This window comes from Fundulus heteroclitus, chromosome 16, assembly GCF_011125445.2.
Source record: "Fundulus heteroclitus isolate FHET01 chromosome 16, MU-UCD_Fhet_4.1, whole genome shotgun sequence".
Taxonomy (NCBI): Eukaryota; Metazoa; Chordata; class Actinopteri; order Cyprinodontiformes; family Fundulidae; genus Fundulus; species Fundulus heteroclitus.
The window spans coordinates 193,780-265,868 of record NC_046376.1 but is presented as its reverse complement, the minus strand read 5'-3'; the positions used below and the strand labels follow the sequence as shown (position 1 = coordinate 265,868).

The following is a 72,089-nucleotide window of genomic DNA, read 5'->3' as shown; positions in this document are numbered from 1 at the left end:
CAAGATCAGGTCGTGGAGCCAACAGGTCCAGCAGGGACCCCAAGCTGTTCCCAGGCCAGTGAGTTCTGGGTTTCCCCCTCGGTCTCCCCCTAGTGGGAAATCCCCAAAGGTTTCCGCCCAGAGGGCATCCTGATCAGATGCCCAACTCACCTCAACTGAGTCCTTTCTCGGTAGAGAAGCAGCAGCTCTACTTTGAGCTCCACCCAGACAATAAAGCTCCTCACTCCCCTCTGGCTGAACCATACTCATTTTTTTTAGCTAATTTCTGTTGATTGTATCCGGGATCTCGTTCTTTTAGCCATGATCCAGACCTCATGACCACAGCTGAGGGTCAGAACATAGACATATTGGGAAATCGAGAGGTTTGCTTCTTGGCTCAACTCTTTCTTTACCACAACAGACCAGAGAAGCCTAACTTGTTACATCTGGCAGGAGATTCCAGTTCTTCAACACACAAGAAAGGGTTTTAATCACGTTCCTGTATAGTGTAGGGACACAGAATCTGAACAGGCCACGTTGAAGACCTCCATTGCAGATGCTGCTTCCAGAAATTACAACTTAAAGTCCTGGGGGGGGGGGGGGGGGGGGGGGGGGGCTCTAACAGTAGCAACGAAAACACCCAGACATAGAGGTCATTGTGGGCAAGAAGAAGACCTTCAGAGCTTGGTTGTTTCTACGGACTGACAGGTATCGGTTGGCCAGAACTGCAGCTTCTGTGGTTGAAAGTGCAACACCTCGGTTTTTATAGGAAATTTTAGAGGTGTGAATGTGCAAAGCTCTCAATCTATGTATGTATACATATAGACCCTCACCTTTTGTCATGAGATAAGGATCATGATTAAAAGACCAATGTCCCAGATACCAGTAACTGAAGTAAACGTCCTTATCTGTAGATATGTTTTTGTGCTGTAGGGACATTTTCTTATTGAACATACATTTCTCCATTGTGTAAAAATTTCTAAACTGTGAAGCCATGTCTCCACTCTTTGACCTTGACCATGGATTTACAGACTTTATTTTAAAACATAAGGTGGATCCAGATATTCAGTCCATATCTCTCAACATCATGAAAAAGGACAGCACCATACCTGACTTGGTTCTGTAGAGACACCTTCTTTGCTGCCGGTCCAGATCATTACACGTCCTGTATCGTAGAAAGGAGCTCCCACTGCAAAGTCTGTAACACGACATTACATCAGCCTAACTAACATTTACTGATTATTAAACATCGGCTTCATGCAGCAACCTCACCCTGGAAGCCGTCTTGGTTGAGGTCTCCTGCAGCAGCAACTGCCATTCCAAAAGCAGATCCATCAGGACCCATCAGAACCACGCTTGGTTCAGAGTGGAACCTCCCCCCTCCGTTCATGTAAACGTAAACTGCCCCTCCCGCCTCCGGCCTCCGACTGAAGAAAAATGGAGCGCCCACCAGCAGGTCATTCCAGCTGCAGGAGAGAAAGCCAAACATGAACTGATGCAGCTGCAGCGTTCTTCAGCAGATAAACCCGGGATCAGAAACTAGGTTCTGTGTCCGTCTTCCAGCAAATGCAGGAACTCAGTGACCTCTCACCCATCTCTGTTGAGGTCAACGGCTACCACGGCGTTACCAAAGTACGAGCCGACCTGTTGACCTCGTAGAGTCTGCTGAATCACCAGATTGTTGGACCGCTTCACCAACAGCATCACAGAACCATGAGCGTCCAGTTTATTGTCCCTTGGGGCCCCTGTTTGCCAACACATCAGTCAAAAGATCAACGGGCCTGAAGAGCTGATGACTGGATCAGTGATGGAGGAATGAAGGAGAAACTTCACCTGTTACGATGGTTTGACTCTCTCCAGAAAGAAGATGACTGGCCTGGGTGACTGAGTATCCTGCAGGAATACACAGATCAGTTTTTAAGACGCTGTCAGTAAAACTCAACATAAATATAGGTGAGCAGCTGTGTGTCAGTTTAGACATCACAGATCACTGAATCACCAGAGAGAACTATAACATCAAACATCAAATTTTCTGCTTCCTGAATGCACATCAAAGAAGGTAACGTCTTCAGAAAAAGGGCTCAGATCGCAGTCTTAGGAGGGGAGGAGTTACTTAAAGGGACAGTTCACCTAAATAAATGTTCCTTTGACTCCTGTTTTGTTTTATAGACTGCTTCGAATAATCAAACTCATCGTCTGGATTCATCCAAAGGGCCTGCACATCTCCTGCAACACACACACAACGGCACAGTGAGTAACACCAGATAATACAAATGCATAAAACAAAGAAACAACATTTGTTTCTACTTATTGGAATTAATCCGTTGAAAGTTCTCCAGAGAACGATTAATGCAAACAAAACTCAGCAGGTAAGGTGAGGCCATCTCCACCGGACGAGAGGCAAGACCCACCCTGCACTGGTCAGCAGTTTTACAGGGCAAATCTGATAATTCATATATTTCCCACACACACAACAACAAAAAAGTAACCCAAGAATATAAATCATGGGAAAGTGCCAGAAAGCACAGATTGAAGTTAAAAGATGCCTCAGTTGATCTTATGGGATGTGTACTCCCTGTAATTGCCTGTGTGTATTTGTATCAGTCTTGAATAGCAGATGGCAACAATGTTGATTCTTCCCAATCACAAATTGATGCCTTTGTTAACGGTGTGACTTCCTCATTGTGTTCTGCATTAGACAATGTAGCTCCCTTCAAAAAGAAGGTGATTATTCACAGGAAGCTGGCTCCCTGGTTTATTTTAGAGCTGTATTCTTTGAAGCACAATGTTAGGAAATTGGAGAGAAAATGGCGCTCTACACACCAAGAGGAATCCTACTTAATCTGGAAACACAGTCTACTGTTGTATAAAAAGACCATTTTTAGAGTTAGAGCAGCATATTTTTCATCATTAATTGAGGAGAATAAAAATAATCCTAGATTTCTCTTTAGTACAGTTGCCAAACTTACACAGAGTCACAGCTCCGTTGATCCATCCATTCCCTTAGCTCTTAGCAGTAATGATTTTATGGGATTCTTCAAAATAAAATTGATTCCATTAAAATAAAAAAATTGGCATCCTCGCAAACATGATTACCTCGTCCTCAGTAAGTGAGGCAGTGTTGGAGGAATCTTTAGAACCTGCGCAGTGTTCGAACTGTTTAGAAGCAGTAGAGCTTTCTGAGCTATCTAAAATTTTAGCTTCATCTAAACCTTCTACCTGTATGTTAGACCCAATCCCAACCAAGTTGTTTAAGGAGGTATTCCCTCTGATCAGTGGTCCTATTTTAGACATGATTAATCTATCCTTAGTAAATGGATATGTACCACAGGCTTTTAAAGTAGCTGTTATTAAACCTTTACTTAAGAAACCATCTCTTGATCAAGATGAGTTAGTAAATTACAGACCTATATGTAATCTTCTTTTCTTATCTAAAATTCGTCAAAAAAATTAACACTGATGTTTAAAACATAAAATAAACATTTATCTTTATGAATTATAATTAATGACCAGAACAGGGACATAAAGTATTAACAGTATGTCTAAACAACTAACTAGACAAACAACTTTTGTTGTTTCTTACTTCAGTAAGTAAGAAAAATCTCATTGCTGTGATCCATTCCTCACACAATCTTTGATTTCATTTAATTGAACTCTTATGATACTTTCCATCTGTGAACTCGTGAGCTGCCCATCAGCACCCTCCACTTCACTGGCCTTACATGAGCTCTGAACTTTCTGAGTTGAACATTAATGGAGCCTCACTGCTTCTCTGACCTGCTGAACCTGAAGCTGTGTTCAGTCATTCAGAGACGAGAGTTCAAACACGATCAGTTCATCCTTAATCCTGGACTCTGACTACACTGCCGGCTCACCACGCCGGGGCTGAAAGCTGCCAGGGTTGTGGATGCGGAGGACTGGAGGTGAGGCCGTAAAAACAACCAGACATGTGATGGTGAACAGAAAAGGTACCCTGCCAGTTGTAGCTCCCAGGTGAGCCGAAGATGGCGTCGGTCTGCGTGATGAAGGCGGAGATGCCTTTAGTGCACATGCCCTCACCAGATTCATCTTTAAGGTAACTGAACACACACAGGTAAGACAGGTAAGTACTGCAGGCGCGTCTTCCCTCACACGCTGAACATTAGGTCACGTGACCTACTTGCAATGGTCCTGTGATGACTTCCAGTTCTCCCGATCTTCTTTGTTACGCAGGTCGTTTTTATGGAGGTAACATTGGCCAACCATCCGTCTCTCCCCTTTGTACACCTTAACAAACCGATGACCACATGCCTGCCGGGACACATGACACAGTTGGTCACATGTTACACGTGCTCGCCACTTTATCTTAAACTGTTGTTATTCAGATAAACTGTGAAATTACTACCGCTGCCTGTTAATAAACATGAAGTTAGTTAGTCTGGAACCATTAAAAAGCCAATCACCGGGCTGAGATGATCAGCCAATGACAGCACAGACTCACCAGGACCCTCCCTCCAGGCCGGCCCTGACTGGCTACTGAGACCCCCAACCACATGTCCTCAACCAGGTCCTCAGTGGGGCTCAGGTCTGCAACAGCAGCAAAGACAGAGGAGTGAGAGAAAGAGGGAGGACAAATAACTGGAAGACCCTGTCCCTGAGTGAGACACGTAGCTCTCACTGCAGTATTTCTATCAGGTTGAATCTGGACTTTGACTAGGCCATTGCAACACCTTGATTCTTTGAAGCCTTGAAGCCTTCTTCAAACTGGAAGCAGGCTTCAAGACTTCAAAGAATCAGCTGCCAGATGTTTGACTCCAGAATAATGTGATATACAGAGGAGTTCCCAGGTCCTGTGAATGCAAGCCAAGCAGCATCTACAGAATGGATGTTTGATTTTCTTCAGCCATGGTGATGTGCATCATTGGCTAAATGTCTCCATTTCGCTCTCACCTGTTCTATGGGCGTTATTCCTGAAGTCTCGTCCTTCATTCAGATGCAGCTTTGCTAACCTGAGTGCTGCTGTTGTCTTGTTTTAGGAGAGAAGATGCTTTCATCTCAAATCCTCCCAAACAGCCACACTGGATCTGTGTCCTGTTATGAACTTTAACCTTTAAGATGCTAACTGAAGCCTGCAGAGTCTGACCTGGATAAAATGTGATGTTGTGATGCATTTCTGGACCTGCTTCTCCATTTCAGTTTTGTTAAATAAAACATGATCATGATGTATTTAATAATTTTATTTATTGAGGTTTAGAACATTTTCTGACCTTTCAGGACCTTACGAGGGTTATTTACTCTTTATCGTGATTGTTTCCTTTGGGAGTGCTGCCTTCACATGCAGCAGCTGTTATGTTTTATAGTTTTTTATTTGTCTATATTTTGGTGCGTTAATTATCACTGCTGAGATATTTTTTGGGTTATTACTGGATATGTCCCACTCAGGATCCTTATCGTGTTTGAGTGCTGTTGTGTTGTCTTGAAACAGACAGCAGCTGTCACAGCTCAGTGACTGATGGACTACCCATAATGCACCAAGATGGCGATAAGATCACAGGCAGCAGGCGGATCCATCATTAGCTGCAACCAATTAGTCACCTAAAAGTCCAGAACCAGGCAGCTGAAGAGGGATGTTTGCTCCCCAAGTTGAGACTGTCAAGCTTTTTGCCGCTCTGTGATTGGACGACACAGAACTCACCTATGACAGCAGAGCCAACATTAATCAGCAATTCTCTTGTTTTAAACGTCTAATTGTTTCCATAAGATACATTAAAGTTAATAACTAAGATGATGTCATTACAGTCCAGTGTTCTACCAGGACTTCTTGGATCCGACATTCATGTGGTTCTGCCACCTACTGAATCATTGTCTGCAGAGTCAATAAATGTAAAGTCGCTCTGTAGAGGCAACAGTCTGTTAAACCGACGCATACTTCATGGTGAGTTCCACACAGATCCCCGAAACAGAACCAAAGTCCAAAATCCTGAACGACTCTTCCTAAGAGTCCCCAGGATGTAGATCCAAGGATCTACCCCCGACTCTATGGCTGTACTGCCAGACTTAGGGATCCTAAAGGCTCTTATGTCTTTATCACATGGCCTAATGGGCCCTAGACCTCATTGGCTCTTTGTTTTTGCTGCTGTTTTTCTGAGAGAGACCAGGAAGGGCCAATAAAGATCACAAAACTGACTTTAGAGTCAATTTTGTGACCTTAGCAACTTTTTTCTCTTCAAACTGACCTGGCAGCACTGATCAAATGAATAAACCAGGCAGACATTCAGCTTAATCATTATAAACAAAATATTTACTGCAGCCTTTCTCCAGACATTCCTGAAAGAGGAAGTAGAACAACCTGAGTTGTTAACAGTGGTAACTTACTTGGATCTATGAGCTTCATCCTACTGCATTCTGATTGGTCAGCTGTGACTTGGCAGCTGTACACGCCTCCTGTTTGATTGGCTGGAACATTAGGCTCCGCCTTCTCCCTGGGAGCTCCGACTAATAGCCTGTGATAAACAGAAATGGGCCATGTTACCTGTTATTTTAACATCCTGTCAGAACAAACCTTCCAGAACCTTCTGTTCTGGTACCACCTCTTTCAGAACCATGTTCTTGTTTTTTTATATAAGACAATACCTGGACTACTGCCTTCACACACAAAAGTTTGGTTCCTGCCTCGTTCCGTTCATGTTGGTGCTTTCAGCGCCGCTAACCCGTTCTGAAACATTTTTTTTTTTTATTCGGCACCTTTTGCTCTGAATATGTTGCAGGATTACTGGACATCAACACACTTAATATATTTCATCTTATAAATTGATACTGAGGCGATTTCAGCTAAATTCTGTTATATGTGCATGTTTCTCTGAGATTTGTCTTTAAATATATTTCATATTCTAAAGATTCTGATGATATTTACATTTTTCGTGTCTGTAACTATGTAACTTAATTGTTTGCTGCCTATATCAACACCCTTGAAAAACAGGTTTTTAATCTCAATAGGAAATAAAAAGTTAATGATAAAAAATAATCTTTTTGTTTGGAAATATGATCAAAGCAACCATATATGCTTAGGATATTAGTTATAATACAAAGAGCTTTGTTAAAACAACCTAATATACGATCCAAGAGTATTTTTAATCCTAATCAAATGTTTATTATGAGGCTTTTTAAAGCAACTCAGGAACTGGGACTAACCCTAACTAGGATATTATTTCTCTGACTTTTGCTTTTTATTGTTCCCATTTCATTTGGGTTTATTGTTCTGTGTCAGCCTGCTAATTGTAACCTTTTGACTCCCATGTGTTGTCTTGATGATCTCTGATTGGTTAAATAAAGATCCTCCTCAGGGCACAGCTCTCTGTCATTCTCCGTCCAATCAGATTAATTAATTTTAATATTAATCCTTTATTTATTAAAGGAAAATCTGGTCTTATTCTCATTTTTAATTCATCACACCTGCCGTCAAAGTCACGTCCCCGGTGGCTTACAGACATGAACGTCCCTGAAACACGATGCAAACAGAATAATGTTCACGTAGTTTATTGTGATCACTGACCTCGACTTTTGACCCCTCCTAACATTTTATCACCAGCCACCGCTGATTACAGGAGGGGAAACTCAGAAGCGCTGCTGATGGACTGTCGGAGGAACGGGGAATGTTCCTGGAAAACTGGACTCCTTGACTTTCTCAGAGGTCAGTGAAGCGTTTATATTTGAGTCGTGTTCCTTTGCTGTCTCAGAATAAATGAGTCTGAAGGACAGGCGGGACATCCAGTGGCAGACACAATGACAGACCGAGGACACGTGTCTACTGATTAGCTGATGTCATGTGACATAAATCAGCCGGAGGACAACAAGCTGGAGGTCAGTGTGAGCCAAACCTGGCCGGATAGAACCCGTCCTGACTGGACTGGAGTGGAAACCCTGGAACAATGTGCCCAAACAGCTGGGAATTCATTTAACGGAGCAAGGAACCGGGCTGAGGGAGCGCTTACCCATGTTCCTGGGCTATGGGGACGTAGATCTGTCATAGTGAGGACAGGAGGTCCACATGGAGACTAGAAGACACCCCATCTGTGTGACGTAGGTCTTTAAATCTGGGCGAGAGGCACAACTGCCTCTGCTGACAGGAAATCTGTGGGTGTGTCAATTTCCTGTTAACTCAGATCCTTCAACTCTCTCTGACCTCTAACCCGCTCTCTGCTCAGGTGGCTTACCGTGGAGGCGATGAAACAGTCAATCTGGACCAGAAGCATCTAAACCAGATAAGTTATTGATTCCTGCAACGTTTTCCGGGTCTCCTGGGAGCTTTTAGGAGCTGTGAAAACCCACGGACTCATCCAGCCTCATAATGAACTCCAGAACATCGCGGACAGAGCGCTGGAAGCCCGACTAGAAACAACTCAAACCTTCACATCAGACATTCCTCGCTGCAAACAGGACTTCAGCAGGACCTCTGGAGATCTCTTTGAAGCATTGAAGGATCCATTTTATCCTCAGGAACCAATAAAGACCTCATTGATCCATTGGACAGCCAATCACCGAGCAGGGGAAGTCTGACCCGCTTCACCTGAACCTCCAGAGAAACATCACTCTGAGTGTGCTACACCCACAGCCAATCCAATCAGTGCGAGCAAAGCGCTGGATGGCAGCTGGGTGACTCCAGGTCGAGCTGTGCGAGGATCTCCCTGAGGAAGCTGCAGCTCATTGTGGAATGAAACACGTATGTTCAGAGTCAGACCCACACGGTGCGAGAATCATCCTGTCTCTAATGGCTGGGGGGGGGGGGGTACTATGTGACCTGTCATGTCTGCAGCTGCTTAAAGTCACTGTGAGGCTGATGCACCGACTGTACGTTATATGATAAACTCCTCCAGGACCAGGCAGAGCGTAGCTGCCACGTTCCAGTCCTCCTTCCTAAACATCAGAGGGTTCCAGCCTCTTTGTCCCATTCTTCCTCCACATATGGGATGTCCTCTATTGTCTGGGACATCCCTGGAGATGATATGGTCCTGGAAGCAGCTGCTGTTGTTCTTTTCTGCAACCAGCACAGAGCCTGGCTGCTGGAGAACGTGTACATCTGATCCACGATGGTCCTTCCCACAAGCTGACGCCTCCTCTGCTCAGTAAAGTTTGTGAATATAGCTCCATATCTTGGATGGAAGTTTCTTATCAGCCGTCAGTGAATGGTGGTTTCTTGGTGCAGGAATAACTCCATGTTATGACCCGCTGTGGTGACCACTGGGAAAAGCCACACCAACAGAACATATCTGCTCTTCGTATTATCTGCTCTTCAGGTCACGGATCAACTTAGGACCAAAATGTTCTCTTAATTTTAGCGCATCTCTGGCTCTGCATTTAATCTGCTGCTCATGAAAATCCCTGACAGGGGACAAAAGTGCGATGGAGAAGAAGCTGTTTTCATTGCAGCTCTGAGGTTGCTGTCCAGGATCTCCCCCCCCCCCCCCCCCCACCCCCACCCCGGGCCCCCAGCTGCTGGAGCTGCTGGAGCTGCTGGAGCTGCTGGAGCTGCTGGTCTTTTCTCAGGCTGCAGGAGAAGTCAGACACATTATTAACACTGCAGGGCATTCACCTGACTCAGATCCCTGCACATTCACACAGAGCTGCACTGTGCTGGGATCTGAGGAACCCTCCACATCACTGAGATTTATCAGTGTGCGTCTCAGAGGCTTCATGAGGATGGAGACGGATCAGCGGCAGCTGGAGGGAGTCGGCCTCCTCAGAGGAAACTCAGTTATCACAAACCGGGAGATAAAACCGTGCCCGAGGACCAGCAGCAGCGAACCATCAACCCTGGTGTGGAAAGATGAGCTCCAGAGCTCTGAAGGGAAACGGCGTTCCCAGACTGAGCAACAACTCCTCCAACAAAGACAAAAACGGCTGAATGCTCCAATCAGAAGTCCGTCTGTTAGAGTCACAGCATCGAGACTGCAGGTCTGTTAGAACATCACCACCGTGTCCTGGTTCCTGTTGCTCCCTGCATGAAGGATGCTGAGATTTCGACCCGGGTTACGGGTCCTGAACGTATTCAGAACCAGAATCTGCAGACAAGCAGCGGTGATTGATAGGTGGCTGGTTGCATGTGAGCCATGCTGGGTTCTGCAGGGGTTGTTCACTTTGTGCATTCGGTCATTTTCTACCCAACATTTTTCTGGGATGAAATAATTTCTTCTGATACAGGACCTCCTTCTGGTGTCCGTGCATCAACGTGTACCCGTCTACAGGAGCGGGTTCAACCACCAATGAGCAAATGAAACTCCTATAATCGGTTCTCAGTCTGCTGTGAGGAAGTGTGGGTGCATGACGGCACTTAATAACATCTACCAGCAGCAAAGAGCTCAGAGCTCTAACGGTTAGATCACCTGGTCCCACTCAGGATCAGAACCAAAAGAATTATTAAAATAATTAAGTAGAGTAAAAAAAAATTAAGACTCTCCCTGGTTTTAGACAACAAGGTATGAAATGGACAAAGAAAAGGAAGAAACAGCAATGCATGGGTGGGAAGTCGGGCTGTGAGTTGGTGAAGAATAGAGATGGAGAGAAAAAAATTATTCAAATGAGAGTGAAAAAGGATTTGTTAAAAAAAATTATACTTTGCTGCTCAGAAATTGTTAGATCAGAACATGTTATTTAATATTGAAAAGATCCAAAGTCACAGGCAAATTCTAAAATAAAAACTAATGCAAAATAATAAAAAATATATAAGGCAGAAGAAACCCTTCTTTCAAATAAAACCTTGTCAACATAAAACTTTTTAAACCAGTGTTTAAAGTAATTTATATCTACATGTTAGGAAGGACTTCCAGTCTGTTGAAGTCAACATCGTGCGGCCGGCTCAGAATGATTCTTGTTCTGCGTTCAGTGAAGTGACTCAAGGTAAGAAGAGCAGCCAGAATTCTTTCTCTAGTAAGAATGGCATCACTTTGAAATTATATATTGGTGCAGTTAAACTTCTTCTAAAAGTAAATTTATCTTCAAAAGTTATTCAGGTGAAGTTAGCTAGGTGCTACGCTGCTCTGGTGAAGCGGGGGACGTGGGGTCTGGTCCTCTGGCCTCTCTGAGTGATGCATTAACTCCCTCCACCCAAAAACAGGTCAAAACGAAATTAAAGTCGCTTCCATGAAGTCCGACTGACAGAACCGGCTGAGACTTTCTGTTGAGGAACATTTCAGACTAAAGCCTCGTCTCTGCAGGGCCAAACGGCTCAACGTTTGACAGGAAACTGACCCAACCACTGTCAGACGCTTAGTCACGTAGGTTTCAGTGTCTGCTTCTGAGAGCCAATCAGAGCGCAGCGCTCTTTGATAGCAGAGAAGGAAACTGAGGTTTCAGATGCCGTAGGAGCAGCTCATTTCTGCAAGGTTTATTTATAAAGTTCCTTACACAGACACAAAGTCACAAAGCCCTGTAAGAGAAAATCATAAAATAAAATTACGACATGAAAACCCGGTGGAACAAAATGGTTTTCAGTTGGTGTTAAAATCTCCACATGGTCAGCAAAGCTGCAACTGTTCTACAGTTTAGGAGCCAAAGACTGAAAGTTTAGTTTTAATGTTTTAGTTTTCAGGCTAGCATGAGGAACATCCAGCTAGTTAAAAGCTGACACCGATAGTCAGGAGCCTGCAGAGCGCTGTAGGTGAGAACCAGACGTTTAAATCTGATTCTAAGATCCACTGGGAGCCGAGGTAAAGAGGACAAGTCTGGGGTGGGATGGGAGCGTTTACTAGATTTACTAAGACGTCTATTTGCTGCATGCTGGAGAGCCTGAAGGCGTTAAACTGAAGAAATGGCATTACAGTAGTCTAAACGAGCAGATACAAATGTGTGAATAATGTTCTCGTTATGGTGCATGGTGCATATTCTAGAGATGTTTCTTAAACATCATTTAGACGGACACATTTAAGCCATACAGAGGAAGAACACAGAACCACCAGAAGGCATTTCAGAAATCTAGGATCCTGAATTAACTCTGAAAGTTTGAGATCCAGCATGTTTTGAGCACATCCTTCATGATTTGAAAATAATAATCTGCTTCTGCATCTTTGCTCCAAAATTTCTAAATGTTTGGGAAAATATCCTGAAGTGAATTCTCCCAGTCAGCAACTTCAGACACATTTTCAGATCCAGGTGAGTGCATTAAAGGGGCAGGTGAGTACAGGTGTGTAGATCAGAAGGACAGGTGTTCACTCACAGGTGCTTCCCTGTCTTCAAATCCTCGTGCAGAGCGACAGAGAATCCAAACAGATTCTTGCTTCCGACTGTCTTCAGCACTGGAAATGACGTGTCGATGTTGAAAGCCCCGCATGCAGTGAGACAGACGCTCAGCAGCACAAAGACGTCTATTGCCATGGAGACTCACACCTGGGAGGAATGAGAGCCTGAGTCAAACAGACATGGCTGAACGTATGCATTCAACAATAAAATCATAATTATTTTATTATAGTTGGGAGGTAAGAACTCATTCACACTGACATGTTCATAAAACCGTTCACAGATCCACCTGCGGAACGCTCTGAGGTCACTTTACATTTACTTAACTTTTTCAACAAAATGTACTTTTCATAATATTACTAAAGTATCTCTGCTCTTACTAGAGTAAATCTCTGGCTACTCTACCTGCTGTGAGTAACTTCATGAATAAAGAATAAATTTGTTTTAACTAAAAATGCAGCAGAGAGACTGGCTCCTCTCCCGTCCTCTGGCTGTCACCTGACCGTCGGTCTCACCTGATTTAATGTTTATAAGGAACTTTATCCAATCAGCATCATTTCTGCTGTCTGCTCAGATAGAACAGCTTCATATTCACAGGTTAACTCTGCTGCTGTCCATCGTCTTACATCTGTGACGTTAGTACGGTGGTCTCTTGTTCAGAACCGGTCTTTAGACACAGGCTCATATTTATACATACACCTGACATTTGGTTAAATGTCTCTTTGAACAGGCTTCTTGCATCATTCTGACTGATGTCTGACCGCTCTGCTCGGCTGGGTGGACATGAGGAGTGGATGGAAACTTCTGTCCTGAGCTGTGCTTCAGTTCCTCAGATTAAAACAGGTCCACATGCTGGTTGTTGATAATCTTGACCTCTGTTTTTAGTTTCTTGCCCCTTTGGTTAAACAACAAACTGAGAAAGAGCCAAAGTACTCTGACCCAGGACTCCTGCAGCCTGTGAAACGGTGACAGGCTGAAAAATGAATGCAGCTCGCTGAGCTTACAGAAACAGGAGCTCTGACCTGTTGGTCTTCAGACTGAAGCAGCTTCCTGATGTCTGCGGATGAAGAAGCTCGGTCCAGCTGTCCTCCTCCTCCTCTGCAGGGCGACGGTCTGACTCCTGCTCGGCTCCGTCTGCTGAAACACGCCTCTGCACACGCTCAGATCAACCTCTCTGTATCAGCTCTCTCCACCTCCCTCCCTCTCTCTCTCCCTCCTTCATTCTTATTCTTCAGCTGTGCTCGGTCGTCCTGAAATGAAATCATGTCTGAGTGGGTTAACCCACACACACACACACACACACACACACACACACACACACTAATAACAGGAGGGTGTGTGTGAAAGTGAATGTTTTTCTCTCACACTCTCAGCTCAGAGCTTATTTTAGTTTCCTGTCTTTGTCTCACTTCCTCTCTCCTTTATTTTAATTTTTACACACACAACCCCCCCCCCCCCCCCAAACGGATCTCTGAGCATGCTCAGTGGCAGTGATCACCTGTAAGGTGTCAAGCTGGACACAGATCTGCATCAAAGGTGCATTTATCAGACAGATTATCATCTTAGATGGATCAGCTTTAGCTCTGCTAATGGAAGGAGCTGCACGGACAAAGAAACTGCCTTTTTTGTCATTTATCAAATGTCTGTGATCCTTTTACTGTTCTGATCATAGGTTTCATATTATATCATATCATTACATGTAGCATTATTCATTAGACTGTTTCTGAGCATTATTTCAATTCAATTCAATTCAATTTTATTTATATAGCGCCAAATCATGAAACATGTCATCTCAAGGCACTTTACAAAGTCAAGTTCAATCATATTATACAGATTGGGTCAGATTATACAGATTGGTCAAAAATGTCCTATATAAGGAAACCAGTTGATTGCATCAAAGTCCCGACAAGCAGCATTCACTCCTGGGGAACCGTAGAGCCACAGGGAGAGTCGTCTGCATTGTACATGGCTTTGCTGCAATCCCTCATACTGAGCAAGCATGAAGCGACAGTGGGAAGAAAAACCACCCATTAACGGGAAGGAAAACCTCCGGCAGAACCGGGCTCAGTATGAACGGTCATCTGCCTCGACCGACTGGGGTTAGAGAAGACAGAGCAGAGACACAACAAGAGAGACAAAAAAGCACAGAAGCACACATTGATCCAGTAATCTGTTCTACATTAGATGGTAATAGCGGGTGATCTGTCTTCTCTGGATGATGTCACAGTTAACAGAACGCCAGACCAGGTGTACCTACTATGAAGAGAAAAGAGAGAGAACAGAAAGTTAAAGCAGAAATGACAACACATAATGCATAATTGAAGAACAGTAGAACTCAATAGAGTGAGAAAATTAGATCCTGATATACTCCAGTAGCCTAAGCCTATAGCAGTAAAACTATAAAGGTAGCTGAGAGTAACATGAGCCACTAGTTATAATTTTTGTCAAAAAGAAAAGTTTTAAGCCTAGTCTTAAAAGTAGACGGGGTGTCTGCCTCACGGACCAAAACTGGGAGTTGGTTCCACAGGAGAGGAGCCTGATAGCTAAAGGATCTGCCTCCCTTTCTACTTTTAGAGACTCTAGGAACCACCAGCAGACCTGCAGTCTGAGAGCGAAGTGCTCTGTTAGGAACATACGGGGTAATCAGAGCTCTGATATATGATGGAGTTTGATTATTAAGGGCTTTATACGTTAGAAGAAGAATTTTAAATTCTATTCTTGATTTAACAGGAAGCCAATGAAGGGAAGCTAAAATTGGAGAAATATGATCCCTCTTGTTGATTTTCATCAGAACTCTTGCTGCAGCATTTTGGATCAGCTGAAGGCTTTGAACTGCATTTTGTGGAATTCCTGATAGTAAAGAATTACAATAGTCCAGCCTTGAAGTAACAAATGCATGGACCAGTTTTTCAGCATCGCTCCTGGACAGAATGTTTCTAATTTATGTTATTTCTGTTCTGTTTTCATGCACACCCCTGAAGGTGATCAGTCAGATTAAATTAAGCTTCTTTTTCAGGGTTAGTTCGATGTTTCCAGAAACTCGGTCATGTTTGGGCTCATCATCGTTTTCCTCTGCAGGCCTGCTGCAGGCCGAGGCAGAACACCAGAACCCTGAGCTTCACAGATCTCCACGGTTTCATCTTGCAGCCACTTACCATCACACTCCCACCTTTAGCCATCGCCTAAACATGTTCTTAGCAACGATGCTCTGACAAAAACATGTTTTTTAGCTTATCTGATTTCCTTTCCTACCTTCTATGGGTCTCTAAATCAGGCTTTTCCTCGTCTGAATGTTCCTGTTGGCTCTTAACGCCGACAGTGAAACAATCCAAAGGTCAGAATTTACTCCCCTTTAAATACTCCTAATCCAGCCCTCATTTCTCTCTGTGATCCAGACTTTCTGGAACATACTAAATCGTTATATATCAGGATTTTTACCAGATAATTATTACGGTAAGGTTTCATGTTAAAGTAATGATTCTGACATTTTAATCTTTATTCCAGGGAAAGACTTTCCGTACTCAAAGGACGAGCCAGTGTTGCGCCGTTAAAGGACAGAATAATTTGACTAAAATCTAAAATTCAGGATCAGAACTTCCTCATAAATCTAATGTTACCTGAAGCTGAACTGCCAGGTGAACAATAGCCAATCAGAGGTGGCAGCTGTTCTCTCCGATGATAAAAGGCTTCAGTGTTCACACCTGAGCCTGTGCAGCTGTCACCGTGGAAACAAAGAGCAGAGTCAGGGTGCTGCTGCATAAAAACATCTTAGCGGCTCCGCGTCTGTGCGTTTCAGTAACAGGCAGGAACACAAAGAGCGTTTAGAGAGAAAACAGTGACCCCCCATCCCCCTGGGAATAAAAACAGCAGGATAAACAAATTCAGTCATCCAGAACTGCCTGTGACAATCAAAAGAGACCAGGAACTTCCTGAAACAGTCATCAAGGTTTAGGAAATGTGCCAAAACCACATGAAAAGCCTTCAGTGATAGAAAACTTCCTCATTCAGCCACCAAGGATGAGGAAACCTCTAAAAAGGGAATCAACAACCTCTCACTTTCTTAACCAGTCATCAAGGGCCTGAAACTTCCTGAAAGACTCATAAAGGATCTAAAACTTCCTGAAACAGGCGTCTGACTGTAGCAGGAGCAGAGATACATTTAAAAACGGCCGTATAGTATCTGCAGGACTTCTCCTGTGAAACCTTGGTCTAAAACCTCCTTAAAGACTCATGAAGGATCATGAATGGTCTGAAACTTGTTGAAACTGTCTGAAATGGATTGAAACGTCCTGAAACAGCGACAGAGAATCTGAGGTCCCCTTCAAGTGCCATCAGGGGTCAGAGAACGGTTGATGCCCACGTTCTGGACTTCTGGAAGTTGCTAAAACGTTAAGAAGACATTAAGAAAGCCCCCAAGGACCAAAAATCACCAGGAACCAAAAAGTCCTCGGTGGTCTAAAGGTTCCTGAAACGTACGATAGAGGCGCTGATCAATTCCTGACGGAGTGGAATTTTCTTCCATCAACTGCAAAAACGTTTTCGGCTTATTGTGCTTTCTCTTTAAGGCTCTGCTGTCTCCTGTCCAGATCTGTCCCTCTGTGTCACGGTGGTGCAGACAACTTGTTTTTGTCTCCACAAGTTCAAGCCTGATGACGTTTTATATTTCACACATTTCTGTTTACAGCTCATGTTACCTGATGCATAAATCTGACGTTAAACATGTTTATGCAGAGGCCCTCTGTATGGCGGGTTAATATTTAGAGTTTCTGACGACACTGAAATACTTTCAGATTAAATGTAGGATAATATTTCTAAAGAGGGATGGGAGGAAACTGTAACAGTAATAAGCTTCCTGAAATGTTAGGAACCTTTATTTGTAATCTTTATTTTTTTTGTTAGTTTTAAACAATGAGGCTTGACGTTAATAAAAGTGGCTTCATGACATTTGGATTTATTTTAGAACTGGCTTTGTTATTGTGTTCTAATTTCTAAATGATAAAACTACAGACCCGTTGCACAATGCACCTGACCCCTTTGGCCCCTCTGACAGGTGGTGAGCCCATTGGAAGGGGGACCCATGTCGCCTCTTCGGGCTGAGCCCGGCCGGGCTCCATGGGCAAAAGCCCGGCCACCAGACGCTCGCCAACGTGCCCCACCTCCAGGCCTGGCTCCAGAGTGGGGTCCCGGTGACCCGCGTCCGGGCGAGGGAACACGAGGTCCAATAATATTACTCATCATAAGGGGCATTTTGGGCTGCACTTTGTCTGGTCCCTCACCTAGGACCTGTCTGCCTTGGGTGACCCTACTAGGGGCTTAAAGCCCCTGACAGCATAGCTCCTAGGATCATTGGGACACTCAAACCCCTCCACCACTGTAAGGTGGCAGCCCAGGGAGGGGTAGCAACGGGTAGCAGTAGAGGGCGGGGACCTTGGTGTTCCGATCCTCGGCTGCAGAAGCTGGCTCTTGGGACGTGGAATGTCACCTCTCTGGTGGGGAAGGAGCCTGAGCTTGTGCGCGAGGTTGAGAGGTTCCGACTAGAGATAGTCGGACTCACCTCGACGCACCGCTCTGGCTCCGGAACCAGTCTCCTTGAGAGGGGCTGGACATTCTTCCACTCTGGAGTTGCCCATGGTGAGAGGCGCCGAGCTGAGGTTGGCATACTGGTTGCCCCCCATCTCTGTGCATGCACGTTGGGGTTTTCCCCGGTGAACGAGAGGGTGGCCTCCCTCCGCATTCGTGTGGGGGGACGGGTTCTGACTGTTGTTTGCGCTTATGCGCCAAACAGCAGTTCAGATTACCCACCCTTTTTGGAGTCCTTGGAAGGGGTACTGGAGAGTGCCCCTCCTGGGGACTCCCTCGTTTTGCTGGGGGACTTCAACGCTCACGTGGGCAATGACAGTGGGACCTGGAGGGGCGTGGTTGGGAGGAATGGCCCACCTGATCTGAACTCGAGTGGTGTTTTGTTGTTGGACTTCTGTGCTCGTCATGGATTGTCCATCACAAACACCATGTTCAAGCATAAGGGTGTCCATATGTGCTCTTGGCACCAGGACACCCTAGGTCGCAGTTCAATGATCGACTTTGTTCACTTTGTTTCATCTGACCTGCGGCCGTATGTCTTGGACACTCGGGTGAAGAGAGGGGCGGAGCTCTCCACCGACCACTACCTGGTGGTGAGTTGGCTCCGATGGCGGGGGAGGAAGCCGGTCCGACCAGGCAGGCCCAAATGCACTGCGAGGGTTTGCTGGGAACGTCTGGCAGAGTCCCCTGTGAGGCGGAGCTTTAACTCCCACCTCCGGGAGAACTTTAAACACGTCCCGAGGGAGGCGGGGGACATTGAGTCTGAATGGACCATGTTCCACGCCTCTATTGTTGAGGCGGCTAGTTGGAGCTGTGGCCGCAAGGTTGTCGGTGCATGTCGCGGCGGCAACCCTCGAACCCGCTGGTGGACACCAGCGGTGAGGGAAGCCGTCAAGCTGAAGAAGGAGTCCTACCGGGCTTTTTTGGCCTGTGGGACTCCGGAAGCAGCTGATGTGTACCGGCAGTCGAAGCGGCAGGCAGCTCGGCTGGTCGCCGAGGCAAAAACTCGGGCGTGGGAAGAGTTCAGAGAGGCCATGGAGAAAGACTTCCGTACGGCTTCGAAGCGATTCTGGTCCACTATCCGGCGTCTCAGGAGGGGGAAGCAGTGCAGTACCAACACTGTTTACAGTGGGGGTGGTGCGCTGCTGACCTCGACTCGGGACGTCGTGCATCGGTGGGCAGAATACTTCGAAGAACTCCTTAATCCCACCAACACGTCTTCCATTGAGGAAGCAGAGCCTGAGGACTCTGGGTCAGGTTCTCCCATCTCTGGTGCTGAGGTTGCCGAGGTTGTTAAAAAGCTCCTCGGTGGAAAGGCCCCGGGGGTGGATGAGATTCGCCCTGAGTACCTTAAGGCTCTGGATGTTGTGGGGCTGTGTTGGTTAACGCGGCTCTGCAACATTGCGTGGACATCGGGGGCAGTTCCTCTGGATTGGCAGACTGGGGTGGTGGTCCCCCTATTTCAAAAGGGGGACCGGAGGGTGTGTTCCAACTACAGGGGAATCACACTCTTAAGCCTCCCTGGTAAGGTCTATTCAGGGGTTCTGGAAAGGAGGGTCCGTCGGATAGTCGAATCTCGGATTCAGGAAGAGCAGTGTGGTTTTCGTCCTGGCCGTGGAACACTGGACCAGCTCTATACCCTCAGCAGGATTCTTGAGGGGGCATGGGAGTTTGCCCAACCAGTCTACATGTGTTTTGTGGATCTGGAGAAGGCACTCGACCGTGTCCCCCGGGGGATCCTGTGGGGGGTACTCCGGGAGTATAGAGTACCGGACCCTTTAATAAGGGCTGTCAGGTCTCTGTACGACCGGTGTCAGAGTCTGGTCCGCATTGCCGGCAGTAAGTCAGGACTCGTTTCCGGTGAGAGTTGGACTCCGCCAAGGTTGCCCTTTGTCACCGATTCTGTTCATAACTTTTATGGACAGAATTTCTAGGCGCAGCCAAGGTGTTGAGGGGATCCGTTTTGGTGGCCTTAGGATTGCGTCTCTGCTATTCGTGGATGACGTGGTCCTATTGGCTTCATCAGGGCGTGATCTACAGCTCTCACTGGAGCGGTTCGCAGCCGAGTGCGAAGCGGCCGGGATGAAAATCAGTGCCTCCAAATCCGAGACCATGGTCTTGAACCGGAAAAGGGTAGAGTGCCTTCTCCGGGTTGGGGCAGGATGTGCCTGCCCCTAGTGGAGGAGTTCAAGTATCTTGGGGTCTTGTTCACGAATGAGGGGAGGATGGAGCGGGAGATCGACAGGCGGATTGGTGCAGCGTCTGCTGTGAAGCGGGCACTGTACCGATCCGTTGTGGTGAAGAGAGAGCTGAGCCAAAAGGCGAAGCTCTCGATTTACCGGTCGATCTACGTTCCTACCCTCATCTATGGTCACGAGCTTTGGGTCGTGACCGAAAGAACGAGATCCCAGATACAAGCAGCTGAAATGAGTTTTCTCCGTAGTGTGTCTGGGCTCTCCCTTAGAGATAGGGTGAGGAGCTCAGTCGTCCGGGGAGGACTCAGAGTAGAGCCGCTGCTCCTCCACGTCCAGAGGAGCCAGTTGAGGTGGCTCGGGCATCTGGTTAGGTTGCCTCCTGGACGCCTCCCTGGTGAGGTGTTCCGGGCACGTCCCACCGGGAGGAGGCCCAGGGGAAGACCCAGGACACGCTGGAGGGACTATGTCTCCCGGCTGGCCTGGGAACGCCTTGGGATTCCTCCTGAGGAGCTGGCCCAAGTGGCTGAGGAGAGGGACGTCTGGGCCTCCCTACTGAAGCTGCTACCCCCGGGACCCGACCCCGGATAAGCGGAAGAAGACGGACGGATAAAACTACAGACATTTAGTTAGATGGGTTTATATAAAAACATGTTCGTTTGACATTGAGTGGAGTACCGTTTCTTCGTTTTTTCCATGTAAAGCACTGAGCATAACCGTCATCCTGCTGGAACTAAAGGATCACATTAAAACAAGAGAAGTTTCCACAGATGTAGCAGAACTAGAGTCCAGAATCAGAACTGACTCTGTTGTGAAGCCCAGCTTCTTCTTTGCTATGACAGTGTCTCCATGTTGCTCTTACTCCGCCGGGCTTTGATCCAGATCAGTGCAGGCACTCGACGGGAGTCAAAGGTAAGGGTCAACACTCTTCAGACTCCTTCAGCAAAGTGGTGCACGAAACGTTTGGATTTAAGCTGATGGCTGCAGGTTTGACTTGGAATGAAACCGCCTCAGCTTTTAGTGAGCACATCTTTATTTATATAGCACTTTTCTCTGATAAAAATAACAAAACACTTCATAAAACATGATAAAGGACTTTAAAACATCAAGATAATTAGTTAATTTCTGTATAGAAACGACTTCAGCTGCTTTTTGAAAAGAGCTGGTTGGGTTCTAAAATTTAAAAGAGAAGCCAAGAAAGGAGGAAAACACACAGACTGTGTAGGTATAACATTTTTAAGATTAAGCGACGTGTCAACACATGGGGCAGATGTTTCAGGTTTACATAGCTAACTTCTTCCCTAAGAACCTTTTTAAAGGTTATTCTTATCCCACAGAAAGCATAAGATATCCAACTTCATTCACAGCTTTTCACTCCGCTCCGCCATTGTCGTTTCCTTTTGGACAATTCTCTTCAAGCCGCAAAGCATCATGGGATTATGGTGGACCACAAAGGATACACTGGACCTACGGGACACGTTAGTCATAAACTGCTTTTGTCCCAGTGCTGTGACGTAATCAGCCAACAAAGAACATGTAAAGGAGCTCAACCACCAACTCCTGGGTTAGAGAGGCTTAAATATTCAGGGTTACAATAAGAAACAAGGTTATAGACGGGATTAACAGCAAAACAAGGCATTGGTTGAGGGAATGAGCTTCTGGTCGTGGTTCTTTTAGTCCCGGAAAGTCTCTCAGGTCTGGGAGCGGTGAAGTGGTGAGGTGAGGAAGCTGGACCTGCTGTGGTGAGGGGAAAACAGGAACGGGAGGCGGGTCGATGCATGTGAGAGGATTCAGGAGGAGGAGGCAGGTGGAGGGAGACGGAACGGCTCAGACGTGTTTCAGCATTCAGCTGCAGGTCGCTCCATGTGAACATGAGGGTCAATGTCCTCGCTAAAGGAGGTGAAATATCTTAAGCTCCATGTTTGTTTGTACATGCAGAGAACGGAGCTCTTCCTAATAACTTTATCTCCACCATCTGACTGATACGCATCCCTGCCCCGCTCGCTCTGTTAATGTCAACTCATTCCAACATGTCAACTAATCTGCACCGTTTCTTTAAGAAGCTAGTTTGGCTCCAACGTTAGCTTCCATTGTGATCAAAGATCGTGTCTGCTGGTGGATCAGGGGACCTGAACCCTGATGTCGGAGTGAGGGACTGGGCAGGCTGAAGGCCCGACGCCGTCAATGAGCTGGTGCGGCTTCCACAGGATGTTTCTGCGTGAGTAGAGATAGATGAAGGGCCGAGCAGGAAGACTCTGATTGCTGTGTGACGAGTGAAGGGTCGGCGGTGGGGCTGATAACGAGGACCCATCAGAGAACTCATCTGATGTCAAACAGATTAGGACCATTAACGAGACTCTCCCTGCAGCCTCCGGGCAAACACAAACCGGATGTTTCATCAGGGAGGACGCAGACGCAGGACTTTGTTGATCCTGCAGAAAAACACAACATCAGTTCTGTTCTGAGTCAGGCGTTAATGAAGACCTGATACATTTAGCGACACATCGTAAAAGTATTAGGGGAAAAGTTCAAACCTAAAAGTAAGGCTTTGTTTGGATGGCATAAAGGTTCTCCAACAAACCAAACGAGTTTCCAGAGTTCTGACTGAGACAGAGACACATCTGGATGGCATGAATGAGGTCCAACAAAGATGTTCTGGAGCAGCTTGGACACAAACTCCTGAGGAACATTTGAACGTGTAGATGCACTGCCTCCTGCAGGCCAACTGCAGTAACTACATCTTTGCCTCTGATTTAGTTGCCAACAGGGAAACTTTTTAACTTTCTCCATAATTTGCTTCTTTTAATCATACATTTTTAGGCTCTAAAGGCTATCCATGTGTGATAATGGTGCTGACCCACTGAAGCTGCTGGTCAGCCGAACCATCAGATTACGATGTTCCCACACGTTTCTAAAATGGACTCCCACCTACCAGAAGGTTCGTCAACATGCAGGAACCCTGTGAGAACCTGACTCCCACATATCAGCTGTTGGTGGTCATAATGTTTTGGCCGATCAGTGAACCAATCAGAAGGCAGTCCAGTGATTGAGTCAGGACAAGTGCCTGCAAGCTGTGGCTCTGGAGCTGCAAGTGGCTCTTAACTTTGGCTTCATATTATATTTTTACTATAGTATTTAAATGTAATAATGATAATAAATGGAGGTTTTAGCAGTTTTTTCTTGGAGTAATTGCTTTTAATTTTCACAACAGAATGATGCAAAAAAGTGCCAGTAATATTTAATTTAAATCCATACTTTTTCATTATGTTGGAACAATCATTTTTTTTACATCATCATCCACAAATAAGATCCCGTCCATCCTCTTTTTTTAAACCTCAAAATAGACATAAAAGGGTGTTTCTTTAACGATGACAACATATTTCCTACAGCAGATCTTTATCAAATATTATAACTTGTCTTTTTTTTAAAAACCAGGCAACATTTGCGGCTCTGAACGAGTTTAATTAAAGCAGACTGAAGGAAAAATGGACCTTTAGACGGTAAAGGTTACAGGCCCCTGAGTCAGGAGGACATAAGAACCAGTTACCATCAAACATCAGCTAATGTCAGGTTAAACCCCAAACACAAGAATCACGGTTCAAACACGTAAACCGGATCAGAACCTGGACCTGGAGCTGATGGGTCCAGCCTTATGAATAGAGCTGCTCCCATTGGCCTGATGCATGACCTGCTTTGGCCAGATGGAGGCGCTCTGTCTAACTTTCCTCCTTCAGGACCAAAAACCCAAACAGATGTCTGTCTTTGCCTGGTTCTTTTCCTCATGTTGCAGAACTGGATCTCACACTGCAAAAAGGGAATTAAAGTAAAAAAAAAAAAGAAATTTGTTCAAGTCTAAATAAGACTATTTGCCGATGGAATTAGTATTTTACCCCTAAAATAAGATAAATAGATATCCTGCACTTGAAATAAGATGATGGAGATGAGTTGTTCTTATTTTAAGTGGAAGAAATCATATTCCACTGACAGATAGTCTTATTTAGCTGCTCAAATCAAGGACAAATAAACTAATTTCAACTTTACTTTTAGTTCCCTTGCAGTGCAGACTGAAGCCTCCACACTGAAGATGGATCTGCTGATGGAACATCTCCAGTATTTGATGACGTCGCAGCAGGTCAGGAGACACGAGGCTCCTTCAAATGCTGCAGAACTCTGAAGGAACCTTCAGGAGGAGTTCGGTGCAACACCAGAACCTCAGCAGCATCTGACGCTGTGTCGGATACCAGGAGGTTGTTATAGATTTGAATCTATAAAATCCTGAATTTAAATGCTCTGGAGATCAGAATGAAGAGAACGTCTCTAATCTGACAGCTTTAACTTTTATTTCAGGTAAACAATCACACTTTATACAGAAAAGCTTCAAACCCAAACAGAAACAAACTTAAGTCTGTGCGTTAAACTGCAAACTTAAAAAAAGAAAACAATCCAAAACATCCCCCCAAATGATTTCTTTTGCCACCTCTTCATGGTATACATTCTTAATCATATAAATAATCAGTAAAGGCTCGGGTTGCATATGTAATTTAATTTGTTGACGTATACACTATATATATATATATATATATATATATATATATATATATATATATATATATATATATATATATAATTAGAGTGAAGTTCAGACCAGCTGCCCAATAACATTTAGCGGATTCTGTTGGGGAATGAGTTCCACTGGAGTCAATAAACCACATTTTCATTATTGAAATCTGTACCTATAGAAATTTATCTTTAATCTGCAATTATGAAAATGGATCAGTGATGCCTTAGAGAGAAACTAAAGTTTTTTTTATTTGGATGTTAAACAGAGATTTCCTTCAGCTTCCTGAGTCTGTAGGGTTACAGGAGGATCCTGAGGAGCCCTCACATCTCATCATTTAGGATGGCAAACTCCAGTCATCTCCCAGGACCCCAAAAATTCAAGTGGACTTGACCTAAAACTTTTCCTGACGAGTAAACGAAATGAATCTGCTCTCAGATCAGTTCTCAGGAGGATCATCCCAGTTGTTGGAGGAAACTAGGAGGAATTCATGGAGATAAGCCCCTGGATTCACCCTGAAGAAAGTTCTAAAAGAACCCTGGTCCCTGGCCTTACCTCACGTACTGTCTGTGGGTTTATCTGTGATCCGTGAGAACATTAATAACGGCGGGTCCTTTAAACCGGGTTTTCATGGCAAAGAATGAGGAGGACAAACCCAACAGAGAACCTTATGAAGCCTGTTCACCAGCTGCATGGGTCAGGGTGAGAACAGAGCATTGGCATCAGAATTACTGGATCTGCAGAAGAAGTCCGAACCAGCAGCAGCTTGGGTTGCAGAACTGAAACAGAACTCCGGGACCTTTTGGGTCCCATTAAACAGACTGACAGATAAACCAGTGAAACACTTGAATGGATCCATGGGGTGAGGATAGCACATGTTCAAGAAGAACTGAAGGCCCTGAGTGTGGATGTGGATGGGTCGGGTCAGAGAGACAGTGTGTCTGGAGGTAGATATTTAGCGTAACAGTAGTTGGAAGTTCTGACGGTGCTGTGTGCAGTACTTCCTGGCTGGTCCAGTCCGGCTTGTTCAGAACCGATCGGCTCAGTTTGGTCGGATATCATTATAGTTCTTTACGACCCCAGAGAACCTGATGATGAGAATTTCCGGGTTTCTAGGTTTGAAGTCCTGCCACAGGTATTCGGGGGACAGAACCTTACTGGGCTTGTTGATCCACATGTACCTACACACAAAGACAGGAAATTACATCACCACGTCATACAACCAGGTCTGGCGCCTGTGCGCTGCCCCCGCCTACCTGTTCAAGTGGCTCTCCTCCTGCCAGGCGGCCTCAATGCCCTCCTTGGCATCGTCCTCAAAGTTCTTACGACAGGTCTGGGCGAGCTGATGGACCTCCTTCAGGAGGCCACCGAAGGCTCCGCCGCAGTAGTAGAAGTCACCCTCATCAGGAGCCATGTAGGCTCTGGAGGCGGACCGTCGCTCGTAAGGGAACCTGCCGCGGTGGTCCCTGTAGTACCCTGCAGAAAAGGAGGGTAGTCAGACCTTAAACTCACCTGGGCAGGTGGAGACTTTAGCTACAAAGAGTCCACATACCAATAATGATAATACCGTAATTTTTCGACTATAGGACGCATCACATATTCTTCCCAAGTGTGTAACATCACTCTGCCCCTCCGGTAGGGTGACCACATGTCCCTGATTTCTAGGGACAGTTCCCATTTTGGATGACCTGTCCCCAGAAATGTGCCTGATTTCAGTGAATCATGATGGAGTAAAAAGGTTTAGTGCAACAAGAGATATTTACCCGGTCCAGCCACTGTCCCAACGTAGTAGGGTAGCGTAGTTGTTTTTTACTTTTCTTTGGAATGACGTAGCACAGCTTTGCCGAACACACCTTTACCGCCCCCCCGTCGGCGTCGCAGTTCAGAAAAAATAAACCAACCCAACTAAATCAGAGATGTTCCCAGTTTCCATTAGAGAAATCAAATCTGGTCACCTTGAGGAGGAAATACACTGGCCGCATAACGCAAGCGGTGCAGCTTATGGCCGTGTTTTTAAAAGCGTAAATTTACACCAGACGAGAGAGAAGGGAAGTAATAAAAGAAAAACAAATTATCAGCCATATATGGAAAAGGTATTAAAATATCAGTAATACTGTATATACTATGTTTTGATCACCTTATGTCTTGACAATATCTGATTAGAAATCACATATTTTAGCTTGTTAGCTTGTCACAACTACATCATCCATGGCGCTTTACTTTTAACCACTATTCTTTTGGGATACTTCCAGAAGTGAACTTTGACACAGGATGTTGTTTTCCCGTTTATTCCCTGCCAAACAGGAAAGCATATGCATCAGAAATTAGAATTTCAATCTAATTTAGCCGTCGCGTAGCGTTATGCTTCTGGTGTAAACTTGTTGACTGGTTAAAATGAGAAGCTAACCTAAGCATAGGAGGCACACATCCGGTGTGTTTCCTCCTTAACGTCGCTCTCTCCTGAGAGGCAGAGTTAATTGTCTCGGTCAGGAGGACAGAGTAGCTGGACTACACTGCCCTGTTTCTAACAGAAGGCCAAAATAAACTTTTATATTGAATTAACTTACTAGATTTATTGTTGCTAGCGCGTACTCCAGGCTGCCTTACATGAATGCACTTCTAGTTTAGACATTACAGTCAGGCAGTCTGGTAGACAGCTCAGGGGTCCTATCAGGTAGTGAGACAGTGTACCGTAATGCTCCTAATATCCACTGAGGGGAGCGACTTTATTGCTAACCAAAGTCATATTTACACATTTTAACAGATTTCTGAGCGCATTGTAGCACATAAAATCAGTCAGTAATCACAACAGTGATCATAGATAAGGAGCACCATCAACTATTGAGAAGATTTAAGGATTTTAAGTGCGCCTTATAGTCCGAAAAATACGGTAATAATAATAATACAAAAGTTTGAAGACTTTAGAAATTAATGAGACCAAAACATCCAGAGCTGACACAAAAGACCGCTCTGAGTGAAACACCCGAGATTTGAGATTAATATTACATCCAGATAAACTCTTCACTTTGGCCTGAAGATGCAACTCCTGAACGAAAGACAAATGTTCGTTCAGGAGTTGCCCCACACACACACACACACACACACACACACACACACACACACACACACACACACACACACACACAGAGTCCAGAAAGAAAAACTGAAAGCAATACCAGGATGTATGACCGCCACCAGCTCTCCCAGTGACTCGGTCCCCCAGCGGCCGTGAAACTTGGAGTCCACATCCAGGCAGAAGATGTAATCCACGTCGCCTTTCAGTTTCTCCTCAATCAGTTTCTGGATCATTTCCATCCGTCGGGCTGAGATCTCTTGCCAGCGTTTGGAGTTTGGCACAGAATGCACACTCAGCTGAAGGAAGAAGATGAAGACAAGCTGTTCTTTGCAAAAGCTTTCATGCATCTTGATCTTTTAACGTTTTGTCAAGTTATAATTGCAAACATCAATGTATTTTAGACGGATTTCATCGGATAGTTCAACACAAATCTAACCCTAAGTTTTTGGATCAGCATGAATAGTCCCTCCAGTGAACTCAGGGTCCTCTCCAGGTCCTTAAAACATTTTTTGAGACAATAATTTGTGTCAAAATTGGTATAAACTGAAACTGATAAGACACCTAAAAAGCCCGTATTGAATAGGATGCAAGTGAGCCATTGACCGCGATGTCCGTCCAGAGCTTAGTCTAGGCCCCGCCTTCTGCAGAGCTGTTTCAGCCTTCTTCACAGCTTATTGAGCAAAGTGCATGCTGAGATTAAAGGATCCTCCCCAGCGACAGGTGAAGAAATAAACCAGGAGAACAGAGGCTTTACAGAGACGTAGAAGATGGCCGAGCTCGCCAACCAAAGCACCCATTCCCCGCAGAACCTTAACACAATCTAACTCTGAACTTTTGATTTAATTTGGGAGCTATGCAAGTCAGGAGTTAGTTAGTTTGTAGCTGCTAGCCCCGTTTATGCCTTCAGTCTTCAGCAGGTGTGAGTTGACGACTGGTCGGCTTTAATAGACGTCTTTATTGGCCAAGAAACGCCTACAGGTAGCAAACGGCGAAGGAGGATTATGGGCAGCATCACCGGATCAGCCGACTCCTTCCAGTGTGGAAACATTGTTTTTAAATGTGCTCTATGAATAGGATGGATCTGCAGCAGCAGTGGTTCTACTCTGATGGACAGTTTCACATCTGCTACATTACTTTCATCTGTTTATCATATAAAATCCTCCTGAAATACACAGAGGATGACGGTTTGTATGTGACTAAATGTTGTGTGCGTACCATGAGTCCTTCACCTTCGGCTCCACTTACCTCTCTGCCATCGGCCATTTTGACTTTGGGCACCTCATTCGGCCGGTCGGTGAACACGTGGACATGGACTCTGAACCCCACGAAGAAGTGCTGCTCCGCCGTCTCCAGGAAGTCCTTCATGAACATGATGTACCTGAGCAGGAGCGACACGCCCTGGTTGATCAGAGGTGGACGCAGACGGAAACACAGCACTGCGACGTCACACTTACTTCCCCACAGCGAACACCGTCACGGCGATGCTGATGTTCTTCTTCTGGTAGACGGAGTCCAGGAGAACCGGGTTGAAGGTTCCCTCCCAGACGATTGGCGCCAACCAGGGAGTCAATGACACAATGTCTGTCCGACTGCAGAGACCCAGCGTTAGGGAAGCCAGAACGAGGAGAACAATACTCAGAGAACCATACTCACCCATGCGTGATGCTCGGCTGCTGGTACTGCAACCTGAAACACAGACAGAACCACGGAAACCCAAATTAGGCTCATCCAGCACATCCTGTAGGACTCATTGAGTATTGTAGAGTTCACCGAGCCTTAAATAGGAATTTACAGTAGCTTGACCCCTAAAGTGAAGGAACACACCTTCATGGTAGGAGCATGTTCTGGTAGAGGAGCAGCTCAGACAAGCTGCAGCAGGCGGGAGCTTCAGGCAGAAGGGACCAAACCCCCAGACTAAAGTCCGACAGACATTAAAAACACAGAAGCTGCAACGTTTTTAACTAACTACAAGCAGAGCAAAGTCACACAAAACCCAGAGCACATCTACACCAGGAACCACAGTCCGGACCCAGACTTCCCCATCTTTGGAACCAACTGAGTCAGCTTCTCTGAACCGATTCCTCACATCTGAGCACAGATCAAGGTTCTGCTTTAATCATCTGATCTGTTTTGCTCTTTATAAAACTATGAGGTCAGTTCTGGATCTGGGTCTCTGCTGTAACTCAACTCAAACATCTTTTCTTCCCGGATTAAAGAAAAAGGAGATTGTTGTTCTTGCAAACAGCCCAAAGGTGGCAGTATTTCCAAACTCTTCCGTCCTGATCCTGGAGATGATTGTGAGGAGGACCAGAGGGGAGGAGGCCTGAGCGCTCCTGTCTTACCATGCTGCTCTGGAGATGATTCCTCATTGCCCTGGAGATAAATCGCCAGTCCGTTTTTCACAGAGAGGAGGGAGGAACGGCTTTTTCTGGCAAAAACTACAACTTTCTAGTAGTCATGTGACTGTGCGAGATCTTGTGACTTCTTTGTGTGCTAAATATGTCCAGTTTGCATTTAAAACTGATAATTTAACATTTTACATTGTTTTTTTAAATGCTTCTTTAAGGTTTTTTTTTATGTCCGGTGTTCAATGGAATAAATCTGATCAAGAAGCTTAAATGAAACACAGACAAAGTCCAGATTGTTTAAAGACAGACGTCCTGTTTAAAGTACCAGGGTACTTCCATGTTCCAGACATACATCTGAAATTCCTCAAACTGGTCTGTATCAGACAGTCTGAATTTATTCTAAAGGTTCCCTGCTGCAGCGTCACTAAAGTTTTGTACAGAAATTTAAAATCTAATTTATTTACACAACCAATTAGGAGGGCTCAGTTCAGCCCTAGTCCAGAAAATATATTAAGTGTCATTTCCCTGTTTGGTAAAACAATAGATGGGATATTAATGAATGTAAGATTAATATCCTTTATAGAAGCATGCAGCTTTGATTCATGACAATTTCTTTAATTATAATTCTTATCTTTAGTCAGCTTCTCTGAGCCTCAGCTTGCTTGTTGATTTGTTGTTGCGTAAAATAAACGTCACTAGTGAGGAGAAAAAAAGAATAACTCAAACTAAAATAAATTGTACTTCAATCTGCTGCATACAAAACACATTTTCTACAGTGAAGACAAGAATCTGGTCTATGCAAATATACTCAGCAGCAGCCTGGCAGCATTTCAGCTTTTTAATTTTTGCACAATATTTTCTCCAGTGATCAACTGCAGCAGCGGGGCAGGTTGCTACAGATCCCTGCAGCCTTGCAGGAATCTGTAGCAACCTGCTATTATCTTCCTCATAAGCCTCCAATTGAGTGGCGGAGGCCGAGGCAAATACACCTGGGTCAGTTTTTCTCTATTATGACACAAATGATTTATTCTTTTAGTATCAGTTATATCACAATATGGACTGTGTGTGACAACGCTTTGTGCTACAGACTGGACAGAGAAGAATGCACCCAAAGAAAAAACCCAGACACACCTTCAGGGAGCCTGAGGAGCTGTTAAGCAACAACACTTTGAAGGATTACAGGAAAGTCTGAATCACTAAAAGCAAAACTATGAGATGTTTGCACAAGGCTGCCCTGCCTCCACAACCTGCAGGCAAATGGCTGAAGAGGACAGAGCAATGTTATTCAGCAGCAAAGAGAAAGCCCAGAGAAGCTGCACACTGAGCCATCTATAGGGAACATCCTCTCACCCATCCGTTGCCACCAGGTGGGAGTCAGGACTCTTGAAGTGTTCACTCACAAATCTGCAAAACATGCACAAACGTGAAATCATCGCGACGTTCTACAGCTGATGGCTGAAACCTGCAGCTATTCTGGGCCAGATGCTGACAGACGAGTGATTCTGCCTGGAGACTAAATCTCCAAGGTATGTCAAAATTATCTAATGAAGGCGATATTCTTATAGTTTAGATTATTTAGCATCTTGGGAACCGTCAGCACAAACGAAGGAGCAGGCAAAACATCTTGTTGTCATGCAAAGTGTGAATTCCTGACTCTTGAAAAAAAAAAAATAGACAACAAATATTGCATTTTAAAGTGGTTTTACAATATCTATATCTATATATCTCTACAGAGAGACAGACATAATAGGAGAAAACATATTTTATTGCCCCAGAGTGAGAAATCAAGCCATGAGAATAAGACTGGAGTAAAGGCAAATTTACATCAGGCACATGTACAGTTATTAATTATGAAACAAAAGCATGATTAAAAAGTGTGTGATTGAGTAGGATGATTTTAAAAATGAAAACTGCAAAAACCTTAAGTATGCCGCTATCAATTATTTTAGTAATTAGTGCAGCATTTCGTGAATTATTCCATTATTCTATAAAGAGATATTCTTCATAACGTAACATGCCTCAATGAACAAGCATCTCCAACTAAAAAAACAAACGTTAATTTTACATTTTAAATACATGTAAAAAAAAAACATGTAAAAAAACTCAAAGTAATGCTGAAAATATGGTAATTTAACTGTTGATGTATTTATTTACCTACCTTTCCCTGCTTCGCAAAACAGTGGAGAATATTTATATCGTATCTGTGTATTACTTTTTTGATTAAAGGATTATTTAATATTCAAATATATAGACAATGTGTAAATAAAATGTAATCATCGAAATTGCAAAAAGTGCTTTTTTTAACAGAACTTAAACCAGAGGCCTTCAGTTGTTTCCCATCACTTTTAAACTGTTTCTGGCTGCTTGGAAGAAGTCCCAGCTTTGCTTTAACCGTTTTAGAAGGAGCTGCATAGTGACGTGCTTTAAGATGTTTTTGTTGGTTTGCACAGCATTCTGAAAGGGTTTCCAGGAAATTATAACAGGTTTGCATGTTTCCTTCAAAGCAACAAATAAGTACCAGGAATACAATAATGACCATTCAAATGGTCCGTCAGTCTTCAGATGACTTAAATCCTGTGTCAACTTTCCAGCTAAACAGAAAACATCAATTAACCTCATCCTCCGGTATTCTGTGTTTGCTTTGCAACCAGCCAACCGGTCCATCAAGTCTAAAAAAGCAGAAACAGAAACAGAAACTTCTTAAATTCCCCAAAGTCATCTATCCTCTCAACTGAACGACTCCTTTAATTGTGATCATTAACTTAAAACACCAGGAACACTTTTAGACGTGATGATCCACAAATCTGAGCTGCCTGTGGTTGTTCTTAAATCAGTCGGCGATATTTCACATGATCTTTGAAAATATTATCGGGTAGAACCAAAGGAGAAGCTGAGAGGAGCTCAGCAGGATTAACAGCACTAAAAATAAAAATAAATTTAATCAGTCCTTGTATTTCCATGCTTAAAAGTGTGATTTTCCTCATTATCCAAAGCCCAGTTCACATTCTTTAGGGCCAATGGTACAATCCTGATTTTCCTGCTAAAGGAAAACAGTCCACACAGAAATCCTTCAAATCAGTCCAAAAGGAGGAATATGGGGTAAGCATGCACATTGTTACCCCTGAAAGGATGAGTTTAGCTGCAGTTCACCCATAAGAGTCCCCCCGTAGGAGCCCAAAGTGGTCACTTGTCTATGGGACCCATATGGGCCTTCCTCAGCATCGTGTGGGTTTGCCCTGCTCACACTGCTCCAGAGGAAGCCCACAGCAGCTCATGATTCAGCTGTTTCCCTTCACCTTTAGACTCTTTCTGGCCGCTTGGAAGAGGTCCCAGCTTTGCTTTAAACATTTTTTTAAAAGAGCTGCGTAGTGACATGCTTTGTTTTGAGATGTTTTTGTTGGTTTGCACAGCGGAAACAGACTGTATCCTCTAAATATGAAAATAAATTATCTTCTGAACTTCCTGACTACCATTCTGAAAGGCTTTCCAGGAAATTGTAAAAGGTTTGCACGTTTCCTTCAAAGCAACAAATAAGTACCAGGAAGCAGGATAAGTTGACTTAAATCCTGTGTCAACTTTCCAGCTAACAGAAAACATCATTTAATCTCATCCTTCAGTATTTTCTATTTGCTTTGCAACAAGCCAACCGGTCCATCAAGTCTAAAAAAGCAGAAAACAGAAACAGACTTCTTCTTAAAATCCCCAAAGTCATCAATCCTTTAATTTTGATCATTAACTTTAAACACCAGGAACACTTTTAGACGTGATAATCCACAAAGCTGAGCAGCCTGTGGTTGTTCATAAATCAGCCGGTGATATTTCACATGAGCTTTGAAAAAGTAATCGGGCAGAACCAAAGGAGAAGCTGAGAGGAGCTCAGCTGGGTCAACATAGTGTTACACATGAAATAATTCTCAGAAAATTACAAATAAATAAATAAATTAGTCTGTGAGTGTGTTTCACTGTTTTTATTCTGCCTGTAATCTGCTTCTGGCTGGTCTCACAGATCCATCTATCTTTGCTAAATCATGAGCTTGAGCTGCACAACCATCTTACCCTGGCACACATCTAAGAAATTAATAAATGTTTAAAAGTCATTTAGGCCTCATAGCCTCATTACACACACAGCTGAATATTTCAAGCTTTTATTTAATGTAGCTTTGATAATTATGGCTACATGTAAAGAAAACCCAAAAACTAGTGTCTCGTAACATTAGAATATCACTTTGGACCCATCAGTAAAGAATGCACCCATTCATTCATCGTGATATGATGCAAATATCAGGAAAAATACACATTATAATCCTCTAAAACTGCGGTACTCCGTGTAGCTGACGCACCTTTTCCTACCACACTTCTTTCTTCCTCTCAACTTTCTGTTAATACGCTGGAGACAGAACTCTGAACATCCAGCGTCCAGGTGTTGCTGACCATCCTCTGGACATCTGTCCAGTCTGCAGTCCTTCCCATGATTCAATTCAATTCAATTCAATTTTATTTATATAGCGCCAAATCATGAAACATGTCATCTCAAGGCACTTTACAAAGTCAAGTTCAATCATATTATACAGATTGGGTCAGATTATACAGATTGGTCAAAAATGTCCTATATAAGGAAACCAGTTGATTGCATCAAAGTCCCGACAAGATTGTGTCGCCTCCTGACCCAGAGTGAGACCTTTAGAGGCTAAAGAAACCTTCGCAGGTCATTTGAGTTAATCAGCTGATCAGGGTGCGACACCATGCGTTTTTTACAGTATTCAGATTTTATGAAACACTGAATTTAGGGTTTTCATTATCTGTGAGACAAGAACCAAAGGCTTTGAAAGTTTAATCATGTGTGTGATGATTCTGTAAAATATACAAGTTTCACCTTCCGAGATGACACAGCACTTTCATGTAATATTTAAAAACTGTTTTAGAGGTAAGGCAGGTTTATTTGTAGCACATTTCAGTAACAAGACGATTCAAAGTGCTGAACATAAGAAAAGAAAAAAAACTTAGAGGAATAGTAGCAGCAGGTCAAGATAAGTTGGACTACAAACTAAAACATTAACATTTAAAGGCATCTCTAAAGGTTTTTATCTTGATTTAAAGGAACCCTGGGTTTCAACACTTTTACTGCAGGCAGCAGGTTCTGGATCAGCTGCAGCGTTCTGATCCACTTATTAGGCAGACCTGTGAAAACACCGTTGCAGTGATCAGTTCTACTAAAGATAAACATGGATTAGTTTTTCCAGATCCTGCTGAGACATCAGTCCTTTAATCCTGGAAATGGTCTCCAGGTTCTAGAAGGTCCACTTTGTCTTCAGATGGAGGTTCAGGTGTGAGTCCATCACTACTCCCAGGTTTCAGGCCTGATCAGTGGTTCCTAGCTGAAGCAGCTGAAGCTGTGAGCTAACTCTGGATCTCTCCTCTATTGGTCCAGAAATTATTCCTTCAGTTTTTATTCAGTTAAAGAACATTTTGTCTCCTCCTGCATTGATTTCTTCTATTTCCTCAGAGGCTGAACTGGTTCATAGTCACCTGGTGACATGGTGATGTAGAGCTGTGTGTCGTCTGCATAGTGATGGTAGCTGATGATGTTTATGATCTGAGCTAGAGGAGCATGTAGATCTAGAACAGGAGGAACCCAGGATGGAACCTTGGAGAACCCCACATGTGATTTATGTCGTCTCTGATGTAAAGTTGTCTACTGATGTACCTGTAAGTAAGGTGATACAGTGCTATGACTACCTCCTTTTGTCGGGTAACAGTGGTGGGTTGACTTTACTCCCCCTTGCGGCCTCATTCACAAAACATCGAAATGATGAAAATGCTTCTTAATCTAAAATTAAGTGCTTAGTTAAAGGAGCCGCAGACAGAATCATGGTTCCCGAATAATAATCAGTTTCTATATGGAGGATGTTGAGGAGAAGTTGTTACATTAATCAGGCATTTGTATGAAAGTAATACTGAATGTCTGGCCTTTAAGACTGTGTCTCCCCTTCAGGGCAAAGTAAACACGCAGCTTGCAGGATGTGTTGAGAGTGGGTTTATGGTGTGAGGTCCTTTGGGTTGACCCCTGATACGACAGGTTTTACTACTAAATCAATTTTTACCAAGAAGAACAGCCTCTTTGTTTGAGAACAGATAGCCTCCAAGTCTGCCCCCCCCCCCCCAAACAAACTAATCAGAAAGGTCAGTTAGTCTTTTAAAAGATGTCTTCAGAGTAGTGTGAGGCAGACAGAATCACTTGCATCACCGTGGGGCAGGAGGTAATATACTGAATACAGCGAAATGGTAATCTAAGTTTTGTGTCTCCTTTTGGAATTCCAAATAAAATAAATATGCATATTTTAAATGTTTGCCTCTGATCAATGTTTCTCCTTCACTGCCAAATCTTAAACCGGGGTAAGACGGGCCTTCAGAGATAAGCAGGAGCAGGCCCAGTATTAATATCTACAAGGACAAGGAAAGAAACATTCTAAATTTGTATGACAGAACAACACGTAAGCACTGGCCCAGATCTGTGAGTGGCAACAGGACCACAGATAAGACCAAAGAAGAAGAAACCGAGCAGATCAACTCAGTGGATAACGGCATGTTCACCATGGAGGACACCAAAGACAAAAAGCTATCTTTTCTGATGGGTTGGACGATAAATCAAAGTCTACAGAATCCTACTTCAAAATACTTCCACCCAGGAGCAGACTGGGACAATATTTCAGGGAATTTCCCACGTCTCAGGCCCCCAACCAGCAGATCCTTAGAACCTGCAGCTGGGTTTTGTTCTCTTACACGCTACCTTAAGGTTCCTGCTCTGGCGTTTCACCACCTCCATGACAGCAGGAGCTATTGCTACTCACTGAACTGGCACTGCTTTCTTGTACAAAATGAATTTAAACCCACTTCATTTTTTAATTTACCAATTGACTATTGCACTGGCTATATTCACATAACATATTTTTCTTAAACTCAGTGGGATTTTACCAGGTTAAACAAAGTTAAATACAATAATATAACAATGGTTTCAATAATTTTAGAATTTAGAATCAGAGTTCACGCAGGGTACACTAAATCTGAATTCAAGGAGATCTTAGCATTAAAGTTATTTTTCATTTCAACATCTTTCAGAAAATGTCAGTATCTTAAAACCTTTCTCTAATTGAGTCAGTTTTGACCCCTGGTTCCTCACAGTGAGACTAACCTCCTTACTAAACTATGGTGCAGGATCAGCTGCTGAACTTTTCACTGTTCGCCTCTAGTCTTTATTTCTTCTCTGCTCCTTTATGAACAAAAACTTCATTTCAATGCACTCTGCTGAATCAGTGACCAGTGCTTGTTTCTTCTTCAGCCTCTCCCACTCTGCTCCCATTTCCTTTTTTACTTTCTCACTTACATGCTCTAGAAGGGGTCTGGTGCAAAACCCTGCTGTGCATCTCTGCACTGCATTTTACACATTTTTGCAAAGTGTAAAAGGAGAGGAGATTCTGATTTCTTTGCTCCGTCTGCAGGGGTGGGGGTGGGGGGTGGTATGAAGCCTGATATGGGCGGAACGGGTCAGGCCGGTTCAGGTCATCGTCTCCTGATTCTCCCGAATGCCAGTCAGCACCTGGTTCCGCCCACTGGAGCAGAAACTATCAGAACTCTGTAGCATCCAGCAGAACAGGGCAAAGAGAACCTTAGCAAATTCAAAGGAACCCAAACACACCGAGAAACTACCTGAAACCTGTGGATGCCCCATCTGGGTCCAACGTTAAGGTAATATCACCTCGCTACAACGACCCCACCCACATTAACGCTGTACCTAGATGTGATGGAAAACGACCCGAACCGTGTCGAGCCAAATGGACACCAACGAAAATTAAGCCCTGAAAGCTTCATAAAGGCTTTCTCATCTTCAACATTCAGGCCGCCATCGACGAGGAGTAACAAGTTGCTTAGTACAATCTTAGATATTGGTTGGGATATTTTAAAGGGCGTTGCAGGAAAGCAGTTAAAGTCTTTCAAGCTTTAAATCCTGTGTGTTTGTGAGCACTAAAGAAGGCATCGGTGTCAAACAGGAAAACGAACAATGAACAGACAAGGTGGCCTCAGGATCCATGGACCAAGAACCTGCAGAGCAGCCTCCACTCTTCTTAGCTGCTCTGAGTTTATATAAAATATAAACAGACATGTAAATGCTTGTTGGTTCAGCTATTAATAAAATAACGTCTTTTACTGGTCTTTTCCGGTGTGAGTGGTTTTATTTGTATTAAAAACAGAACCTGTTCCTAAGGTCAGAACAAAAGGTGAAAGATAATCCCCGACAAAACTGGTTTCTGGTCACATCTGGTTAGTGAAAGGTGGGTGGGTAACGGCTCAAATCCCCTGAGTCCGACTGAGCCGCTGTTAACGGCACCAGGAAGAGTCGCCTTTAACTGACCTGGAGTCAGCTAGAAATCCAGGCCTTCACTGAGCAGAACAAGAAAGAACCTTTTGGAGCTAAACCTGTGGCAGCTTTTAGTGATGCTGAAAAAGAGATTTGTAAAAACCAACACTGGAAAAGCAAACATTGAAAAGTCAAACATTGTTAGAAAGTAAAAACTTATGATGATGGTTGAGCTGCCATAAGTTCACTGCCAGTAGGCGACAAGGAGTACCGGAAAAAACGGAGGGGCCATGAAGGGGTCTTCGATTTAGCCCCGCCCCCGACGGCAAAACAGTGAAAGCTTGTAGTGACAATGAAAACATCTCATTGAATAAAAGCTGCAGCACAAAATGAGAATATCATCATAAGTTTTCTACTTTCTAACAAACTTTTCAATGTTTCATTTTACAACGTTTTATTTTCCCTTGCCACATTTTTTTTTCAGTGTCATTGTCAGCTGTCGCTGATTTAGCTCTATAGATCTCTCCATGAGCAGGGGTGCAGTCTGTGCACCTCACTAAGACTAAGAACGTAGAGAACATGGACCCGGTTCTGAAGTCCTCACTAAGACTAAGAACGTAGAGAACATGGACCCGGTTCTGAAGTCCTCACTAAGACTAAGAACGTAGAGAACATGGACCCGGTTCTGAAGTCCTCACTAAGACTAAGAACGTAGAGAACATGGACCCGGTTCTGAAGTCCTCACTAAGACTAAGAACGTAGAGAACATGGACCCGGTTCTGAAGTCCTCACTAAGACTAAGAACGTAGAGAACATGGACCCGGTTCTGAAGTCCTCACTAAGACTAAGAACGTAGAGAACATGGACCCGGTTCTGAAGTCCTTCCACTAAGACTAAGAATGTAGAGAACAGGTCTTCTGGCTCCAGCCTGCTCTGCAGAACCAGAACCAGACATGGAGAAGCAGCATTTAGTTCCTATGCTCCACTGATCTGGAACAAACTCTCAGAAAACTGGAAAAGTTAAAGTTCCTTTAAATCAAGGTTAAAAACCTGTTAGTTTAGAGTTGCCTTTAAATTATCAGAATCAGAATTAAGTTTATTGCCAAGTAGGTTTGCACTTACAAGGAATATGACTTGGTGTTGATGGTGCAGACAAAAAATAAGAAGTAAAAAGGATCTATATACACTCAGTAAACTGTGCGTTAATGTAACTCAGAAGCTTGTAAGACCTGAACGGCGGAGAGAGACAGGGTCAACGGTCACAGGCGGCTCTTGGCCTTGTTCATAAGGCCGGTAGCAGATGGAAAAAACTGTTCTTGTGGCGTGAGGTTCTGGTTCTGATGGACTGCAGCCTCCTGCCAGAGGGAAGTGACTGAAATAGTCTGTGACTGGGGTGAAGGGATCAACCACAATCTTCCTGCACGCCTCAGAGTCCTGGAGACGTTCAGGTCCTGGAGAGATGGAAGATTGCAGCCAATCAGCTTCTCTGCAGACCTGATGACACGCTGCAGTCTGCCCTGGTCCTTAGCGGTGGCACCAGCATACCAGATGGTGATGGAGGAGGTGAGGATGGACTCAATGATGGAGGAGTAGAACTGCACCATCATTGTCCTTGGCAGGTTGAATTTCTTCAGCTGCCTTCCAAAAAAGGGTAAAAAACAAAGCAACTGGACTTGTTTTCTGTGGTTGAAGATGTTTCGCTTCCTGGAGAGGAAGCAAAACGTCTTCAACTACAGAAAACAAGTCCAGTTGCTTTGTTTTTTTACCCTTTTTTGGAATGACCATGACCTGGATGACTGAGAATCTTCACCAGCATTCAGCTGCCTTCTTCAGGAAGTCCATCCTCTGCTGGGCTTTCTTGGTGAGGGAGTTGATGTTCAGCTCCCACTTTAGGTCCTGGGAGATGATAGTTCCCAGGAAGCAGAAAGACTCCACAGTGTCCATGGTGGAGTCACAGAAGGTGATGGGGGTAGCTGGGGCTGAGTTCTTCCTGAAGTCCACAACCATCTCTGTTTTTACAGCGTTGAGATCCAGGTTGTTCTCCCTGCACCAGGTCACCAGATGGTCAGCCTCCCACCTGTAGGCGGACTCGTCACCATCAGAGATGAGTCCGATGAGAGTGGTGTCGTCAGGAACTTCAGGAGCTTGACAGACTGATGACTGGAGGTGCAGCTGTTGGTGTACAGGGAGAAGAGCAGAGGAGAAAGAACACAGCCCTGTGGGGAACCAGTGCTGATGAGCTGGGAGTCAGAGTCATGTTTTCCCAGCTTCACCTGCTGCTTCCTGTCAGACAGGAAGTCTGTGATCCACCTGCTGCTTCCTGTCAGACAGGATTCTGTGATCCACCTGCAGGTGGAGTCAGGCACATTCAGCTGGTCTAAAGTCATTAAGTCCTGTGGTCCTTGGCTTCTTGGGAACAGGGATAATGATGGAGGATTTGAAGCAGGCTGGCACAGAATATGTCGCCAGTGAGGTGTTAAAAATGTCTGTGAACACTGGATAATGTTAAAGTTTGTGGTCCTTGTCTGATATCTTGACCTGCTGCTGTTTTTCCACTGCATTTCCTCTGGAATGTTTTCTTTTTATGTTCAGCACTTTGAATTGTCTTGTTAATGAAATGTTCTAGAAATAAACTCGCCTTGCCTTGTTGAGGTCACGCCCAACGGGTTGTTACTCACCGCTCTGTCATTGAATCACAGAAGCCTTCCTTGAATCTGCAGACACAAAAACACGCAAAGAGAATGTAAAGTGGTGCCAGTTTACAGGCTATTCTTCGGATCAATTTAAATATTTTGTGTAAAGACAATGAAAAGTATTGAAAAAGTTTTTTTCCCATCATCTTATATTTTAAAGTTTCTGTGTTGGAAACAATAAATAAATGAAGTTTTTAAGGAATTTCAATTCCAGTGAGTACAAAATTCCTTTATAAGGAGATTAAGAAGGTGATTATTGACAGAAAGCTGGCTCCTTGGTTTAATTCAGAGCTGCGTTCCTTGAAGCACAATGTTAGGAAATTGGAGAGAAAATGGCGCTCTACACACCAAGAGGAATCCTACCTAATCTGGAGGGACAGACTATTGTTGTATAACAAGACCCTCCGCAGAGTTAGAGCAGCATATTTTTCATCATTAATTGAAGAGAATAAAAATAATCCTAGATTTCTCTTTAGTACAGTTGCCAAACTTACCCAGAGCCACAGCTCTGTTGATCCATCCATTCCCTTAGCTCTCAGTAGTAATGATTTTATGGGATTCTTCATAAATAAAATTGATGCCATTAAAAATAAAATAATTGGCATCCTCCCAAACATGATTACCTCGTCCTCAGTAAGTGAGGCAGCATTGGAGGAATCTTTAGAATCTGCGCAGTGTTTGAACTGTTTAGAAGCAGTAGAGCTTTCTGAGCTATCTAAAATTTTAGCTTCATCTAAACCTTCTACCTGTATGTTAGACCCAATCCCAACCAAGTTGTTTAAGGAGGTATTCCCTCTGATCAGTGGCACTACTTTAGACATGATTAATCTATCCTTAGTAAATGGATATGTACCACAGGTTTTGAAAGTAGCTGTTATTAAACCTTTACTTAAGAAACCTTCTCTTGATCAAGATGAGTTAGTAAATTACAGACCTATATCTAATCTTCTTTTCTTATCTAAAATTCTTGAGAAAGTAGTTGCTAATCAACTTTGTGAACATTTACAAAGTAATGACCTACTTGAGGAGTTTCAGTCAGGCTTCAGAGCTCATCATAGCACTGAAACAGCTCTGGTGAAGGTCACTAATGATATTCTCATGGCCTCAGATAATGGACTTGTGTCTATTCTTGTCCTGTTAGATCTCAGTGCTGCGTTTGATACAGTTGATCACAATATTCTCCTACAAAGACTTGAGCATACTGTAGGGATTAAGGGGAAAGCATTAGGCTGGTTTAAATCTTATCTGTCAGACAGATTCCAGTTTGTTCATGTTAATAATAAATCTTCCTCAAACTCTAGGGTCACCTGTGGAGTACCACAGGGTTCAGTCCTTGGACCAATTCTATTTACTATATATATGCTTCCGATCAGCAAAATTATCAGACAGCATGGGATTAATTTCCACTGTTATGCTGATGATACTCAGCTATATTTATCTATAAATCCTGATGAATCCAATCAATTACTTCGACTGCAGTCATGTCTTGATGACATCAAAAGCTGGATGACTTTAAATTTCCTGCATCTAAATTCTGACAAGACCGAAGTTTTAATCTTTGGGCCAGAGTCCTCAAAAAATAAACTTCTTAACCAATCACTTAATCTGGGTGGCATTAACCTGGCCTCTGGTAATAAAGTAAAAAATCTTGGTGTTATTTTTGACCAAGACATGTCATTTAAATCCCATATTAAACAGGTTTCCAGAGTTTCCTTTTTTCACCTCCGGAATATCGCCAAAATTAGAAACATTCTGTCCAGGAGTGATGCTGAAAAACTGGTCCATGCATTTGTTACTTCAAGGCTGGACTATTGTAATTCTTTACTATCAGGAATTCCACAAAATGCAGTTCAAAGCCTTCAGCTGATCCAAAATGCTGCAGCAAGAGTTCTGATGAAAATCAACAAGAGGGATCATATTTCTCCAATTTTAGCTTCCCTTCATTGGCTTCCTGTTAAATCAAGAATAGAATTTAAAATTCTCCTTCTAACGTATAAAGCCCTTCATAATCAAACTCCATCATATATCAGAGCTCTGATTACCCCGTATGTTCCTAACAGAGCACTTCGCTCTCAGACCGCAGGTCTGCTGGTGGTTCCTAGAGTCTCTAAAAGTAGAATGGGAGGCAGATCCTTTAGCTATCAGGCTCCTCTCCTGTGGAACCAACTCCCAGTTTTGGTCCGTGAGGCAGACACCCTGTCTACTTTTAAGACTAGGCTTAAAACTTTTCTTTTTGACAAAAATTATAACTAGTGACTCATGTTACTCTCAGCTACCTTTATAGTTTTACTGCTATAGGCTTAGGTTACTGGAGTATATCAGGATCTAATTTTCTCACTATATTGAGTTCTACTGTTCTTCAATTATGCATTATGTGTTGTCATTTCTGCTTTAACTTTCTGTTCTCTCTCTCTCTTCATAGTAGGTACACCTGGTCTGGCGTTCTGTTAACTGTGACATCATCCAGAGAAGACGGCTCACCCGCTATTACCATCTAATGTAGAACAGATTACTAGATCAATGTGTGCTTCTGTGCTTTTTTGTCTCTCTTGTTGTGTCTCTGTTCTGTCTTCTGTAACCCCAGTCGGTCGAGGCAGATGACCGTTCATACTGAGCCCGGTTCTGCCGGAGGTTTTTTTTCCCGTTAATGGGTGGTTTTTCTTCCCACTGTAGCTTCATGCTTGCTCAGTATGAGGGATTGCAGCAAAGCCATCAACAATGCAGACGACTCTTCCTGTGGCTCTACGGTTCCCCAGGAGTGAATGCTGCTTGTCGGGACTTTGATGCAATCAACTGGTTTCCTTATATAGGACATTTTTGACCAATCTGTATAATCTGACCCAATCTGTATAATATGATTGAACTTGACTTTGTAAAGTGCCTCGAGATGACAGGTTTCATGATTTGGCGCTATATAAATAAAATTGAATTGAATTGAATTGAATTGAATTAAAGACAAAAACGTCCCTGTGACCCGATCTGGGGTTGGGGAGGACAACGGATGGAAGATCGTATCTCAGTCAACCTGGCTGGGTGGATCCATTTACTTCAATTTTACAGTCACACATCTTGAAGCACTTCTACAGAACCACTGAGGCATGTTGGGTGGCTGCCAAACCAACTCAACTATTGAAACTCTGAGATGGAGCAACTGGTTAAAGCATGAAAGTAATAAAGATGATAAATGACTCAAGTTTTCCTCCTCCTGGCATGAGAAGCTCATCAGTTTAACAGCCTGAAACTGATCCTAAAAGCAGCTAAAACCTGGCCGAAGGATGGTTGCTGACAAAGTGCTGTATCCAAGCATATTGATGAAAAGTCAGGTGGAAGGAAAAAGTGTGGTTGAAAAAGGTGCACTGACCCACCACGCTGCTAACGATGCCAATATCAGCTTTAATCAACTTGGTAACACCAGAACTGGCCTGACCCAAACCCCAAAGAGAATCTATTGGCTGTTATGAGGAAGATGAGGGACACCAGAACCAACGATACGGATGAGCTGAAGGCCGTTCTGGAAGCACGCACAGGGGGATATCTCCTCCATGCCATGCTGCATTGATGTAGAAATGCCTGCAAAAGGAGGCTAGACCAGGTGCTGATGCAGATTAATGACTAGTTGCACAACTTTTAACTTTATTATTACAAAACTGCATTATGTTGTGAGGTGTGAATTCTGTCTTAATAAAATCACAATAACGTTTGCTAATTCTTGATTCTTGAACATGGATGTACTGTTCAGTAGGAAAACATTTCTTGATCATCATCTTTTTATTGGTCAGATGTTTCAAAGTTTTTGAGGAACTTAATTTCAGGTTTGCGTCAGCCTGCAGCCAGAACCACAGATTTCTAAAAATGAACACCTGAAATGTGTCACTCTGAGTGGAATGCATCTTTATGACAGTTTTACTGTTTCAAATCAACAAAGGAATTTTTATCGTTTACGGATTCATTGAGCCGACCTCGTAAATCCTTTAACTGCTGAAAGCCACAGAAACAGAAACCCAGAAGCAGAGAGGAGAGAGGAGAGCACATCCAGGGCAGAAAGCAGGAAAAACGGGGATCAGGAGCAAGACTACAGGTTGGAGAGGATTACCTGGGGAGCGGGTTCAGGTAGACGTAGGCCACTCTGTGGGTTCAAACACAAAAAGCAAACAGGGATGAGATATCAACTGTGGAAAAACTGCTGAGCTCATCAATTCAAATAATAAACTGAGATCAGTGATTTAAAGTCAGAGCTGCTGGTCCTCTGCCGTCTCTCTTCCACACAGACTGACCAGCTGCTGGCATCTCTGAGACTTTAAGGAACGTTTCTACAGTTGTTTGCACCAAACTGAAAAAAAACAGCCGATCACCTTCTGGTGACTAGGCCACTCCAAAACCTTTTTTTTTAAAGCCATTCTGAGCGAGATTTGCTACTCTGGTCTGGATCTTCAGCTTTGGTTTAAAGTCCCAAGCTGATGAGCTGAACTAAAAAGTTCCCAGATTTCTTTCAAAGTCTGTATTTTTATGAACTTTTACTTAATGGTTTGAGTTAGCTCTTGCAATATTCTGGGTCATAATTACATTGTGTTCATGAATATGCAATGTCCTTTCTGCAAATAACTAAATGCAAATACAAATGCAAATGATCCAACATTATTCTAGAGAGCAGAATTCGTGGCTTCATCAGTCACTACAAGTCGTCCAGGTCTGGAAGCAGCAGAGCAGAGCCAGGCCATGATACCGTCACCATGACGGTCCGTTTCTGAAATGCTGTGACTGTTTTAGACCAGAAAGGCTCCACTTCAGTCTGATCAGTCCACGAGATATTTTCTGCAGAAGATCACAGACGTTATGAAAGCTGTGCAGCATCTAGAGGCCGAGGCGAAGGCCCAGATGAAGGTTGTAACTGCTGAGGAAGTGCGTTAAAGCATGGGCAATGGAGAGGAAATGCATTATCAGCGAAGGAGGAAGATGGTCAGGTCTCTGAGATTACAGAAGGGTTCTGGATGAAGCTCCAGTCAAAGCTGCAGCGGTTACTCTCTCCTGTTCTGACCTAATGTATGTCAGCATTTATGATCCAAAGCACAGGACACACTAGACAGATCACGTCTCTCAGCTGGCCTGGAAACATCTCGGGCTTCCTCCAGAGGAGCTGGAGGAAGTGTTTATCAAGAAGGAAGTCTGAAAGAGGCGAGTAGCCAACGAGTAATCAGCATACAGTAGATGATAACATGCCATCTTTATAAAGCACATGAAACGAGGCCAACAGCTGAAGCAAAGTGCTTTACATCGCTTCAAGCTAAAACACATCCATTAAAAACACTAAAATAAAAACATAATGTACGAAAACGCTTAAAATAAACAATAAAACCAAATTAAAGTGAAAACTAAGTCTCGCTAGTGGTAAAAGCTAAAGAATAATAGTGGTTTTAAGGCGAGTTTTAAAGGTGGGCAGTGAAGGAGCCTGTCCTATGTGCAGGGGCCATTATTCCATAATTCAGGACCAACAATAGAAAAGCCCCCCCCCCCCCTCTGAGCTTCCTTTTGGACCTCGGTACCTCCAAGAGATGCAGCTCACAGCAGCGTTTAGAACCAGCTATAGACGAGAAAGCAAAGAACGATCCACTCCAACATAGAGTCCGTTACAGTAACCCAGGCGGGATGATATAAAAGCACGGTTCAACCATTCAAGGAGTTGTTTTGACAAAAACTAAATTTACCAGCTGCCTTAAGTGATAAAAACATGACATAACAACAGCTCTGATCTGACCATCTAATTTAAAATCAGTCTAACTTAAAACCCAAATCAGGGACACTTGGTTTAAAATATGTTGTCAGGGGTCCCAAAGGTTTCTTAAGAAGCAGTGAAATTACTGCATGTTTAAGTTTAGCAGGAACCACACCAGCGCACAGACTGCAGTTAACAATGGTAAGGACATATTGCGCAATACTGGGAAAGACCTTCAAAAATGGAGGAGGGACTGAATCCCATGGGGAGCCAGACGGCTTAAGTTGCCCAATCAAGTCATTTAAAAAAGAAAGAGTCACAGGTTCAACCTGAATAAAAGCTGCAGAGCAGGTGGCTGAGACAGAAGGGTCAGAGTCAGGAGGCATAATCAGAGTCCAACAACCTTTTCAACAAAGAACTTAAAAAAAAATCATCACACAAATCAGGCAATGCTTCTAATCAAGGGTTCTAAGGAGGGTTAAGAGAAAAGTTAATGAACAACACACGGGGGTCATGTCTGGTCGATAACACGACGTCTTCGTTCTTTTTGCCTCTAACAGTGTTCTGATACTGCCGCCAACAGTCCTTCATGATTTGATGCAAAACCTGCAGTTTGACTTTTTTTTTACCCCAACTCCGTTCCGCTCTGCGACATTTCCTCCAGACCTCAATGTTCCTTTGGGTCAGCAGTGGTTCTGGGCTTGGACCTCTCCCATGGAGGCCATTTTTGCCGCAGTCTCTCTTTCTTATTGTTGAATCCTGACCTCTGACATACCTGAGGCCTGCAGAGCTTTAGATGTTGCTCTGGGTTCTTCTGGGACCTCCTGGACGAGCCGTTGATGAGCTCTTGGAGTAATTCTGGGTCTGGCTCTCCTGGATCAGTTAGCCTACTTCATGCAGTCAGACGGGTTCATGTTTCTAGAGGCCCGACAGTAATCAGGTCTGGGTGTGAAATGGAGTTTGATCACAGTTGATTGATGATCAATGGGTGTGATTACTTCCCCCCATAGGACCAGGCAGACCAGGCTGCTCTTTAAGATACAAGTAAGGAGACGCTGAGCCCAGAACACCAGTCCAATAACTACAGCTGCTCTTTGTTGTTTATTCTGAGAAAAGCTGCGCCTGTACTCATCCATTCTGGGGCGGCAATACATAAATAGTATTATATTTCCTACAGGATTCCCCATTTAAGACTATTAGTGGGCTAAAAGGGAAGCAGAAAGTTATTATTCCGTCCGCTCCGACCACAAACAAACCGCGCTCAGAGAACAACTTCAAACTCAGCCTTCAGCTTGGTAAATACGCACCAGAGCGCTCTGAGGAGAGCAATAGAGGAGATATTCTGGTCAGCGCGGAGACTGAGATGAGAAACCTGTCGCTGTAAAAGGTGATGATGATGGTTCTAAACTGCTGGAAGCCCCTGGAGCTGAAAAGAGGGAAACATCAGCAGCTGGATCAGCGTAAAGACGCAGCGTGAACCCCTGTGTGCTTTAAGTGTTGAGCTGAGGGGAAAATGTCGGATCATATAGGCTTGATGAAACTCCTCACCAATGAGGTTATGGATCGACACTGATAAACAAACATACATTAATGTGTAACAGTGTAATAATACGGTCAGTAACTTAAAACTACTTTATTTTATTCAGTGTTATTTGAATAATTGTGTGTGTGTTTTTTCTGTTTTAACCCACTAACTGAAGAATAACGTGTTAACACTTCTCTTTCACTCTTTAACAAAATTAATACATATCTGCTTCCATGTCTGGTCAGATAAAAATGAGACTGAGCTGACTATACCGGCTCTTCCAGGGTCCAGTTAGCTCCGCCCCCAATCACAGCCCTAACCACGCCCCCAGCACCGCCCCGCCCCCAAATATTAGCATAATCTGTCTTAACTTTTTGATAAAAGTTGAGAGGGCTGTGTATGATTGACAGATCAAAGATAGTACTAATAGAACGTTGGCCACTCCGAGGTTAAAAAAAAAAAAAAATGGCGTCCAGTCCAGGGCGGGCACGGCCCCCCAATGCCCACCCATGCCGCCGGGACTAGGACCAGGATACTTTGGATATATTTTATTCCTTAATACATACAATCATTAGAAAACTGATTATTGTATTTCCTCAGGTTCTCTTTTTCTGATATTAACACGATCTGAAACATTTAAATGGTCCAAAAAAAAAAAAAAAAAGCTAAACCAGAAGAAAACTGTAATGAACAAACAGGCTTTCAAGTGTCACCATTTATTTAGACACTTAATGGAAATCTAAATTCCAACAGGAGGACGGAAGGACAGCCAGAGAGAGAAACTTGTTTTGACCTGGTACTGAGTAAACCCAGATTAATTCAAGGTTGCAGCTTTTATCTCTGTGGGAGTTTCTGCAATCTTTGTCAACAGGTCGACTGCAGCTCCGCAGAAGTTACTCTTCGTGCTTAAGGCTCTTTAAGATACAAGTAAGGACACGCTGGGCCCAGAACACAGTCAAAACCAGTCCAATAACTACAACTGGTCTTTGTTGTTTATTCTGAGATAATAGAGAACATCTCAGAGCTCATAGATCCTCTCTGATAAAGTCACTTTGCTGCTGGTTAAAACCTCAAGTTCTCCCACGGTCCGGCTGAGACGTGTGAAAAGTGTTTAAAGGTGAAACAGGCAGCAACAGAAACCAGGCGGTTTTGTGCTCTGCTGGTCCCCTATTCTGAAAGTCACTGCAGATCAGCCGGTTCCCCTGAAGCCAGCAGATACCCAGAAAACCTGCAGTTATTCTCTAAGAACTCTGATGTCCGCTGCAAAAGCTCCTGGCCACAAGAACAGCTGATAATTAACAGAACCGCCAACAAAAACTTCCATACAATGCCAGTTTTTAAATGTTATATTTTGCCTGTCCATACCTCATTTATTTATTTTTCTCAAAGCTTTAAAGTTTTTTTGTGCATCACACTGGAGAATATGTATATAAGATAAGATAAGATAATCTTTATTGATCTCACAATGGAGAAATTCACTCGTCACATCGGCTCATACAAGAAGGCAGAGTAGGGAATGTGTATTCAGTTATATACAGTGAGTCTTCGTATATACAATGGATCAAAAAAGAATACCAAAAAATACAAAAAAGGAAATAGGAATGGGCATATGATGTCTCATTTACATTCTTAGTGGTCTATATATATATATATATATATATATATATATATATATATATATATATATATATATCTATGCGCCTACATACATATGTACCTACGCGTATATACGTGCATATACATTGTGTACATTTGTACATACATACATACATACATGTGGGCTTACTTATGTTCAGGTATTGATAGCAGCAGAAGTCCCTACATCAGGATTATTGCACGAGTTGTAGGACAGTGTATTAAATAGATTATTGCACCTTGGTTATTGCACATTAATTATTACAGTTATAGTCACAGTTACAGTGCAGCATTGTAGAGTCTGATAGCAGCAGGAATTAATATATATATATATATATATATATATATATATATATATATATATATATATATATATATATATATATATATATATAGTTACTGTCCAAACTTACCCCAACACCAGAACCACCAGCAGAAAAAGCAGGATCACAAATTTTAGGTTCATCATCATCTTCCTCAGGAGTTTCTCGGTCCAAATGAGTTGGTTCTGACCCACACAGGCAACCCTTAGTGCTGAAGCCTGGAACTCTGGAGGTCTTTACACGTCACCTGATCCTGGTTCCTGTCTGATGACAACCAGCAGATTATTAGAGGTTGATCCAGAAACACATCCTGCTGATTTAAGCCGACTGCCTTGACACCGAGAAGGTAGAAATTAGTGGTGTTGTGGGCAGACCTCTGCAGAGGGAGGGGGAAGTTAGAGGCAGGCTGTTTAAGACCAGCCTGCAACAGCCCCTCCCTGCTGTTTGTTTTGTTAAAACTTGCAGGCTTCAGATTTCACTGAACGACTGCATGTGTTCAGGTGTAATGTTCAAGGTTACTGTGATACCCATAGTTAGGCTCAAAACATTCATAGTTTCACGCAAACATCTGAACTCAACCAGAAATATTCTGATACATTTAATAGAGCTCAAATTGCTTTTGGCTTCACAAATAAAATCAAAGCAGGAGAGATATATATAGATATATATATATATATATATATATATATATATATATATATATATATATATATATATATATATATATATATATATATATATATATATATATATATATATATATATAGCACCGCCTGCCCGAAAGGAATATGTGCGTGCCTCCGAAACCGTATGCAAAGACAAATATTTCCTTTATCACTCCACAACAAGTACCCAGGTCAGTGGTTGCTGACCTCACAAAATTTGCCCCACCCTGTGGTTTCAGGCTTTTCAAACTAATACACAAGAGGGGCAGGGTTAACACATCGGTAGACATTACAAAGGCGAGTCTCTTCTGACAGAAAATTAAAAGTCAGTCATATGAATGAAAGCTAATATGCTTGTTTCTATTGCGAGCCGTCTGGCAACAGGTAGTGAAAAACAGTTGGCCTGAGAGTCGCCTTAACATCCCACAGCTGATACTGAGGACGTCTGACTGGCAGGCACAACAGAGTCCTTACTTCCCCCCTTAGATCATGAGCTCTTCAGGTATTTATGCAGACCTCAATATGTATGCGTCAATAACATACAAACATACAATACTTGTGCGCTTTATTTCCCAGCTTTAATACAAACACACCTGGTGTGGTGTTAGCTAGGAATCACAGCAAGGGAAAGCTGCTGCCTGACCCGGACGTTCCATCTCCTGTCCTGCCTGCTCATGGACTCTCCATAGACAGACAGGATTTCTATTCAAAGATCAGGCCTTTCTGTGCCAGTGAAGCCGAGGAAATCTTATGACTAGCACCAAAAAGCACAAGATAGAGGAGGATGAAGGAGTGACATGGACCTTATGGTAAGATTTAATATACATAGAGTTGTGCACAGTTTAATTAAAAACCACGTTTGTGGCATGATCAAAATCAAGTTATTGCTCCTGTTTTGCTTCAGGGGTCCATGAAAGTCAAGGGTTTCCATACATAATTCATTGGTACCAATCAGGGGACTGCAATGCCAGCTTTGCTTTGATTAGACTATTCAAAGGTGTGAACACTTATATTCATACCTGCATTCTGAGCAGAAAAACACACACTCACCAAACTGTTGTCTGAGACAAAAAATGCCAAATCTCTCCCACTGAATGAACAATTAAATAGCAACAGTAACAATGTACCAACACGTTTGCTTGAGAGTTGCATCATGGCTGCAACTTGCAGACAAAAAACTTGCAGAGATTTAAAAACGAATAATAATAAGCCCGCTCATGCCAGTACCGGTATGGATAGAGGCGGGGCTATGCCCCCTTTATTTTCCAGCTTTAAAGTTTTTCCTAAATCCTTCTAAAAAAAAAAAAGACTTTAAATTTCAAAAAGAAGTCACATTTTTTTCCATAAATACTTTTTTGTTTTACAGAACTTCAAACACAGGAGATATAATTTAAATGACTATCAAAAATTTCTGACTCTCAGAAAAAAGCTTCATTGTGGCCACATGCTGTACCCCATCCCCCCATGGCTGGTATCGTTAGAAACTAGAGACTCTGGCCTTTCCAACAACATATAGCACTTCTTTGTCCAGTGTGTCTCGGTGACATAATTGCCGTGCGTACCAGAGACTGTATAACTTACAGCCACAGTTGCTTTGCGCATGCAACAGACACAGCCGGCTTGTTGTTGTTTTAAGTCGCATGGTTAACTTTTTATTTCCAGCATCTTTACTTTACATGTCGACTGCAATTAGTTAGTCATGATTAACAGAGCCATTTTATGTTATTTTTCTTTTTAAGAGAGCTATAGGTAATAATATATCATCTGGTGACCAGAGAGTTTAGCTCCCCCGTACAAAGCTAGCGTTACTTTTACTGATCTAAAACATGTTTTATGAAGTGGCTGTATCACTTCCACCTTTACAATACAACTAATGTTTTACAAGGGTGTTTTATGGTATTTTGCTGTTTTAGGAGATCTGTATGTAACGATGTATCGAGCTGTAATCATAAAGTTTCGCTTCCACTCTCTCCCTCACCCCGCATTTGCAGTCCAATAGAAGCATCACTATACTGTCGGCTGTCAGATGCAACTTTAGTTTTGCCTGCCATTTAGATAAACACAGTCAAATCTCTCTAAATATGTTTTTGTTTCCCAGTGACAACAGCGCAGCAGAAGATGAGAAGCAGCAGCAATCTGCCCATCGCCTACAGACTGCTCCATACCCCTCCGCCTATTGATGACAGCGAGGACATGTGGCACTCTACAGGTGAACCAGACACTGAGCAATAGATGCCAACATTTTTTCTATGAAAGTTTTTGCAAATTTTTTGCTGCACATTTTTATTGATAGCTTTTTATTGCACATGTATCTACACATTCTACTGATGGCTACTTATTGGAAAGTTTTCCACATTCATGTTTTATTGATAATTTAGTTTTGCCCATGTAATTTATTAGGTTTTTATCAAGTATTTTTAATAAAATTCTTTGAGACAAAAGGACAATTAGCTAATTTTCTCTTCATTGTATTGATATTTTGCTGTGTACAATGGTGCTTTTTTGATGCTACAGGGGGTAAATCTTATGAATAAATACTTTGTCATATGCAGAAGGAGCGCTACAATGGAAATCACCAGATTCCCTTTTATGGAGGTGTGAAAGACATTTGGCACAGTTTTGGCCCATTTTAGCACAACTGTGCCAAAATCATATGTCTGTCTGGCACACTGCCCACTAAAACCTTTGAGGAACAATTTTCATGTAGTTGTGCAGTGTTTATTTTGGAAAAGAATGTAGGAGAGGCTCAATATTTTTTCTTTATTTAATTACCTACAAATCAGACATGGTGACATTTACGATAGTGGTTCCACCTGAAAAATGTTATTCAATGCCTTTGAGTCATACAAATACTAACATTTACACTTCATATCTTTGGAGCTGTGCTTGATTTTGTCAGGATTCTGCAGGCAGTGCTGTGCAGCTTGCTGTCTGCTCTCTGCTTTTCTCTTTCACAGGTGACTGCAGTTGACAGGTGGGCATGTGGTGGACCTGCGGCTCGTTCGGCAGCTCCGGGCTGGAGCTTGAAAGCAGGTTGCAGTCGGCTGGAGGAGGCCAGAGTGTTAAACCGTTGTGATACGCTTCAGTGGCCGCTGTCTCTCGACAGTTAACCCTTCTCTAGCGCCAACGCGTGTTTCCTGTTTTCTCACAGATCACCTTAAGCTCGGGATCACTCTCCAGACGCTCTTCCAAGTTCTGAAGTCTCAAGTCAAGTCCCTGGATCCTCATCGCTCAGATTTTGCTCTGGCACTCCCCTCAAGCCCCCTTAGTATTACCAAGCTGGACAAAAGTTCCCCTGTGCATCCTCCTTGGTTCCTGCAGCTGCTTACTGCCACAGCTTCCTGCTTCGGTGCTGCTCGGACCTCTGCCTAGTTCCATCTACCCGCTCACCTGTCGCTCAGACACCTAGTTCCTCCTCAAAGATGACCTCCACTGAATCAGTCTTCCGCTCCACTTCCCCCAGCTAGGTTTCCTGAACCCGGCGGTAAGCGCACCTCACTTTACGGCTGTTTTCCCTCCTCAGCCCTGTCTAACCTGTTTCCTCTCTTCCACAGAGTTTCGGTCACGGTTCCCTGATCACTGTTGGCCTCCCGCTCTGTGATCCTTGTCGATCGCTCCGTGCCTGTTAATAAACATCTTAAACTGCTCTCTGCCTCCCGATTGTGTTCTGCATGTGGGCCAAACACTTATAAACCATCACAGATTTATTTCAGATATGTCATTTAAGGTGGAATCTGCTCCTAAAACCCTCTGTGCTTAAGGGGTTAAATTAGGTGTAACACTTTTTTGAATAACTGAAAGATGTTTATTCAATGCACAGATGTAATAAATATTGTAACAAAGTGTTGTAATTCATCTACAGATAGGAAAATAGTGCTGCTGGTTCATATTACAGTGCAATGAACTGACGGGGCTCTAATGACAAGCAGGGCTGGGTGGAAGGTATTGCTGAAAAGTAATTCAAATGAACAGCTTTGGTTAATGACCAGCTGGCTGCCCTGTGACTCTAAAGCAACTTTCGGCCCGGTTCCTGTGGCTGGTTTTGGTCACGCATCACACAGCTCTGCTCACTTGCGTGTTTCAGGAAGGAAACACTCCAAAAAGTACAGAAAAACTGAAGAGCAAAATATAATTTTACTATTCACAAACCATGATCCATGCCTGAAGGAAAAGAAAAGGGACATGATCAGCTTTCTACATGCAGATGTGGTGTATCAGATCTGTAGATTTACTGAGACTGTCTCTCATTTTCCACACACTGGATGGACACTTTTGTCTCTGGAGTCTCCATCCATCCACCTCCTGCAGTAGAAGGCAGCGGCTGTCTGCTGACACCGCCGCCTGCAGCCGGGGAGTCAGCACCAAATCAAACCTATAAAATTTATTTCATAAATTAAAAAAAAAAAAATAATTAAGCTTTGAACGTGTTCTCCTTGCTCTGGGCATGGCTGAGGGAAAAGGTCTCATAAAGCTGTAAAATTAGCTTTGTGACTGAAAACTGGGCGAAGCAGCGGGGGCCACTAAGGAGAGCTCAGACTGGGCGGGGCTTAAAATCACACCCAGGAGACGTTCCCCTCTTCCAGGCCTTCCAAGGCCGGTCAAAGACAAACAGAGTAAGGAGGAGGGGAGCTGGGCGAGCTAAAACAAGTAATGTCGGTGGAACGGTGGCTTTTGAGGCCCGTTTTCTCAACAATCTTCTTTGCAGAGCACCAACATTAAAATGGTCATTTATTTGATTTCTACAAGTTTGACATCATTGAAAAGCTTTAAGAATCTGTAGATAAGTCGAAATGACCCCGCGGAGACTTTCTCCTGGCACATTTATTTTTTCAGTAAAATTAATTACTGGGACTATTACAAGAAGTCTTGCCAGAAAACACAAGGTTTTGTGAGAACAAGCTGTATAAGTAATTTTTGTTCCTCTGGAGTTTATGCGGCCAATGAGGTGCGGCTTTATTGTTTTACTTGTCTTTATTTAATTAAAACTTTATATTTTAATTCTGGTTTCTGTTTCCTTTCTTAGTTCTGATGCCATTTTGTGGGCATTTTCTAAGACATGTAAAGACATGTCCGCAATAAATGTCTGTTAAAACCAAAAGAACGACGTTGAGTTTTGATTAAGTAACAAGAAGCATTAGCTTTGCCAGTTTTAGTCCAAACTAAAACAATCAAAGGTGACTTGAGTGCAACTGTGTGGCTTCGGGGACCTTTTAGTCATTTTATTGTCAAATTCTAGTTTGTACTTTGGTTTTTGCTTTAAAATGTTCATGTTTTCACTTTCTCCTGGCTGACTGCAAATCAGAAACGGTTCCTTGTTTAAAGTCAACAGATTTCTTAGACAAAACTTATAATATTCTGTAACCCATCGGCCATAGTTGGTATAGAGTTTAACACACTTGCATATAAAGATCATGTCCCATGAGTCCCAATCACTACCCTCCGATTATTTCTGCAAAGAGAACCGACTCCTCTGAACAGACTTTCATATCCTTTGACGTAGATGTTTCTCTCTTCAGAACAGTCCTATGAAAGTCCAATAAAGAGCGCCCGACTGTAGAAAAACTCACAAAACACACCGAAGCCCTGGGTGATGTTCTCAGAAAAAAAAAAAAAAATCTGAAACATTGAAAGAGAATGTCATCTGTTAAATAAAGGTAAAGTGTTTCTCTCATCCTCTTTTATTCAAGGCTTCTGAGCCCATATTCAGACTGAAAGTAGCGCTTAGTGACGTTATCTTAGGACAAAGCTCATAATTTCCCGAATTCTGAGATTTTTCTTCGAATCTTTACCTCGGTGAGATTAAAGCTATTCACAAAGCATCTTAAGACTAAAGTGAAAAATGTTGGTAGTAGAGAGGAGGACTTTTAACGAGCCTCAGAGTGTCTGAAGCAGCTGATTGGCTGATCCACCACCTGAACAGAGGAGGAAATGAGGACATGAACTTCTTTATCAAACAATTCCTAACATGTAGATAAGATCAACTTTTTTATCTCTATAGAGGGAAATTATTTAGCTCCAGTGGCCCGATGGCTTTAAGGCGTGGCTCTAGTAACAATTTTATTGAGGATAAATAAATAACAGGAGACATTTACAAAGAATAAATATAACAAAGGTGAGAAAGTATTTTCTGTATTGCACGATGACGTCAGCAGCCTAAATGGCCACCTAGAAGTTTGTTTTATGCCGTCTCCTCGCTTTTGATTGCTGCTCACTTTCCAGGCTGGTGTGTAAAAGCAACAAAACGCAGTGATCTGCAGCAACACGCTTCAAAGCTTGTGCATTTGTGCCAATTTACCTTTCAACGCTCCTCTATTCACCTCCCAAAACTGAGCGCTGAGTGTTGCTGTCCAGTTTGTTTGTTTTTTTCCTCAATTTTATGTCACTTGTTTTACTAAATCCAACTGCTTTATACAAGCAGCCAACCCCAGTATAATGCTGACATGTGAGTGTGCATTAATATCAAACAGATAAAGCAGTAAAATGACTGTTTGTAAAAACAAATAAGCAAATCTAAATAACGATGAGGATGTAAACAAGGTGCATTCAGTCATGTTGCTGTGTGACAATCAATTCACATGACATTTCTTAATCCAGCCTAAATGGTTAATTTCTCTCCTTTGATTACTAGGAGTGCATTTCTGTTTTCTATTTTATTTTCTTCTTGTACCATCAACCAATCACAGCTCTTGAAAGACAGCGCCACACCTAGCAAGGGGTTAACTACAGCTCCTCACTCAGAGTTGCTCTCAGCAGCATCTGAGTCCTAAACTAAAACTCCTACGTAGGATTTTTTTAATCACAGATAGGAGCTCCCTGAGAGAAACTCAGGATCTTTGTGAATAGAGCACAGAAATAAACTGCAGATGTCAGCACTTTTCAGCGTTTCATGATATCGTGAAAGAAACCAGACACCGGTTTGCAATCAGTGGTGAACTTCTGAAACCAGACTACTGTGAAACTTCTGCTGTGCTAGACAAGGTTTCCTTCCTGTTTCTAAACATGTTCATCTTACCACAGCATACAGTGCAACCAGATAAAACAGGATGTTCTCAGACATCTCTCTGCAGGGACCAGATATGTCAATGCCCACTGCTGACCTAATTGGACCCCTTGGATGTTTTAGATCCGGTTCTTCTGGCTTACTAAACCTCAGGAAAACAGAGTTTTCCCTCCTGGATCTTAGGATGAACTACCACCATGTGTCAGTCAGCTCAGAAAAGTCTCTTTATCTATTTTGTCTCTTCTTAAATATGTGTTGTTATGGTTTCCTAAGGTTTCTGCTTGTTTCTAATTGCCTTAATTGGCAGCAAAATGACATTGCATTCTAGATCAGGAAAATCTAACTCGAATTTAGATATTTAATTTTTCAGTGCATTGGCTACAGCTCTTCTGAACATCAAACCAACCATTCCCTTATAACAATAAGCTGCACACACATTTGTGGACAGATTTTTTTTTATTAATTTTTATTAATTCATTTATTACAGATGCTGCAGCTGTTCACTGAGGAGAACGACACCGCATCACACAACACTGTTTGCATTTAACCTTCCTGTTCAGCTGTAAACCTGCGGTTTCCGTTATCTAATAAGAAAACTTATCAGATGTTATGAAGTAACGGAGTCAAATAAAACTAGAATTTCTTCCAGAGAAATCAAAAGTCAAAGTCTGCAATACATGGATTAGGGTTGGAGTAACCTGACCCCTAACCAAAGTGTCCATCGAGGAAATGACATTTATTGCAACAACATGACTATTCTTATCAATCTTTGGTTATATGAATCGATCTTTAGAAATTCATGAGAATCGATTGATAATTGGAAAAAAAATTTAACAGCCCTATTAATTTACACAATACCCTAATTTTCTTTGCTGTACCTGAACTTTGACGCCTCAGCAAGGAGCATCTGCTGCCGTCACTGAGTCCCAGCCTTCAGCCAGGCTTTGCTGCAGCTCTGCAAACAGGAACTGGTCATTGTGGAAGTGTTTGCCTGTCAGGGCCCTCAGGTGGGAACGTGTGAATGTGACTGTGTACGTAGGTTTCCTTTTGTTGTCAGGTTGGGTTTGTACTGCCCCCTCTCCTGGGACATCTCTGGTCTCCACTGAGTGTGGAACCCATCCCCGTGGCTGGCGCCTTGGTGCGTTGGTGGTCCTCGGTGTCTGGCGCTGGGGGCTCGGGGCTCGGGCAGGTGCCAGCTTGTTCCTGGCGCCTGCTTCGCGGGGCCTTGCCCCCTGTGGCTCAGTTAGGGCCTCCCCAGGGGGCGGGGCGCCCCTGGACCTGGGGTCCCTGGTGACCCGTGGTGACCGTGGTGCTCTGGCATAGCTGGCTGCCGGCGGAGGCCACTGGCTGGTCCCAGCGGCTCCGGTATTGTGGCTGTTGGGGGGTTTCCTGGGGCTCCTCTCTGCTCTTTCCCTAGGTTGGCAGGCAGCATTCCCTGTGTTGGTCCCTCTTGAGCACCTTTACTCTGAAGGTCCCTTCGGGCACCTGGGGTTCTGGTTCCCCTGGCGTCTGCCTCGGTGCTCCGGGGGTCTTTGGCTCCTCATAACCACTACTGAGCATTTCTTATGAATAAACCTCACAGACACGAGCTCACTCTCACAAACTCCTGCAGGTGCTTATAGACTCACTTCTATACAGAAAACCCCTGTTATTATCTTCAGCTGTCACTTTCTACATGTCGTATTAAATAATCCTGTATATTCTTCAGTGATGGTATCAAGGCGTTGGTTGTTTGTACCTGGAATACTTTATCAGCTGGTTCTGCAGATCCAAGTAAAGTGGTAGTGACTTGTGCAAGAACAGTGCAAAGAATGCATAAATGTCAGTTACAGAGGGGGGGGGGTGTCAGAAACACTGAGAGAGGCGTTTAAAGATTGATGGCCACAGGCAGGAATGATTTCCTGTGGCGCTCTGTGGTACATCTGGGTGAGAGGAGTCTTCTGCTAAAGGAGCTCCTCCGCTGGGTCAGTGTGTCATGGAGAGGGTGTGAGACATTGTCTAAGATGGACTGGAGCCTGGACAGCATCCTCTCTGTGTCCAGTTCCTCCCCCCCTGCCTCCCACATTACGGGCCCTCCTGATCACTTTGTTCAGTCTGTTGTAGTCGGCAGCCCACAGCCCACTGCCCCAGCATGTGACAGCGAAGAAGAGCTTGCCGGCAACAACAGACTCATAAAACATCCTCAGCAGCGTCCTGCAGATGTTAAAGGACCTCAGCTTCCTCAGGAAGAAGAGTCGGCTTTGGCCCTTTTTGTAGACCGCCTCAGTGTTCCTGGTCCAGTCCAGCTTATTGTTAAAGTACACTCCCAGGTACTAATACTCCTCCACAGTGTCTACAGGGACCTGTGGACACTGTTTCTCCCTTTTAGCATTTTGTCTCATCTGTTTATCTCCTTTTTTCCTCTTCTACCTTCCCGTTTCAGTGTCCATTTCACATGAAACATTCCCATCAGAAAATCTAACAAAGCTTCTTGCATATATAAATCAAGTGGAGTGCTATAGAGAAAGCAGTAAGGCTTCACTGGTGAAAGTAAAAAAAAAATATTTTTGTTTCTGCATCAACCAAAACGTCTATGCTTCCTGGTGATGAAACCTGCACGAACAGACTCACGGTTCTGTGTTCAAACACTACGGTCCTCATCAGATTAATGAGGTGGAGCTCAGTTTACTGCCCCCCCCCCCATCCCCAACTGAACTAAGTGTTATCTCACACAGAATGACACGCAGTTTACACAATGTGTCATAAAGCTTAAAGATATGCGATGAGATTTCTCCTCAACGTGCAGCTGTGTTTTTAGGAACCCGTGCCAATACTTACACAGAATCCTCAGACTAAAAGTAGCTCTTAGTGACGGCATTTTAGCAGAAGATCTTAGAATGTATTAATCCTTAGTAAAATGACGTCACTAGAGTGGAAAACAGGGTGGTAGTATTGTTTTTTCATAATTTACATGTATCCGTTCCAGGTTATACATAAATTCAGCTATTAGGTTATTTTATTTAGACATATGTTTTCTAATGGGTGCTATTCATGATGAGAAAAATTTTATTAGATTGGAAGCAAAAGAAGTTTGGGACTTTCACCAAGGATCTGCCCCCTCAGCAGGGTGCGATCAATGCTATAAAACTTTGCTCCCACAGAAAACCTCCTCAGTCTCTTCACACTTTTTCCTTGGACTCGGAAGGAGAGAGGCCGCCCTGAGGGCCACCCACCCTTGCGAGCCACATGGGACTCAGACACAAGCTGCACAGAATGGGCCTTCTGTGAAACTCATCTCCCCTCGCTTCAATGGAGCGACAAAGGGGGAAATTCTTGTCTTCCGTGGAGCGGAGGACCCAACTGGATTCGGAAATCTACCGACTAAATCAAAGATAAGTTTGTAGTCTCACTTCTGCTTAAACAGATGCCGAAGTGAATAAATCTGTCAATGCCAAACCAGCTTTGTTTTGCTTCCTCAGCGGACTCTAGACGGACCCGAAAAACCGGACAGGACCCACTTCCCAAGGTGAGGGCAAATTGCCTGCAACCGGTCAGCGACGTTGGTCCGGCCTACCCTGTGGGCTAGCTGCAGAGCATGCTAGCCCCCTGCTGAGAGAACCAACGTTTTCCTGGACCGTTGCTCTCTCCCTGGGATGGCCAAAGTGAACCGAACTCACGCGAGGCGCCGACATGTTTGGCAGAGCAGCAAACAGGGAAAGTTAAATGGCTGTTTGGAAGGTCTGTGTGATGCGGTTACATTGTGTTTAGAAACACATGGAGTTAACCAATGTTTATGGTTATAACAAACAGAATCTCCACAAGGGTTTTATTCACTAATGGGATATTGATGTTTGCGCTACCCGGTCTGCTCATTACGACTAAAATAAAGCCGAAGCTTTTTAAACTTAGCGCATAAAGTCCGCTAGCGCAAATGCTATTAGCTTCCGGCTTCCCGGATGCACGACAACGATTTGTTTCAAATGTAAGGTTTGTTTCACTTCACAATCGTTCAATAGTGCTTTGAGCATTATTGCCACATTAATATTGAATATTAATGTCGATTTAAAGTGTTTTGTATAACTTTATAAGTAACCAATTGTTACCCCTAGCATCCTGGAGGTATAATCGCATTAATAAAATCAAACATCCCTAAAGTTTACAGATTCTTACTGAGAAAAATCATTCTTTAAAATGTTATTTTGTGTTATTTAAGCTCATTCCGTGTTTTTTAAGATGAACTTGGTTCTTTAACTCAGATAAAATGTTATTTCATCAAATAAGGTTTTGTTTAACTCAGGATTTGCATTATGAATGGGTTGAAACACATGCCACATGTTCTGAATTAGTTAAAATAATTTTATCTTAATTCACTTCGTTTAAGATGAACTTTGGTTCTTTGACTCAGATCTGCAGTGAACCAGGATTCACTGAATTATTTTGATGATGATGCAAAAGAAACAAAAGACAAAATAAAAATTGTTCATGTACATAGCTCCTTAGCTTCTTTTTATCTTCATTTTGCTCAGTAGTTTAGTTAAGTTTCACCAGCCTAGTAGACAGGATTTGTTGATTGAAATAGTGTTAATTCAGATAAACAGCATTATATAGTGATGTTCTCTGGATGTACATTTTATTTCTGTCAATAAATTCTTGAACTTGAAGAGAAGTTGTCACTATTTATTTATTTATTTATTTGAATTAGGACAATGCACATTCATCCACATGTCAGCTTAAAGCATCAATGTAAATATGCCGGCTAATTTGCATCTGCTGTCCTAAGGCAGGTAAGAACAGTGAACATTAAACAAGACACTACGAGAGAAAACAGAGTGGACACAAACAGACAAGATGCCAATAACACGAAATCACAATAAAATATGGCCAGGCCCAGGTTAACAGATCAATTCTTATGTAATCTGTATATATTATGTGATGAATATATCTTATTCTGTGCAGAGTCTGCTCGAATCATCCCTTTCAACTATTGTCCTGATATCAGCTCTAGAGCAGATATTCACCAGAATATACCTAACAGAGTTATTTATTAAACGTTAAATAACTTAAAAAAAGAACAAGTGCAAGTAAACCATTCAGACAGATATTAACTAGTGTGCACTGTTTTAGAGGTTCTGCAAATACAAAACAGCAGGAGGGGGAAGCCAGGAACAAACCACTACACCAAAAGACCGAGGGGGGGGGGGGGGGGGGGGGGCTTTATTTATTGAAGCTGACCTTAGTTATTTTATTAATATTCACTTATTTGTGCTAAGTTAAAGATGATTTTGCTTTATTTATTTGTTAGTTTTTGTGCTTATATTTTTGGTTTCTTGTTCCTCTCTCATGTTCTGCCTCCCTCATGTGGAAAGTTTGGTAAATTATTCCATCCCTGCTTAAGCAGCCTCTGTTCTTTGTCTGGAGGTCGGTTTTGTCTGCGTTCTGTTACTGTTTAGTGGACCTCAGTTGAGTTGGGCCCAAATCCATGCTATTTATTATTTCAGTTATTTTTTATTGAAGTTTGACCCTTTTGTTAACCATTTCTTACGTTATTAAATTTAAGTTTTTGGCTGTGGCACTACTTAGGTGGTGGATCAGCCAATCAGCTCTCTCTGTTTCCACCGTCTTCTTGCTTCAGACACTTATTCTCGCTAAAAGTCCTCCTCACTGCTCCTAACATTTTGCCACTTTAGGAGCTCTGAGATGCTTTGTGAATAACTTATCTCACCGAGGTAAAATTCTAAGAAAAATCTTAGAATTTGGGAAATTAAAAACTAAGAGCCGCTTTTAGTCTTTGTGAATACGGGCCCAGACGCTTACTGCTGTGACCTCAGTCAAGACGGGTGGATTTTCACAGCTGGAACAATATCATAAAACCTAACTGCTGCATTTATACAGGCAGGAAATAAAAAAAATTAAGTGAATCATTAATCAGTTTTACGACTGGAAATGTTCTAATCAAATCAAGTCTTTGATATGGATCTTGGATGCTGTCGTAAAAATTTTAACAAAAACAACAAAGATGGCGAGCCAGAGACTTGACAGGAGCTGGAAAACAAACCTGACAACAGTCACCTGATGCTGGGCAGGATTTCTGCAGAGAGTCACATTAAAATGCTGCTCAGGGTCAGCATGCTGATGGAAATCCCAGAAACATGCTCACAATAGCTGCATTGTTAAATTCTTAAGTAAAACTTTAGTGTTATCATTCATTATTAACAATTCAAACTACGTAAAATGTTAAACTATATTATTGTGAGACAGGACTGTTGTGGTAACAAGGCGTTCCTTCATGGGCTTAGATAATAATCTAACAACATCGACTTTGTTTATAAAGCACTTTAGAAACAAAGTGCTGCACAGCAAGAACAGAATAATCCATAGGATTAGTTGAAAACGAAAGAGAAACGCATGCAGAGGAGATGAAGAAAATAATTTATTAGTTTAGGAATAAATAAATAGAAATAGTTAAGAATTGAAAAGCTGAGGAGTGGAGGAAGGCCTTTAAAGTCTGGAAGCAGTTTCTGATCTGCAACGATCTCCTCAGAACATTTAACAGCAACATGTTGGACTTTAGAGTTCTTGTGGCTGTTTGGCAGAGTAAAAACATTTAAATTTGGTTAGGCAAGACCATCCAGACTTTTAAAAGCCTGTTAAAATCAAACCTGCAAAGAACAGGAAGCAGCGAGTGGAGTTATATGTTCCTGTTTTGTCCGTCCTGTTGCTGAGCTGCAGCAGTTCCTGCATTTGTGAGCGGTGGAGGCTGAGAGAGCCGATATGAAACATCAGTCAATCTTTCTGAATTCTTGGAAGGAAGTTGTGGTTGGAAAAAAAAGCTCCTTTTGATAACTGGATTGATTAGCTTTGTGAAACATGCTGTTGTTAAAAACCCCTGTTACCCCCCCACATCCACTGTCTATGCCCCCATGCCTGTGCAGCCGCTGGTTCCCATCTCCAGCGGTCATTGGGCAGAAAGCGGGTCCACCCTGGACCGCCTGTCAGTCCATCACCGGACAAACAACCATGCATGCTCACTCACACCTACAGGCCACTACAGAGCCCAGTTAGCATAGCCCAGTCCACTGTGGGAGGAGCCAGGAGTACCCAGAGAGAATCCGCGCATGCACAGGGAGAACATGGAAACTCCATGCAGAAACGAACAAAGCTGATTTCTGGTCAGCTACAAATCCTTCTGAGGTTTGTGGGTTGCATATTCCAGCATGCGAGACCTCCCGGTTAGCGCCGCGGTGATCCTGCTGCACATTTACACAGAGGAAGTAGAACGGGTCAACCGCAGGGCGCTAGCCTGGAGCAAACATGTTAGCATTTAACCTTTCTGACTTTGTATTCCTGTTAATGCTTAAAGCTACGAAGCTGAAGTGACATGTTGGCGTTGGTGTGTTTGCAGCCAGAGTGTGACGTCCGAGTTGGAACAGTAGGTGTTCGGCTGGTTAATCTTTATTCAGCAAGTTATGCTTAACGTTAAAACATGTTCTCTTGTTGTTCAAATGTTGAACAATGTATTTAAAATATAAAATATATTTGTAAAGTGGATTTAACTGCTACAGATGCTATACATTTGTTGTAGTAAGATAAGAATAAATTATTGTAACTAATGCTTTTAAAATGTAACGATAAAATACAATCATAAAAACCTTTCATTTCATTGAAAGATTCTTGAAGAAAAGAAAAGTGTCAGAATCAGCCACAGCTACTGATCGTGAACCTGTGGTGATCAGCAGCAGTGAAAAAGCCCAGTCAGCTTTCTAGGGACGGAAATAGTGATGAAGAGTAGTCAGCATGGTAGGTCATGTTCTAAATAAACAGATTTTACAGAAAGGGTTCTGACCTCTCAGTCACACATCTTTTCTGAGACATGATTTGACAGGAATACAATTTAAAGAAACTATTAGGCAAGGAGAAAGACAATATCACAATTTCAAGATCAAAATGTTTACCAAGAAGTATCTCTGTAGGAGAAACATCAACTTCCCTGGACCATGATGACCCTTCTGATCATCATAGTAATTAAAATTATGACATTTACAAATTAACAATTCTTTACCTCAGAAGTTTTGTTTTGTTATGTTGCCAACAATCTCCTATGCTAGCAAAGTGAAATTTATAAATGAGGAAAAGAATTTTAAAACATACATTTTAAAATATTACTATTGCTGCTTTGCCGATCCTTCTAATTCATTTTGTGTAATTTTCAGAGATTTCACAGTCGGCTGCTGCTGGTCCAGCTCAGCTTATGTTGAAGGTTTTTACTTTAACAATGCAAGGTGATCAGAAAAGGAGCTTCAGAGATAACCAGAATAAAATGTATCCATGGTTTGAATATTCGCAAAGCCAAGACGCATCTTAGTGTTTTGCATGTAAACATTTCTCTCTCCCAAATACTCCAGCGTCTGTTTTTACTTCATTCTCTGGATTCTACCATAGGAAAAAGGCGACGTACAAAGACGCAGGTTTTAAATGACATGAAATGTCTGACAGTCAACTCCATGTTTGCATGGGGGGAGCATAAAAAGGCAGTTCTCTCTAACACCTATATTTGTGATTTACCTGACTCCGCCAGATAGATTTGCTCCGCATATCCATCTGGAAACCTTCCGTTGAAGTAATTTTAGGAAGGGGCGAAAATACTGGTTAGCTGATTGGCCTATGTTGGTGATAGACGGGCCAAATAAACCAATCAGATTAGTCGTCGCTCTGTTACGAGCGACGACGAAAACACAACCACAAGCCAAGCTGCTCTTGCTGCTGCAGGTAAAGGCTCGTTAGCTCAGCAAAGAAATACTCTGTAATTCCGATAAAACTTGCTCGATAGCCACGCTAACGCTAGTTTCATCGGCTGAAGCCGCCATGTTCTTTAGACTGAACTGTCGCGCTTCTCGTTGCGTCACACCTCAACCCGCCTCAAAGCCAACGCTGATTGGACGTTCGTTTTGTGAACGGCTCCAAATTCTCTTTAACGGAGAGTAGCCAGACTGATCTGCGAGTGAAACCTTGAAAGCTCGCGAGATCAGGATGGTCTCGCGAGGCTAATTTGTGATGCCATTAATGAAGCATACAGAAAAAAGGTTCAGGAGAATAAGAAGTACATAAAAACTGTTGAAGTACTTCTTTTAAATGCTACATAAAACATTTCCCAAAGAGGTCACCATGAGACTAAAGGCTGAATTAAGGCAACATTTTAGAAATGTTATTACCGATTGCAAAGCATTACCAACTGGTTAAAAAAATAAAAATAAACGGAAGGCAGAATGCCAAGTACACAAGTTCATTAATACAGAATGAAATATTGGCATGCTTAGCCAAAATGTTCCATGAAGACATAATTCATAAAGTGAGGAAAAGTGAAGTTTTCTCTGAAATCGCTGATGATACCAAAGACCTAAAAAAGAAGGAGCAGATTTCACTGGTTCTTTGTTATTACTACAACAGAGCAGCGCATTAAAGGCTTTGCTGACTTTCAACAAGCAACCAAGTTAGATGCTGAAGGACTTTAAGGACAGAAAAGTTCACCGTTTGGAAAGATATGGACTTGAGTGCAGATCCAACCTTGTTGGACGAGGCTATGATGGAGCGTCTGTAATGAGTGGGCAGCATTCTGCGGTGGCAGCGAGAAGAAAAGCTGAAGCAAGACATGCAGTCTATGGATACTGTAACGCCTATTGCCTGAATCTGGTACTTTAGATGCTGTGACGGCGGTACCACAAGCAGATTGCTTTTTTCCTTGATGCAGAAGATACATGTTTATATATGTATATATGTCTGGTTCCTATGTTCATCAGAAGTGGCTGAATACACAAAAAGGAATATATGGAGGTCAGCCAAGGGAGTTACAGAAACTCAGCGACACCAGATGGGCATGAAGATACATGCCCATCAAAAAGCTTGACTTTTCTTCAAGAGGATCCAATCTATCAATTAGCAGACTTTTATGAGAGTAATCTTAAAGATCCCCGTCATGGAGTCCACCTGACAAGCGGGAATGAAGCAATCATTCCCGCTAAGCGATCTAGGTTTTCCTAACATGGAGGCTATTAGAGCAGAGTCACATGACATGGATCGGTTCATCCCACTTTTCTCTAGCAACCATCAAAACAGGAGAATCCATCTGTTTTAAATAATTAATGCATTACTTGTTTGTTCAATAGCTCAAATATGTAGCCTCATAGCATAATTGGCTCTATGTTTCAATGTCAATAAAAATTTCTGCTTCCTATTTCCTTTTCTTGCTTTCCAAAAACTTTAAAATAGGATTTAGACAATTATACAATGAGGCTAACGATGTGCAAGACAGATCAATTATTTACTTCTGTATTTAATAGTTCACATGTAAGAAAAGTAAATCCATAACCTGCTTGTTAAATACTTCACTGTAACAGCAGAAATGTCTTGGTTACTGCAAGAATTAAGAAAATGATAAAAAAAAAAAAAATATTGTTTCAGGCCACAGTCTGATGTGTTTTTTTTTTTTTTTTTGTGTGTGACTAATATCTGTTTTTGAACTTAAAATAATGTACATTTGTGTGATAACAAGGATTTGTCATGGTTATTTAATGTATACATGTATATTACCATCAGCTATTTTCTGAACCTGCTCATTCCTGTTAAGTGTTATGAAGCAGGGAGGTGTTGGGCTGCGTTCTGTATATAATTTGTGAAGCTAACCAATTCATTTAACATCCAGCACTGATGTGTAAATGCTCAGAGGGGAGCTGCGGTTGTCATGGCGCAGCGACGCCGCGGCTCCGTGGACGGCTTTCCACTGAGCGCCCCGGGTGGGCTGACCAGACACGGAACTTGTGGAGCCTGTTCTCTGAGACACACCCTTCCCAAACCCCCCACCACCGAAAATCAACCAACATAATCCCTGAATCAGCCACACACGAGCACAGGTAGACTCACCTGTCCGCGCCCAGGACCCCCGATCCGTTCCTGTTGGTCAAACGCTCCGCTACCTGACGCTCACCTGACTGCTGATTAGCTGCATTAACCTGACCGGATAAACAGGTCAAAGGGTCCTGATTGGATGAAGGTGAAGCAGATGTTGCAAGATGACGCAAGTTGATTGGACAGAATTTAGCCCTTCATTTTAAGTTTGTTTTAACTTTGCGCAAAAACAGCCATCGGTCAATTTCATAATTTATAACTGTCTAAACTAGTAGGAAAAAAATGAAAATAAATAAATAAAATTACTGTAGATAACTAAAATCAACCACTGGCGACAGGTCCCCACCGCATTTTACCTGGAATAGCGGTTATAGAAAATGCATGAATGGATAAATTAAATCAGGTAAATTAAACTTTTAAAAGCGGAACTGTTTTTAAAAGAAACAGGGAGCTTTAATTCCTACCTGCTGCACAACCTTATGAACACGGGAGTAATCTCTGCCACTCCCACGGAGGTTTCTGCTGCTGCTGATATTTTGGCCACTCCTCAACAGTAAACTCACCTGTCGCCAGGTGGGAGCGGGGCAGACTCTGAGCACCAGAGTTACGTCATCACTGACGCATTTATCTCATAGCGAGGACCGTTAATGACGCAGGACTCTGATCCTGGACCCAGAACCGTATATAGACAACCAATAAAATAATCGGTCAAATTAATTCAATTCACAAATACTTTATTGATCCCGAAAGGAGAATAAATAAATAACTAAATAAATAAATAAATAAATAAATTGAAAAATGAAATAAATAGAAACATATCTGATGTGCAGCTGCCCTGCATGTCTCAGAATCAGAACTATTCATACAATTTCAAGTTAATTTCATTCACCTTACAAATTTGTTTCTGGTTTGAAAAGACACAAATGTTTCCTGTGAAGTAATAACACAATAGGTATAATTTTTAGTAAAACAAAAAAAAAAAGCATTTGTCTGCTCTTATATACAATTAAATTGAAAATGTGAGATAGAAAATCTAAAGAGAACGGCATTTTACTGGCTGAACAGGTTTTTGAGGTTGGAAAACCTAGGAAGGGTCGCCAGTCTGTCCCACTTCATCTCTGTCTTTCTGTGGAAATTTTCTCCAAATATTCAATTTATTTTTTATCTACAATATCCGTAATACAAATTAAAGTTTTTTTTTTTTTGAAATTATGAGGTTATAGTGATAAAACTGTGAGAATAAAGTAGCTGATTTTCTGAAAACTTATCCTACTGTGTTGAGAAACGTTGAGCAACTTGTAAAGTTATACTTCTGTGTTTCACAATTAGGGAAATACTAAATCTCTTTTTAGAAAATCTGCATCACATTGATATTAGTGTCAGGACTTTAAAACTATTATTCAAACATTCTTGTAGATGACTTATTTATTCTCATATTGTTCTTTCTTCTTGTACACCTAATATGTTGACTTTATCCTTGTATTTTCTGAAAAAATAAATTATTGGCCATGGAAGAGGACATATCTATAAAAACCCTCAGAAATTTCAAGGATAATTTCACATATTTGCAGGAAGAAATGTGGATGTTTTCCAGAAAAAAATCTTTTTCCACGATGAAAGGCATAAATTTAACAGTAGCTCATGTTGCCACAATGCAACATGAGCCACAAATGGACGTATGCAGACCTGCCAGAACAGATCTACTCCAGTGGCAAAAATACAAATAAATAATTCTGCAATCACTCATAGATTGTTCTCTCGATGCTTAATAAAGGATGATTCTGAGAAAATGGAAAACACTTAAATAAATCTTTAAAAATTAAATCCAGATAAAGAGCACCTCATCCCCAGACATACGGGTCCATCTCCATTAATTAGCACATCTATGACTTATTTACTTCATTAATTCAACTCTAAAAGTGAAAGCTGTGATCCGTTGAAAGTGGTAAAATATGTTCATTTAGCAGATTATGGCCAACTGCAAATGAAAACCCATAAATTTCTCTGGAGATTTGAATATTCCAGGATAAAATCCAGTTTACGGCCTTCACGGCTCTGTTGACCACCGCGTACTTCACCAGACAGTGAAGAGCAACGTGCTGAAGAAGCTGAAGTTTACAGGGTGCCAGATAATGGTGCACCAGCAACAGGGAAGTCTTTTCTGTCAGATTCATTTTTTACGGCCCGTAGCTAAACATGCAAACATTGCATAAAACCGATAAAAGCAAAGCGTTTTAAGGCAGACTTTTCCCAACGCCCTACACGGTCAGGGGAAGACTGCTGTCCTGACACTTGCTCAGCAGACACGGTCAGCTAATAACGCTCATCGCTGAAGAAGCAGAGATATGACAGAGAAACCATGGAGGCTGAAGCAAAATGGGCTCTGTGACTCCTCAGCAGAGCCCCAGGCCTCCGTCCCTGTAGCACTGATGCAGTAATTCATGCAAAAGGATCCCTGACTACGTTGAGTACGCAGACTGCACTTTAATATACTCTTCAGCAGGCAGACTATTCTGCTTCTAAAACCCTCTTTTTTTTGGTCTTGTAATTTTGCAAGAAACTGAAATTTGGGTTTTGATCTGGAGGTTCAGGAGTGTGTTGAGAGAAAGCGAGCCGCCCAGAAGAAGAAGTCCGGGGGACGGAGGAGAGCTGCGGCGACCACGGGGGAGTAAAGCTGATGATACCAACATTCATCTGGAAACAGAAGATGGAAACGCGAATGTGTGGAGCTTGTTTCCACCTGCTGGTCGCGTCTGGTCATTGAACCAGAACTCAGCTCTTCCAGGGAATCAGAACTTCTTTACAAGAACCTCACCAGCAATTCTGATGAGGTTCTGGTGAACCTGCGGCCTGCGCGACGTCACCACTTGTTTACCTGAAAGACCTCATATCCAGACTACCTGTTGAATTTTAATGACATTAATCCACATTTATTGTAAGTCTTATTAATTTCTATCACTGACTGTTCTTTAGTTGTTATATTTTTTCCCATTGACACTTGGTTTGATATTGTTAAATAGCTTTAGTGTGACATCTGTTATTATAATTATGAACAAAGAATTCTGCAATGTCATGATCGTCAACATTAAAATTAATTGACTAAGACACAAACATTTAATTTAAATAGACAGCTTCACCAAATCCCACATTACCAGTGTAACCCAGAGAGTCTGAAACAACCCTAATTAGATTAAACTGTTTCCCGTGAAATGATCCCCATCTTGAAGTTCTCAGATTATCAGTTGTTAACTACGGTGGCCCAGAAGCCAGAATTAAAGTTTCTGTATTTGTCAGTTTATAATTCCAGGCGCAGCTTGCAGTGCGGTCGGTGGGCCCAAGTTATTCAGGCAAAAAACCGTTTCCCAGG

General features: G+C 42.8%; 2 protein-coding genes across 7 annotated transcripts in view; both read right to left on the bottom strand.

Annotated features, from left to right (window-relative positions):
* Positions 1-13,390, bottom strand: part of LOC118566308 (integrin alpha-3-like) — a 23,687-nt gene extending 10,297 nt beyond the window's left edge. The window contains 11 exon segments of the mRNA XM_036147979.1: positions 1,089-1,177; positions 1,252-1,445; positions 1,571-1,724; positions 1,813-1,872; positions 2,110-2,205; positions 3,952-4,058; positions 4,139-4,269; positions 4,460-4,545; positions 6,334-6,461; positions 12,167-12,336; positions 13,209-13,390. Of these exon segments, the coding sequence (XP_036003872.1) occupies positions 1,089-1,177; positions 1,252-1,445; positions 1,571-1,724; positions 1,813-1,872; positions 2,110-2,205; positions 3,952-4,058; positions 4,139-4,269; positions 4,460-4,545; positions 6,334-6,461; positions 12,167-12,324 (1,203 nt within the window). The 5' untranslated portion in view covers positions 12,325-12,336; positions 13,209-13,390.
* A 10,886-nt stretch (positions 13,391-24,276) lies between these two features.
* On the bottom strand, positions 24,277-69,268 carry LOC105920555 (globoside alpha-1,3-N-acetylgalactosaminyltransferase 1). Of its 6 annotated transcripts, none has more exons than XM_036148157.1 (12): positions 69,187-69,265; positions 68,738-68,826; positions 50,270-50,443; positions 45,080-45,112; positions 40,972-41,007; positions 31,291-31,344; positions 29,246-29,278; positions 29,047-29,181; positions 28,838-28,970; positions 27,693-27,888; positions 25,773-25,992; positions 24,277-25,697 (listed from the first exon to the last, which is right to left on the bottom strand). In XM_036148157.1, the coding sequence occupies exons 3-12, from the start codon at positions 50,326-50,328 to the stop codon at positions 25,559-25,561; spliced, it is 1,038 nt and encodes a 345-aa protein (XP_036004050.1). In that variant the 5' UTR covers positions 50,329-50,443; positions 68,738-68,826; positions 69,187-69,265; the 3' UTR covers positions 24,277-25,558. The 6 variants fall into 6 exon arrangements, with proteins under 6 accessions (XP_036004050.1, XP_036004048.1, XP_036004051.1 ...); XM_036148155.1 differs by having other exon boundaries at positions 68,738-68,853; positions 69,187-69,205; XM_036148158.1 differs by lacking the exon at positions 68,738-68,826 and having other exon boundaries at positions 69,187-69,268.
* Between the last annotated feature and the right edge of the window lie 2,821 nt (positions 69,269-72,089).

Bases quoted from the DNA above. Each gene is read 5' to 3' on its own strand.
- LOC105920555 (XM_036148158.1), bottom strand. From the start codon at position 50,328: ATGATGATGAACCTAAAATTTGTGATCCTGCTTTTTCTGCTGGTGGTT. The intron at 29,279-31,290 runs GTGAGAGGATGT...TCTGTGTTTCAG, and splicing joins CACCTGGTGGCAACGGATGG to GTTGCAGTACCAGCAGCCGA. The intron at 25,698-25,772 runs GTAGGCGGGGGC...CTTTGTGTGTAG, and splicing joins GAGGAGAGCCACTTGAACAG to GTACATGTGGATCAACAAGC.